Genomic DNA, 72,089 nt, shown 5'->3' on the forward strand with positions numbered 1-72,089 from the left:
TACAGATTAAGATTGCTGTAAAATCCATCTACTGCATATACAGCCATAACTCATTTTCTGCTCACCTTTCTCTTAGAAACTACTTACATAAGTGCATGAAATGATTCTCATACATTACTGCTACTGTTTCTTGCTGTTTTAATCAAATCTTTTTTTTTTATATGGAAGAAATATAATGAAAAAATTCAAGACATGAGAAATGAGACCCTATCAGTCCAATTATCTCAATACTTATGATTTGAGCAGATTGTGAATACAGTGTGCAATTATCTAACACTTCATACAAAAATCTTGTTTATAATAACCACCCACATGTTCTCTCATGTTTAAGAGAAATTTTTGATTGACATTTGAAACTTCTGTCCTAGTACCAGAATTGAACAAGAACATAAGCGAGTTTAGGTGACCAATTTATCAATGTGCCATTCACTGAAACTAGGATGAAGCAAGCTGTTGCAACGAAACCAACATAATGTGTATTAGATAAAAGCATCACTGACAGAAGATTAATGATATTTTGTCTGTTTTTTCCAGAGAGTTAAATAATTTTATCCAGTTTCATTAGATAAAATTATTGTCTACTACAGAGCATTTTAAAATACATTCTGTGTAATTTTTATTATATTAACTTCAGAAGCAATATTATATATTATAATCAAGTTAGTGTGGGGAAAAAAACATGAGCAGATTCTTGTGTATTCTTTCCATATTTCATTTAGTTTAGCTTGCTAAGAAGTGATTCATAAGTCACTCTTGTGAAGGCCTCCTGAAAAAAGAACAACTTCACAGCTCCTTCAGAGGTTTTCAGTGTGACCATACACTTTTTACAACTGTATCTTTGAGAGAATAAATTTTAAAAAGTATTACTCTATCACATAGGATTTTGCACATACGTTTAGGATTACAAGGATTTCCAATAATAGAAATAAATAATAAAAATGCCTATAGTATTTAGGAGCAGTTTTTTTAAAACCTGTTGAATTTGTCATTCCTACAGCTCATGTTTTTTGTGGTGCATATTAGTGAGGTTGATAGGGATTGGTAAAATATTCTGTAGCTTGATTGTTCAGAGCAGACAGAATACTGGAGCAAACTACAGCTGTGCCTGTGCATCCAAATTTACTACTGAGGGGAAAATGGGAAATGCAGCTTATAGATTTACAGAGACAGTACTTGATTACAAAAAGAGCTACCCCACCAACTAGACATAACTGAACAGAATACCCAGACAAAAGGATTAGATATAAAACACACAATTTGAAATAGCACAGAGGTGACTATGATAAAATTTAGGCAAAATTATGTGTGTTTAAACTGAACAACATTAAAAAACCCCTAAATCTCTGCCTAGTCACATACATGCCTGAGACGTAAAGCTTTCCCATTTTAAACTCTTGGAGCAGCATACAAAACAGATGAAGGTCCTTGAAAAAAGCCAACATGGATTTACCAAAAGCAAATCATGTCAGACTAACCTAATTTCTTTCTACAACGACATAACATCTTCTGTCTAGCAGGTTAATTGCTAGAAACAAACATCCTATTCTTATAAAAGTGGGTTTGGGAATTAAAAATAGGTGTGGGGAAAAAATTTTTTGCATTCTGTAGTTCAGAGGGTGATTTTCATTATGTTTTGACACTTTAAAACTGTTAGATTAAAAAAATATGAATTCTGCAGAGAAGAATTTGAGCAGTCTCTGCAAAATGCCATGAGCTAGGAAAGCTGGGGAAAAACCCTTTTTAGTAACTTCCTCTCTGTGGATTCTTCCTGTCTCCTCCAGCACAATGGAAAAGACTCCTTGCACGATGTTATCACATGCCCTGCCCAAGCCAGAGAGACCATACCCTGGTTTGATCAACCTATGCAGAAGACCTGTTGTGTTTTATTTCTCCTTTTGTGTTACCTGCCCCCCCCCTCCATAAGATCCCGCAAGTTAAAGTGGGTTTTTCCCATGAGGTAGTTCCTAAGACATCAAGATTTGTCAAACCTGGTTTTCCCCTTACCTCATCCCTGGAAAGTCCCCAGTTGTAATAGAATTAATATGCAACACCCCCCTTGAATATGTAAACCTTGAATCCTTTAAATATGAAATTCTGAACCCAATAAAGTATTCCAGTTCCTTGCCTCCCAGCTGGGATCGTCATAGCTTATTGACTCGCTACATAAAACCACTCAACAGTGAGAGAAAAATAAAACAGAGAGAAAAATAAAACCAAGAGAGAAAAGACACAAAAAGGGGCCAGAAGAATAACACAGAGGAGAAATGAAAGTAGAGCCTGACAAGCAGGAGGGAGTAGAAAGATGGAAGACAAATTAAAGCTTAGAATGCATACCAGAGCACAAAGTGAAGAAAAGGATTAATATTAATAGTAGAGAATTTACAAACATTCAAAAATACAGGTTTTAAGCAAACACTAGTATTTAGTATATTTACCATCTCTACAAAAGATGTCTGAAGACTTTGTATAGTTGCTATGATTTCCAAGTTACAACAGACTTTGCATTAGATCTGCACTTTCCTTATGCTGCATTTTCTATAGTCTCAGTGTAAATGATCTCATTAGCTCCCTAGTACCTTGTTCAAAAATGAACCCACAAAGCCATAGTCATATATTCTTTAAATCCTCCTAGTGGCTCATTTTCACCATGTTGTTTTAACAATATTCCCAAAGTAGCAACTACTGCTAAAAATAATATTAGTATTTTTATAAGAAGTGTCAGGCACAGGACAAATACAATTGTCATTTCAGGGATATTGGACCACAAGATATCTTTAATCTTTATATCATCAATTTGTATAATAGTTACAAATGGAGAGAAAGCTCATTCAAAGAGGACAAAGGAAAGAAGTTAGCATCAGATTGACAGATAACGAAGAGTCTGAGTTAGAAACAACACCTATAACTTGTTTCTCAGCAGAGACAGAAGCACATATTATGGGGGAGCATGGTTTGATGAGCACAAATGATAGGACAGTTTTCTGAGATTTTAAATCAGTTTTTGTAAATGTCAGGCTTTTTTGTTTGTTAGTTTGTTTGTGGCTTTTCTTTTTTTTTTTTTAATATATTTCAGTTTAAATTGTTACTTACGGGTCATATCTTTATGAGCTGCTGTTAGTCATATCTATCATGATTAGCAAATTGAAAAGAGTAAACTGAAGATCTGTTGGCATCCTGGAGTCCCATATCAAAGCAGCAACTGTAAAGGAGTCCTGAAAGAGGTACTTTGCAGAGACCTTTCTTTCAAAGAGCTGATATGCTCCTTCTTCATCTTTCTTTTTGTGGAAATCTTCTGTTTTCAACAATGAAAGACTAACTATTTCTGTCATTCCTAGACTGACAATGCCTACTGCTGAACACCTGCAAATCATTGTTCATTTAAAAATGGGTATCCCTATCTAATTGTTAGAATTTAAAGCACTTTCAAAAAAAAATCTAGAATAGGCCTTGCTGAAGCTGAACCTTATATTATGCTTACCACGATCACTTATCAGAGAATCTGCATGCATGCCCTCATAGAAAATAAATCAGTGTGTTAAAAATAAATAAATAATTAAAACATATTGTAGTCACCTTCCAGTGATCTGATAAAGAAGTACTTGCTTGACAGAATTCTTGATTTTAAGGGCAAGAGAAGGACCATTGACAAATAACCTTTGTGATTATAACTTTGATGTTTCAACACAACAGATTTTTCTGTAAGTGGGGAACTTGCAGGTCTGAAGTCAGGCATGGCTAAGGGAAGATAAAAAGTTTAGGGTTCTTTTCTTCCTAATTAGCATAATTTATTGTGCTGTGTACTCCCTACCATGTTACAGAGCATCAAGTTATCTTATTTTAGAAGCCTAATCCTTATATCAGTCCGTCATGAAGATTACATTGAATCCCCCTAAAGCCAAAAGAAAAACTTAAACAGATTTCGTTTCCATGTACAACTTTATTGGTGTGTATACCAAACTTATCCCCCTAGTGAGATAAATGCACTTATAAAGTGAATATGAAAAAAAAATTCCTTTTGAACTAGCTGTTTAGTTCACAAAATATTTCAGTTTCCTTACACAAGCAATAGTTTTCCTGGTGGCATGACCTTCAGCTATGGTCTCTTGTATTGAGGCTCTCACAGTTCATCAGTCTCTCCACTGAGAGGCCTCCTGTAAGCATGTATATGCAATAAAATTATTTTACTAAAGGGTATCTGACAAATCACTTCTTCATGATGCTAAGGGACTTTCTCCCTTTCTGCTAGTGGAGATACCTCGGGAAACTAATTTTTAAAAGCTAGCGTTTTAGAACTTTAAATGTGATGAAAAGACTTTCACAAACTGGACTCTGCTGGTAATAAGGACAGAAAAAAAATCCATTAATAAATGCTCGCTGCGCACAGTGTTTAGTTTCCATTAGGTTGCATGGGAAACATTCAACACTTCATGGTACCTGCTGTAATGAAGTTTTCAAAAGAAGAGAAAGAGATGAAACAAAAAGCTTATAAGTGGAAACATCAGAAAAGGTAGTGAAATGTGATATCACAGAGCCAAAAGGAAATTGGAAATAGGGTGCCAGGAAAAAGCAGAGGAAGTTTGTAACAACATCAGTAAAGGATCAAGCAGGAATAAATGCTGAAAAATACGACTAAAATATTGATAAAAAGGACAGGAAAAGGCAGAAATGCAAAGCATAGAAGTTAAATTATACTGGAGAATTAAGGTCTGGAGAAACTTAAAGGAGGAAAATTTTAGAACAAGAGAAATCAGCCAAAAAGGACAGAGACATACAGCTTCTTTAATAAGTCAATTCAAGACCTTTAAAACAGGATGGAATTCTCATATGTCCTAGTTCTTTCTGTGGCATAGTCACAAAGCTTTACTTCCAGACCTCAGCTTGGTAGTCTAATGTGTCATCTCCTCACCCTGTATCAGAGGGAACCTGAAGCTTCCTCGGAGGGAATCTGTAATGGACAATTTATTCTTAGTTTTCCTTAAAAGTAATGAGGGGGGAAAATGTAGATATAGCATATGGTCTGATAGCAGCAAGAGGGAGCAAAAAGAAAGAAGTGACTGCAGAAGTAGAAGATTGTCAATGAGAATAATATTTGTCTAATTAATACAGGCATTTAATGATACAGATAATGATGTTATCCTTAATTGCAGATGGAATTGCATAAGCAGCAGTCTCAATTCTTTATTTCTGTCTGCTAATATATGGACCAATGCTTATTATTTATTCTTTATAATCATCTCCATTTGAGCCAGTGGCATTCTGTCAGAGAAATACTTCACTGTGAAAAAATATTATTTTAGGTCTCCCTTCTTCAATGGAAATCCATTTCAATGGCTTCTGCTTTATTAAAATTGCTTTTAGTAGGTGTTATATATAGTATTTCTGTTCTCTAGTTGGAAGTACATAAGAGTGCACTTTAATCAAGTAAACAAAAAAGACGACTGTGCTCACCTTGACTTTTCTGTTATCATGATTCTTCAGCCATAAATGTAAATTTAATTCAAATTAAACCACCCTCAATTAGAGTAAATGGAGAGGTAAACGATGCTATTGTACAACAGAATATCCATGACACTAAAAAAAGTGTAGATGGCCTACTCTGTACAAGAGTGTGGAATAACTGCCAAAATGGCATAAAGAATTGAATATTTTTAGTTATGTGCAATTTTGCAATTCAGAATGTGCAGGTTTTATCTTAATGAAGTTGACTGAGATGCTTCATCGAGAGAGAAATGTAGTTAAGCTAGGTCTCTCTCTTTGAAATTGCACTCCTAACTTTTTCCCAGGACAAAAAGGATAATATGGGACAGAAAGAGTAATAAATAAGAAAATAATAAGGTTGCAAATTTTATAAAGTAGCAATTATAACTGTTTTGTCCAGTACAGAGTTGTAATTCCATTTCAGGTTCATGACATTAAGTTACTTGATTGTTGTGAGTTCTTAAAATCTTGAAATCACAAAATGTCCATTTCAGGTTTATTGGTATGATCAGTGCTGACATTTACAAGCTTCCTTTCCCTAAACATCAGTTTAAAAGGTTTAAGCTATTTAGCATTTTCTTGCTAGCACTTCTGTCTAGCAAGTCTAGAAAAGAAGTGATGGAGTTAAGATTTGACAGTCCCTTAAGCTGTGGGAGTAGAGATGCTTTTTTATCATACCTTTCCCAACAGAATCAATTACCAAAGACACGTGTTCTTTTAGAAAAATATAAAAAAGCCTCCTCAAATGCCAGCAACAGAAAAATCTAGAATATTGCTCATCCCTGTCATGCTTTCTTTACACTTAATGAAAGAACATACAATCCATCAGGAGAGGAGAGAGAATGGTGTTTATCATTAATAAGTGCTGATGCTTTTATATGTCAAACATCCCAGCCATGCTAATCTTTTGCAATACTGGTGGCAACTGTTCAATATTTAACAGCAGAGAAAGTATTTGAAAGGAGTAAAAAAGGTAAAAGATTTAAAATGTCATTTGCCTTGGTGAAATACAAAATGTGTATGTTAATCAATGGGGGGCTTTGTATGGAATGATTTCTCATCCAGGTCATCATCAAAGCTGTCTTAACTTTATTATGACAGTGCTCAGAGTTCTTCAGTAATGAACTAAATATTCTGGGTGAATTCACTGATTCACAAAAAAAAAACCCCAGAAACTAGTAAAAAGTGGGGATAACTAAAAATTTTGCAAATGACCCTACTCCATGTTATTCAACACTTTAAAAGATCACATTATAATCTTTTTCCAACACCATTATACACATTTTTGTATTTGATACTGACAAATTACTTCAGATATTAACAAATCTGTATCTTAATTATTAGCATATTTATCCTTATATTTATACTAAATTCACAGTTTTATTTATTTTTATACAGCTGGTGCAGATGAAAATATTGCACAGTAGTAAATCTTTTAACACATACTAGGTGAACAAAACCTTTCTGATAAAAGAAGTCAGATTATTTTTGTCCTGTAAGTTTTGACAAATTTTTAGAACGTTACTTACATATATTCATGAAGTTCATATAAAAAAATCAAATTACCATCTTACAAAGATGTCAAAAAAATTTCAATGCTTTAAATTAAGAAATAGAAGAGGGTTGGCTTGCGTTTTTTTAGGTAGACATTTACACAAATAGATGCACATGCACAGGCATGTGTGCAAATAATAGAATGGAAACAAAGTTAACTGATAGCCATGAATCTATCAAAAACCAATAGAGAAACAGTACATTTTTTTTTAAGATGATCAGGAAGTTTTATTTCTATGAAGATTCACAGAAATGCGTGTGACAGAAGCTCAATGGTAACTACAAATTTGAGCCTAAGTGATTTCTTCCACATTTTTATTGTGCTGAAAAATATATTATAGAATTAATATAGGCAAATAAGAACATTGTTAAGGGATACGACTAAAGGTCACTTTAGCCTTGTATGTTATTTCTGATCACACTCAAATAAATTTATGTAAAGTATATAAGAATGAGAGAGACATACAATATATTTCCCTCATCATATCTTCCCACATTCCACTTACCTGTATTATTAAAATATGGTAAAGCTTCATATCCAGTGTAAGAGATCACAGATGTAGATGTCCTCTTTATTTTACATAACAAAAAATTTGTATTTAAAAATCAATCTAAAAATAATCTGTGGTCATTCTGTACTGGTTGTTATTGCTATCAAATATTATTCTCTTAATGACTGATAATGATAACAATCAGATGATCAAAAGTTTTTTCTACACAATTCTTCTGGTGTATGTTTTAATTATTAATATAGGGCCTGTGAAAGGACATTATAAGGTTAATATTTCTTTCAAATTTCTATATTTCCTTAATTATCAAGAATACATACTTGTCTTAGTTTAATTTACCAAAAGTAAACAAAACCAATCTTGCATACATGTTTTTTAAAAAATATCATTTCAATGAAGTGCATAAAATGCACTTTTTGAAAGTTCAAAGAAAAATATAAAAAGAGGGTGATCAGTCATATGTGATTAATATCCATCGCAGTGATGTTTAAAAGAATATGTTCCTGGAGCCACCTGAATCAGAATGATATCTGGATTTCATTTAAAACTAACATTTTTAAAGTCATGGGGACATATCAAAGTATGTGTAATTTTCTACTTTTATGTCAACTCACTACTTCTGATCTTTGGGAAGATTGCATTGGCTGCACTGGTCTAGGTGCAGTGATGTGCATTATTTTCGTGATTTTACTTTTCCCCTTGACCCCCATTTTAACTGCTAATATCTCACAAATGTGTTTTTGAAGTCTTATCCAGTTGTATGAAGATTCTGATGTGTGGACATTTAGAACTAGTGAGGAAGTTACTCACAGCAGGCTGCTTTTTTCATCAGTTAGAGGAACCTTCACCAATACCTTTACTTTAGGAGTGGGATTTTGGTCCATTTTATCTACATTTGCTTAGTCTTTTGACTTATGATCTTCATACCATACCTGGTGTTCTTAATTCCCCTTTAGATATTCCTTAGATTTTGTTCTTTCGAAGGCTGTCCTAAAACAACAGCTCTGTGAAAGGAATGCTATTATTCTACAAATTGCTCAGAAGTTGTAACCTGTTTTTCTTTTACTCTAATGTAGTCTTCTTGCGGGTATCAATATTACTGATGGAGCCATTTTTTCAAATGCAGTGCCCATGCACGCATGTTTGCAAATTCTGTAGCCAGGTAATATCATTTAAGCTAATTGCTATCACAAAAAATGATCCTTTCAGAGTCACTCCAATGACTTACATAGATTACATGTATTTGTAAAGTATATCAACAAATTGTATCCAAGTTTTTTGGGTTTTTGTTGTTTTGTGGTGTTTTGCTTTTTTTTCTTGAGAACAAAATTATTCAATAATTTGGCCTAATATTAGAATAAGATCATCCTTGACCCTATTTATACCCCTAATGATGAATTTATCTAGTCCGTACTGCATGCAAATAGTTTTTGAAAAGACTTTTTTCGTATTGCTCAGATTTAGGCTGTCTTCATATTTTTGCCTATTCCCTAGATTATTTTTCTTCAAGAGATTACAAATAGCAATGTTTTACATGGCTGGGCTCAATTACTTTCTCCTTAGAGAAATGGACAATAGTAAGAGACAGATAATTGAATAAGATATGTACAAAGATTATTCCTTAGGGGATATAAAGAACTTGTCCATTGATACTGGTTAAATTGCACTTTCTATATCATCATGACTATGCCCGTCAAGTGATGGCTAGGTTTTGGTAACATGCATTACATTACTTTGCCTTTGTAACATGTGTTACATTGCTTTTCCTTTCCTTGAACACGGGTCTAAATATTATCTGTAACAGCAGAAAGTAATTTCTGTGATAATGGATCTGTGGTGCAACTTTTTCTTTACTTCTTTTCTCAAAAGCAAATTGTAACAATATCTTGCAAAATGAGAAATTTCAATTTTCTTTAACAGATCCAACCATGACACCTTATGTATATACTAAACATCAAAGTACCAGAAAAAAGTAAGAGAAGGACTAAGAAAAATAGTTGAGTATTACTGGTAACTATACTAAAAAGGGTCACTGGCAATTGTAATTTAAAAAACAGGGGAATTTTACTTCTTACTTAAAGCCTTAAGTAGGAGGGAAGTTTACTGTCAAAAAGCAGACACGTGTTCAAACATTCACTAAAAGCATTCGGATATCTAGTGCAGCTGATCAGCTAGATAAGTCTGTTTCCCAATTAAACCATGTTCAGAACATATTGATGAAAAATGCACTGAAATTACTTTCATTTCTCAAAAGTGAAAGACAATCTTCTCAAAAACACATTTAAATTTGAAATACATTGACCATCTCATTATAATGTGTTTGTATAGCTAGAATTAAAGTTTTTAGGTCACTTTTTTCTTCTTCCTTTCTTTTTTTTTCTGCCTGCAAATGACACATTTTTGTGAAACATGGATATTTGCTGCATAATTCTTTATCTTTTAAACCAAATCTGGACATGGACTCAAATATAAAGTATAGTACTGAAGTATATTTAATGTTGGACTCATGAGAACTCGGTATTATGTTAATAGGTGTTAGCTAATTCTATCACATCATGGAAACTCATAAATCTTCATAGCACAGAAAATAAACAAAGTGTCTTTCAAACTTTGAGGCTTAGTATATATGCTTTCAGTCTCCAGTAAAGACTAGGGATGAGCCTCTAGGAGCAATGAGGATCGGATGTTGCCAGTGTAACACGATGAGAACAAGACAGAAGATGTCAGCCATGAGAGTTATGCTCAGGTTCTAGTGATATTTTATTTTTTATTTTAATATGAATCTCAGTTCTGTTCTGAAACACAGAGACGTAAAGCATTTATGAGAGGACAAAGCTATTAACATCCCCCCTATTAACATCCTTTTTCTTCATGTCTGTTTTGGCATCATGTATTTTGCTCTTGTGTTTTGTTTAAATTTTGCAAACAAATTGAAGCAATAATTTAGCTGAGAGTAAAATATTTACAGTGCAAACAACTGTCTTGTCAACATGTACAATCCTCTAGAGAACTATATGGCATTTGTATAAGAAAACTACCTCCCTAAATAGAAAGATCTCACAGGCAACCATGGCAAAAAATATTTCCTATCAAATAGTAAATGAGAGTAGTAAAAATATGAAGTGTTTTCAAGAAAAATCAACTTGACAAACAGGACAATAAGCACATACCATTAGTCCATTTAAAGGTAACATCCTAAAGTAGAATCAATAAAATTTTTTGAAGACATGTTTGCCAATGATCAACAAGAATCATAAGCTTTAAAAGTAGCTAGAACATGGTATTTAGTTCTGCATTGTTTGTCCCAATTTGAACAGTCCAAAATAGTTTCAGTGTGTCATTATAGACTTGCAGGGTTAAAGTACAACTGTACTAGATTAGCTCTAAATTAGCAACCTGGAGAAAATCAAGAATTTCAGAATAGTCTTCACAACAGTTAGTGGAAGGCTCTTTATCTTAATCCCTTGCATATGCTGAGTCATGGATTATTTTAACACCTACTCTTTTCTAGGGCTAAGATGCTTTCCTCTTTGGACTCAAGGAAGAACCTTCTTCAAGTCAAGGGATCATAATCTTTACGGAATTACAATTGTCTTTTAAAATTGTTTATTTATTGCAAAATTGGATCTTTTGTAAAAGATCCAGACTTTTTTCCAAAATACCTTTCCTATTTGGTCAGTGCTTAAAAAATTCACCTGATATGAAAGTTCGGGGCTCAGATCCATTTTTCTTTAGGGAGAAAGAAACTCATGTCTCTCATGAGAGTGTTGTAAATGACAGATTGCTCTGAGGCTTTATTTTCACACAGGTTTTCTCATTATCTTACATAAAAATTTCTTCCTGGGTGGAAAAGCTGGGACTCATCTGCCTGTAAGCATATGACTATATTATTCTATAATAAGGATATAGTGGATTTTGGTGTTATCATTTATGCAAGAGTAATCTGATCTATTGCATACTGTTAAGCACAGCAGTGGGAGTCCACCTTCATGACAAGAACCGAAGTCCTCAGAAGAGTCTAAGGGAGCACAGTCACTCAGAAATTCTAGGTGGTTCTGTTCATGCAATATGCATTACAAATTATTATCAAGGGAGGACACTAAATAGGAACAGAGACCTGAACCCAACCATCGCATAACCGCTTCAAGGACAAAAAAATTATACAATCAAGCAAGAACAGTAAAAAAGTGACTTAGTCTCCAGGACAACTACAGAAATCATACTGCCAGTGCTTGAAAGTTTGAAAAAAAATAGAAAAAATGAAGACAGTTAAGACAAATAATTTTTTTGAATATAATTATGAAATCTGTAGAAAGTCTTTATTTAGTAAACAAATGAGAAAAAAAACCAGTGATAATACTTTGAGAGAACCATAGAAAACTGAATAGTTGAAAACCCTTGGAGAGCAACTCTAACAGATGTTAATAATTTATCATCCAAAATTGGTTGTTTATGTGTAAACATTTTATTTCTACCCATGCATTCAAACGCTAGTAATAAATCCTTACTTACTAAGTGGTTGGTTTTTTTCTTTTCATGTGTGATAACCACAAAGATGATCTACTGTGATATACTGGACCATAGAAGGAAAGCAAAAGTTGACTTACCCGAGACATCCCTCTGGGGTAGGGATTGAATTTCCTGTGACATTGAAAACAGAAGATGAAACAATTAAATACTTCATTAGTGCCTGCCATATTCTTTGTGGATCTTCACTCTTTGTGTCACCTTTTTCCTGGCCCAGTTAACTTTGATTTTTTTAAATGCGAAGTCTCACCAGAGGATAGTCTCACTAAAACTCGTGAAGGCTGTCAGCTATTCTCTTTCAGGGGAAATGCAGATTTTAACCATCTGTAGGCTGAATTCTTTAAGCATCTAGCTATTGTTTCAAAGGATTGCTTCCTTTACCAAAGAAGCACCTGACCTGTAATGAAAACTTTGCAACTATATACTAGATTGTCACCATTCCAGTGAGGGATATACAGAGAAAAGTAGGCATTTGTGCATCCTGGTGCAGCTAAGCATCAGATCAAAGCCACCAAAATACTTTAGTATTTTGCCACTATTCAAAAATAGTAATTTCTGGTTTAGCATATTTTCACATATTTTTTAGGTAGTTCTTACAAACTAGATTATTTTGAAGCTACTATATGGATGCAAGACTGTTAAAAACAACTGAGAAAAGCTATTGGGAGCAATGACAGTAATTAATACACTCTTTTCTTAAATAGCTCTTAAATAACCTATGAAACATGGTTACGAAGTTGTGAGAAATATCATATGACCTGTAAAACTGATAGGTGTAAGCATTTTGGCTTATAAAAAATTCAGACCCTCTTTATGTTAGTACCATCCCACTCATGAATTTAAAAAGGCAAGTTCAGCTTACCTACGCTTCTGCAATTTCAACTGGATATTGGGCTCTTCTCTATTTCCTTTATAACTATCTTTGCAAAATCATTGTGGTTGCCATCAAATTTTTTTGATGTAAATTTAAAGTCAGTTTTAGACCTAAGTGCTCACAGTAAATAAAGAGGTTTTCCAATACTTAGGATCGTGTAGCCATAATGTTAAAACCTCCCAAATAGAATCAGTATTTAATTTCACTGTTAAATGACTATATTTAAAAATGTTCAAAACATTTCTAGAGAAAAATTGGAGAACCTCCAAGATCTGATTGCCTTCTGGACATCCCTTTCCAAGTCAAAGGAGAAGCACCATGGTTAAGCATTAGAGGCAAGTGAATGAGTCTACATTATCTTCTGGCAGGGTCCACCTTTTCATATCAAATTTGAGAGGCAGGGTACCAGAGGTACCAGTGTTTAAATCCTTATAAGGTGTATCTGAACCTATCATGGATCCACTTTCACAGACAGTATTTCTTGGATTATATGCAAATACAACTTGGCTGATAGTATCAAGAAGAGGAAACTTAAGAGAGAAACCAAGTCACCTACAGGATGCTTGCATGTTTAATAAGAACCAATAACTACATGTCACTAATACTGTTAATAGTTGAAAGAGGAAGAACAGAAGATAAGAGAGAATGGATTGATGAAACTTTCTGAGAAAATTAGAGGGAAACATTCCAGGATTTTGATTAAAGCTTTTTTAATTTCAGCAACGTAAAAGCTAAAAATTATTATAATTAATGAAATTACTTCAATTTAAGTTATATGCCCTAAGAATTTATGAGAGTAAAGACTCAGAAATGCAGAAGAAATAATCCACAGTCTACCTTAGGGTTCTGATCTCATGTCCATCTAATGCCCACTGATTTTCTTTGTCTGTGGGTTTGGGGGTTTTAAGACTGTCTTGATATGATCATCTGCCCTGGACATGAAACATTCTGAAAGCATCAGAAAGGTCAAAGAGAGCTTATCCAGTGTAACACTGATATTTAATTCCCTCAAGATCTATATCCCCTTGCCAGCCAGATGTAGATGAAGAAAATAAGTTTGGGGGAAGAACCTACTTCACTAGCTGAAACATCCTGCCTAGAACACTGGAGAAATACTTTTTTGGTCATTCATATTTAGTGTGAACAAACTATGATCAGAGCACAGTCCACACGTTATGAAATCAGACCTGCATATTTGTTTTTGAAAATACTGGTTATTGTGATTTCACATACTAAAAGTTCAGAAATATGAACTCACATGCACAGACACACACAAATGCCTTGGTCAACATCTATATTAGCTAGCAAACAGTTTTATGCAACTTCAGTAAATGCGAATCAAGCTCAATGATATTAATTCTATACAAACCCTCATTGGATTATATAATATCAAGCTTGACATTAGAAAGCACATCAATCAATTTTCATGCCTGAATCTCAAAAAGGAAGTGACACTTCTGAATGGCACTGCAGTTATATTCCTTTATATTTTGTTAATGAAGAGAAATCTTATTAGTGGGAGATTCAAGATGGTATAAACAAGTTTTTGAGCTCAATATACCATATGCTATAGCTGCCGATTATGTTCTTGTTGACATTTTCTGCATGTGGGAATATTATTCTCTGAAATTCATTATGCTTCTGTTCACATGTACTGTGTTAATTGGCATGTGACACTTCGAAAATCTGCTCCCAAGCAATATTCATAAATAGTTCTTTTTCATATGAGCAATATATTCAGTGGGTCTGACACTCAGAAGAATGTAACAATTATTTTCTTCCCCACTGATTTATTTTAAAAGTAAGTTAGTTTGAATTTGTTTTATCTTTTCCCAAACTATGATTTTTTCCACTTTATTGTGATAGGTCATGTTTAATCATTTATTGTCTAAAATGAGGGAGTTTTATACAACATTTAATCTTACTGTATTCTTTGCAATTAGTGCAGAATAACCAAACAATCCAAAACATCTTATTCCATTTAGCACTTTCAACTAAAATCATGAAGTAGCAAAGGACAAGACAGGGTGTGTACTCTGTGTTCCACAGAACAAGTTAGATTTCATATATTTCAAAGATGACATCTCAATTACAGCACTACAAGTGCAGACTGCAGAAAATGAGTAGGATATATTTGAAGATCCTTGGATGAAAACAGTAATAACTCTGTCATCAGAAAAGACAGTAAGAGCTTTGTCATCAGCTCCCTCTAGAGAAGAATTGAGTGAAGAGTTGAGGATGCATCTCATCTAAATATGGCATCAAATGAATCTTCCAGATCAGAACATAATCACATTAGAATGCTTGTATTGTTAATGCACATTGACAGACATCTATGAAGGATGGCTTAGATCTCAGGTGGGTTGAATCTCCTTGCTAAACAGCACTGTTTTCTCCACAACTACTTTGGAAGTCAAAGCCCACTCCTCTTTTTTTAGTTCCTAATGCTAGCATTTAATATGAGTACTTTTCATTCTCATTATTCCTAATCATAGCATATGGGCAATATTTGGCATGTTTTTCTAGTCTAGAAGAAATGACAACACACCTGCCATCTCTTGCTGACATTTGTTACCACATCTATTCCAATATCTACTCTTTGGCTACTGTTTGTCTGCTGCTAACATGATGTTTTCCACTTCACATTGTGGGGTACGCTGGTATTTGTTTTCTCTTCCCTGCTCTCTTCATCTTATGCTCACAAGCACTATTTTTACCTTCTGTAACATATGAATATAAATAGCTGAAACAGAAAAAACATATATGCCAAATACAGAATCTTGCTGTTACCAGGCAAGCATCTTTGTTCCATCTAATAAGTGTGCATCTTCCATCTGCGTTAGAAACATGAATTAATGAGACATTTGCTTCAGGAAACTATAAATTTAGTCAGTTATAACTGCAATTTACATCTGTCATAGACAGGATGGACTTACATTCTCACAAGGAAGAACAAATATTTCTGGAGGACGTGATCATGGTCTCTCCATCTCTATCTTCTTTGCAGCCGACTAATAACATTTGGCTTGTAAAGTCCATGGACTATGTACAAATCATTTTGATACCTGGACATCTGGAAAACCTTGTACAGTGTTAATGGTGTGCTTCAAGTTGCATAATTTCACTCCGCAATAGCAAAATTACCCTGCAGAAGGCTACAACCAGATAAGAGGAAGAACAATATGTTGCACTCACTGATGCACAGTCACAGCAAGAGACTATAAAGAGAACAGAAATTTCTTGTAACAGAAATTTTAGTCGAAATCTATTACTATTTTATATGCATTTATTTAACAATTATTTATCAATTTTTTTTCTACCATGCCTACTGCTAGGTGTTGCAGAATCCAGTAGTTCAATACACACAAGCCTGCAGCAGCCCCATGTCCTGAGGTGCTGTTATTAATGAGTAGTGAAGCCGAGCATGCAACCGTAGCAGACACAATGCACATGTGCTCACAATACATGTTTGTGTATACATGTCTGGCCGCGCAGACCAACACAGATGGAACGCACAGCATTTAGACAAACACAAGCAGCAGTAATGGCCTGACCTTGTTCACTTTTTTATGGTGCTCAGGATGAATACCCATTAATGGAAAATATGTATATGTATATGTTTAACATGGACCTCTCCTGCAGCTGGTCTTATACACTTAGCCTATCTAATAGTTTAACCTCTGAATTGTCTGGAGTCCAATTTTCTAATGCCCAGACGGACACATGCAAATGGATCTTCCAGTTAGCGTGCTATACATGCTATCTCCTTAGTAGTTGGCTTGGACATGCTAGTCTCTTCAGTAGCCAAGAATTTATGGCTGACTTTGATACCTGGCTCCCAAGATTCTTATTTTACTTGCCAGATAGGCCGCCTTGATACCCACTAGTGTCTATATGCACATATACACCCACACAGTTCATATGCATTCCAATTTCTCTCCAGGTGTTGCTACCCAGATACAAGGGGCCCTGTGACCCATAGTCCCATCTAGTAGTCTAGTTGCTAGATCTCCACATATAAATGTGTATGCAGACTAGACAGTATCTATCCATATCTCTAGTTCCAGAATACTCTTCCCATGGCAGATTACATACCAGGTTACATACAGACCAGTGGACAGTGTCTTTCCTTACATTGTGAGGTGCCACAGAAAGCTAAATTCTGGTGCAGGGTGTCCCCTGGCCCCTGGTGCTGAGGGGCCCTAGGGCAGCTCTGGCAGTTCAGAGAGGGGACTCACATTAGTGTGAGTAGACACAAGTCTGTAATCACATAATCTAATGCTGCACGTGTCACTGTATGGACATAAATGCAGACAAAATAACCCTTATCTCCATACAGAAGACAAAGAGAAGAAAATACGTATCCAGAAGTCATACTCTCCAGATCAATATTTCCACTAACTGTCCTCCAGGTTATATGGCTAAATTTTTTATTCCATTCTGGATCCTTTTCAAAAAATAAGACAAATTAACTCTTCTTGATTGGAGGAAAGACATCACAAGTGCCAATTTCTCAAAATTTCCACAGATCATAATCAGAATTAGGTAAATAATTAATAATTAATAGCACCAGAGAACATTTTCAGTGTAGTTTATTTTTAAAAAATTCCATCTGCAGTCATGACTGTTGAAGTGACATATGGTCAGGATATCAAACATTTGATTTTCTACGTGAATATCAAATCTCGAAGTGTTTGTAGTTCTAAGACCTTATGTGTCACAAAGATTAACATAAGTATGAAAAGCAGGAGAGACCTGTAAATAGTAACTTTTTTTACTTCCTATTCCATGTAAATGTAACATCATTATTCTACAGGCATGCAAAAATTGAGACAGTGCAAATATTGTCTACGTACAATCACCTTTTCTACAGTTAATTTAACTTTTGTATTTCATATTCCTTGTACTAAATATTTTGAAAGTAATTTTCTTTTTCTGTATTTCCCATATATTTCGCATCCGTGGGAGTTGCAACTGATTCTCTAAATTACCTATTAGTGGAAGTTAATGATACAAAGTTACCATAAGAAATTTGTACACTTCAACATTAAAACACACTTATGTGGGAGTCCTCCCACTCGATTTATGTGCAGACTGCTATATATCACAAAAAAAAGAAGACAGGATTGCTCTCTTTCTTTCCCGGTGTCGCAATTCTCTTCATCTTGACTCGTTCCATCCATTTGGGTTTGTACAAAACCTTACTTTGCTTGTTTCATGCCCACAAGTTTTTTTATGCCTTGTAGATCAAAAGAGTTCTTATTCCCTGGCTTGTGGGTATATATTCTTCGCAACACTGGTAAACAATTAATTGAGTAAGAAGGCTTTAGCATTAATTTTAACTGAAATAAAAATGACAGAATTCTGTCTTCAACCATCTACAGGCTACACACTTTTCCAAGCTGAAGAACATGTATTCTCAATATAACTGATGAGAACTAGCCAATCCAGCAGGAGATTCACTTTATTTTAAGATAGATGTCTAGGAAAGGATAGATGGTCAATAAAAATAGTAGCTTATCATATTCCACTAACTATAAAAATATTCTACAGTTAGACATTAGGAAATCATTTTTGTAATTTATTGACACATATATACCATAGCATACTTTTTAAGTTAAGGTATTTGATACCTTTATGGGATTATTTTTGGAGCTTACAAAAGAGATATTTTAGACACTGAACTACACTTTCAATATGTAAGTAAGGCATGTACTGCCAACACTTTAACTAAAAGCATGATATATGTATTTCCTGGAGAATTTTTTTTGTTGTTGTTGCTGCAGATAAATTGATGTTCCAAATGAAATGCTTAACAAACACCATTCTTTTCTGCCATAAGGAAGTGCATTATAAGAAATTTCAAGAACTGATGAAAATACAGGACCTACTAACAGAACTGACATTCAACATATTCGTAAGTTATCTAGAAAAAGGCAAAATTAATGAGGTGATAGACTTTGACATGTATGCAAGGTAATACAGGATAGTGAAAAAAAAACCAGATTGTGAAAAGCTGCAGGAGCATCTCATGATGGGCAGTAAGCTGGTAAATAAAATTCAATATTAATAGCTGCAAAGTAATTCAAAAGTGAAAAAGCAACCCTAAAAAATCAGTATAAAATGGTACCCTCGAAATTATCTATTAATTTCCCAGAAAAAGATCTTAGAATTACTAAGGAGATTTAACTGAAAATCCTAATGGTAAGAAGAACAGTCAATTAGTCAAATAAATTAACATGCAATGAGAGGAATTTAAAAAATGGTAACAATTTTAAATAAATTAAATGGAATACCATGTATAACTAAATAATATAAAACATTGTTGCAGGATGTAATGGTTACCAGAAGCAGTCTTGCATTCAAAAAGTTGCTAGGAAATTTTAGAAGTGTATTGACAGGTGTTAAACATTATAATTCATGAGTCCAAAAAAAAAATCTCTGAACTCCAAATTCTTTAAACTGAAAGAGAAAATATAAAAAAACCCAAAGCACGCTACTGCTCTTGTGATGTGCATATAATCTTCCTTTAGTGTTACTAGTTACCATCAGATTCAAATATATCAGAGTAAACAGACTTTTTATACTGCATGATATTTTAAATTTTATATCTTATATTTTTATCACACACTGTCTCTTGACTTCTAGCATACTGGAAAAGTCATTATGACTAAATATAACTAACATGGACATTAATAAATATCTTATTAATTGAGATGTAATAATGTAGATTTATTGCTTTTTAGCCTTTGGATCTCCTTTGCAACAGATTATCAAAGTGATTTTGAATTACATGGAGTGTGGACAGAATTAGCCCTTCATTCTATTAAAGTAAGACATTTAAGCAGTTAGCTTTTATGAGATAAACACTATGATAGTCATTCCTGGTGGTAGGTCACAGGAACAGAGTAGTCATTTCAGTGAGGCATTAAAACAATCTTGCTTTATGGTGAACTTGCCACCGGCTGCCGCAAGAGAGGAGCCCCGAAGAGAAGATTCAAGGACTCCCTGAAACAACATCTCAGCCTTGGCCATATTGATCATCATAACTGGTCTACTCTGGCCTCCAATAGGAAAGCCTGGAGACACACCATCTACAACGCTGTAGATGTCTTTGAGAAAACACGCAGGGTCACTCTCGAGGAGAAAAGACAACTCAGAAAGAATCGTGCCTTGCAGAATATACCACCTAAGGAGTCTTTCTGCTGTGCCTTTTGCAATCAGACGTGTCTATCTTGTATTGGCCTTTTTAGCCACCAACGCGCCAAATGTGGGTAGAGACCTTCCCAAATCTTCATTTGCGAAGCCTGGCCATGATGATGATGATGAAAACAATATGGGTTTTTTGAGCTGTGCTTGTTTGGTACAGAGTCTTTTGAAGATCCTGACAATAGCAATGAAGAAACAATCGCAAAGAGTCAGGTTCTTAATATTTTTTAATCAAAATAGGGAAGAAAATGTGCATTCTACACAGAAACTGATGAAAACTTGAAGCATTTGTAAAGAAATTTTAGGAAGACCAGGCTTTGTGTGTGCAGAATGGAAACTTTAACACATTTTGGTGACATTTGGAAATGCTACAAAATATTATTCTAGGAGAATAGATATGAATATGTACCTAAACTGAAAAACTGTGTTGCATTCTCCAGAGATTTAGTCAAGAACAATAAGGTAGTGTAGAGATCTCTTGAGAAAATACTACAAATCAGCTTTAATCAGTTCAGAAGCAGTTGACATGTTTTTAGGTGAGATTTGAGTTTTGATCAATTACATTCTTCTACAGTATTTGTTTCTGTCACAGTCAGATGCCCAGGTCTTGGGATAGATCTGATATTTCTAATCAAGGACAGATAAGGGTTAAAGGTTAGTTGCTTTGACCATTACCTGTTTTAAAAACAAGTGCAGACAATATATATGTGATTAAATTGTTAATCAACTCAGAATCAGGTAACTTACCTTGCTGTTCACTGCAATCCATTTTCTTCATCTAGAGAAAACATACGTGAAGAAGAAATTTAATAAATTACTTGTTAATTACCATTAGAGAACAACTCTAAAACAGATTTGTTTTATTCTTTCACGTGTATGCTAGTTCCGGTTGTTTAATATGAGCCACACTAATTAAGAAAATTGAATTACTTAGCAAATATTGATGAACAATAAATATTAAATATGTGTTTGGAAATTACTAAGAAATGGTGTTTCATTTAACAAATGTTCAGCTGTAAATATGTATTTATCATTAAATTCTAACTTGCTAATACTCGTGCTACTGAGAGTTAACAACAAATAATATGAATTGAGATGACCATAGCAAAATATAATTTTTCCATCTTCCAAGTAGTCTTCTATAATGGTAAGCATGGTGCATCATTTTATCTTTATTTCTCCATACGAAATATGATGTTTTTTCATAACAACTGGTCAACAGATATTTTATTTTTTTTTTTAGTGCTAGCACAGAAAAATAAATAAAAGTGAAAATTTCATGTAAAATGTACCTTAAAGTAATTGTTGATTCAAATAATAAATTGCCAAGAAGCTGAAAAAATAATTTGGATTTCAATTTCAACGTGATATAAAAGTATACAATTTAAAATCAGCAAACAGATGAGCTCTATCACACTGTACAGTGTTTAGTTTTTAAAAACATCTAACAGTATGTTTCTGGTAAATATTTCTCTTCCAAATATTTGTCTCTTTCTGATATTCCTTGGAGTTTGTCTGATCAACTTTGTTACAGTATTACTATGTTGCAATTGTTCAGTTTTGGAGGACAGTTTCAAGGACTTATTCTCTCAGAAGTAGATAGAAGAATAACTTGGAACTAACGTCACTTAAATGAGTGGGAAGCCCAAAGGAAGCAGTGGCTGAAGTGTATTTATATTGTCTACCTCTCCCAAAGTGCATTCTTTCTAGGACAAAAGACCAGGTTCCATTAATGGTAAATATGTCTTTCACAGAAGTTAAGCTGCACATATAGGAATTTCAAGAATCTCTGAATTTCACGGCAGCGTCTACATCTTAGGGTATATCTGCCTAACAATCTAAAACCTGTTGAGTGATCCATGGAAATTCCCTGGTATAAGGTTCCCAGGAACCTTCTTCAAAGGCAACAGGCGCAAAGGTGGGTATGTTCAATTCAGGTGTCAACATGGACTGGAGTTTATGCACAGGGACAGAATTTGTACGTAAGCATTCAGAAAACCAAATGCACCAGAGAGTATAAACACCCACAAGTATCAATTTTTGCTAGTATGTACTTGTAGTATTACAAAGCTTAATAAAAAAAATGAATACTTTTTTAGAGGAGTGAAGTTTGAGTTCATATCACTGGTCTTTTTAAAAATAATATTTCTAAAGGTGTGGATTACTTTTCTCAACATTGGAGGAATATTATTTATAGGAAACAATGTGTGCATGCATTTTTAATGTGATGTACTACCTAAATGTAATGTGATGTGATATACTACCTATATGCAATGCACAAGATTAGTACCAAATTTTCATTGATTCAGGAGCTTTACAAGCTCTGTAGGTAATTGATCCCTCCAACCAAAATAATGGTCTTCAAAACTGGCTTTGTTTCATATTGAAAACAAGAGTCAGTGATGTGATGAACACAACTGAAGAATATTATCTTCTAGTTACCACAATCCTGGTGGACATCTTGAATAAATAGTTTCTAATTTCCTAGATGTGAAATCTTAGTTTTATCGAATTTAATGAAATAACTTAGGTTAAGTTTAGTGGGGTAATACGGAAAAGGGCTGAGCATTCATGTCAGATGTTAAACTAAGCACAAATTATTGCACAGAAAATAGAACTGTGTGCTTAAAAATGAACTTTGGACATCACTAGTTCTGTAAATAGAATTTCATTTTTCTTAATCTCTCAGAAACATACAGCTAATCTGTATGCCATGTATTTCTGTACTTTTTATTTACATTATTACCTTAGAGTCTTTGAAAAATACTGCTAGCCAATCACTTTAACTGCATAGGGGTTTTACACTATAGTTAAATTTGAAGAAAAGTCCAACAAATTAATATTCATTTCCAAAAGCTCACACAATTATTGTCTGTTTCTAAAGACGAAAATCTTATCTACTGAGTCATGTTCTTCTCCTTCCCAAAAAATAGTCTTTTAATAATGTATTTAGTGTAATCAATAGTGACAGAGACAATGTGCAAATAATTACTTAGAAGGAGAGTGCTATAATTTGAAGGCAGCATGTGTTTGTAAATTGTTCCATACCTCCTACCTCTATGCACCATCCAAACATTCCTCATCTCAGCAAGGTAACAACATGAAATATGTAATTTTATAGGAGTTGAGATGGGTTTTTCAGGTTCTTTCTTCTAAAATTACTTAATTGCAAGCATTTTCTCTGCCAGCTCAGACACTCCTCTATGTTTCTTTTCTACTTCAACTCAGTCTTTGAAATCTGTTTAAAATCCTTTGATTTTAGACCCTTTGGTTTTTGGCAATAATATTTCATTTTATGCATGCTATAGCTTATTTTAATGCACAGTCATTTGTTGAAGCCCAGGAAATATTTGTAACTTCTCTTTATAATCAACAGTTGTACTAATGGACATATTTTTCAAAATAGAAATTTAGGGCACAACAATTCTTGAATCAATGTTTCTTACTCAAAGTTCTGTTGTCATGTCCAAAACATGTAAGTGTCCTTGTCTGTATTTATAAAATGTGTATAATAATCAGAAGGAGCTTTCAGGCATAGACAATCCAGTCGGCTGCCAAGACAGATTCCTATCATTACTGCTGATATCAATTACAATTTGCATGTTCAATCACTCAGGTCCTAATTCAACAGGTTTCTTCAGCAGGAGTCTAATTTTAAATACATCAGTAGCCTTCAGAGGGGTAACTCAACTATTTATACATAGTTACCTGCTGAAGTGCCTTAGTGTGGCTGCTCTAGAAGGAGATGAATATTTGGAACCTGAGAAATGAGAGAACAATAATAAAAGAAAATATTTTAGTTGTACAGATATTGCCATTCTGTTGCTAAAACACTGTTCCCAAGGGCCACAAAAGGGGATATATCACTGCTTAGTCTGCAACATTACCCTGGGCATCCTTTACCTGCTGATTTCAGCTATTCCTGAAGTTGGAATCCTGCAGGTTAGAATATTTATTTGTGCTTTATATCTTTCACAGCAACAGTTTAAGTACTTCTTCACTCCTATCATCTAATAGTAGAAAATTTTTCCAATTACTGAAATTGCTATTCAGCCCCAATGTAAGGAATAAGACTATATGAAAACAAAGGGAAAAAGGCATTCTGTTTCAATACACACATCACCTACAGTTTACCTGATTATTATTATTATTATTATTATTATTATTATTATTATTATTATTATGTGGAATGGCTGTATACACATAAATAAAACACTGTGATTAGACAAAATAGAAGGCAAACAAGAAGACAGAAATAATAATGCTTAAAGACAAAGAGAATTATCAGAGAAGATAATCTCTTTCTTTGAGAGTCCCACTTCTGGGCAAGAGAGTAATGCAAAAATCACTACAGGTTTCTTCAGAAGGAAAAGATTTTGCTCAGGCTGATAACAAGAGATGGATATGAATCTCAAGCAGACAAACACAGAAAGCATATTACAGAAGTATAATCTGTTTATCTTCTTTTTTTTTCTCCAGGAACTATCAATAACTGGGATGACTGGAAGTTACTAAAATTTGAACAGTTAAAGCCTAGATATGAATAGAATACATATAGATCTTGTTTGTTTTTCTTTGCCCTACACGATGTACTTTTTGGGGGATATTGTTTGGGGTTTTTTTTACATTTGAAATTGAACTCTGTTTACTGTTTTGTGATTCAAACAGAATGTAATCCATGAAAGGTACTAAATATGTTAATAATCTATATGGGGAGGAAAAAAAAAAGGAAGAAAGGAAGAAAGGAAAAGAAAGAAAGGAAGAAAGGAAAATAAAGAAAGAAAGAAAGAGAGAGAGAAAGAAAGAAAGAAAGAAAGAAAGAAAGAAAGAAAGAAAGAAAGAATAGAAACACCTAGGAAATAATTTTCCATTGTTGAACCACATGATTGCAAAAGGCGAAGGAACTTGTACACTTAATCTGGAAGGTGTTTAAATATGATGAACAAGGAACTAGAACATGATTTTCTTAACAAATATGCAGGTTAAAAGTAAAGCCTGCCTCTTCTTCAGGACAGAGTAAGCAACCATATCTTTCAAAAGCATTATTCCAAATACGTTCAAGGTCAGATGATGGAATGCAGTGGTCCCAGATCCTTTTAAAAGCTGTCAAATGAGGATTCCTTTTCTTTCACTTGCTTTGCAACAGTAAGGATTTTAAAGTTATTTCCATCTGAACTAATTATACACAGAGTGTATGTTCTGTTCTTTCTCTGCTGATTTTCTACCTGGATTATTTAATGCGTCTACACTCGTGAGTAGTGCGTGTCAATGGATGATACACTTCAGACTGAAACAGTAAATACTGAAGATCCAGTGTCCACACTATAGAAGGTTTTACTCTGGATAGGAACCCTGGATTGAAGCCATTTTAGCTGTTAGAGAACACTAGCAGTATTTATTTTCTATGTTTAGCCTCATTTTCATCCAGAATGTAAACAGCTGACACTTTGAAACCAGCCTGTGATATGAATCTAAGTGTATGTGTGATAAGTGACAATAATTAGGAAATTCACTTCAAAATTATAGTCTTGATCTAAACCAAAATATCAATGTAATGTCTTTATTTACTGTTTTCAGGAATGCAGGCTTTCAGTTTAACTTGCTGAAATACATTTAGTAAAGGGAAAAAGCAAAATTAATACAACAAAAAACTACTAATACCACTACACTTAAATGAAAATTGTATTCCCTAAATCATTAGATAAATTCACTAATGAGATCATTTAAATTGAAACTGTTTGTAGAAGTTATTAGAAAAAATTAAGTACTTATTTTCTGAACATGTTTGGATATTTGCGAGCAGCGAGAAAAAACAAAAATTAAAACTAGTGATTGATGTACTGACATTTAGCAAAATCTTTGATAAGAAAAGTGTTTTCTAGAAATCTGAACTGCAGATTTATTATTTGTTTTAGGAAATTACTACCTTGATGAACAATTTCATCAACTGGAAAATTAACACCCCCAAATTGTCATAGAAAAAAAATTACTTTAGTTAATTTTTTTTTACTTAAACACCACCCCCCCAACATAGAGCTGTATTCTCCCCCTCTCTTTAATGAAATGCCTTGGTTATATTATCATTGAATTAGTATTAGTATTTTTGATATTTTAGATTTTAATTTTTATATATTCTTCAAACCCAAAACTTAACCCCTCCATTTGGTTTGAAAAGGTGGCAACCAATGTTTTTGGCTTACTGTTTATCCAAAGTAACCTTATTTCAAGAGGCAAAAGGATTTGTGTTACTTTGTTTAAATCTTTTAAAACTTGAAAAACACAAGTATGATTAGCAAAAAATGTCATAAGACTTGACCTAACATGATCAGTACAATTGCAAAATTCTTAAAGTTTCTTTCTCAAAAGATGTCATAGCTAATTGGCAGTTAACTCATGTAAAAGTTGCTATTGGCATCAATTTTGCAAAAAACAAAGGCACTACATTTTTATCAAGAACCAGGAGCTTAGTTTTAACTACTAAAGCACAATTAAACTAAAAGGATTATTTGGTTGAATATTATTATCAAATGAAAGGTACTGATATCTAAGTGTAGCTACATATTAAGACTTTTTTTGGGTATCTAGTATTGGTCTGTCAATGCTGTAAGTAGTAATTTGTATGTTACTGCTCTGACTACAGTGTTAATGGCATATCCCAGATTTAGGGATCATTTATCTCAGATGTCTAAAAAGCCTAAAAAGTAGTTTTTTCATAAGAAGTCTCTCTGTATTGTAAGATCCTAAAAGAAATTATAATCTTCCTGTAAACTGACAGAAGTTCAAAAGAAAATTACATTTTTTGCTAGACTTAAATTGTTGTATGCTGCATGCTTTAATTTATTTCCTCCCAAAGAAATCAGAGATAATATTCACGAAATGAGATCCTGTCTTGGAACAAGCCTTTCTCCTAACACTCAAACAACTCCTGATCCAACTAACATCATTTTCAGAATCTGTATATATGAAGACAGAAAATGCAACACAGTGCATTGAGTAATTTTGTTGAAGATTAAAGTCTATAACCATTAAATATGCAGATGAACTGAAAAAAAAAAAGTAATAAGGGATATTGATGCCTAGTTACCAATGGGAGATTGACTTCCACAAAAAATCTAAGGTTTCACTTCTCAGTACTGATCTTGAATGAAGTTCAATAGAACATCTCCTAACAGTCCTGATAATTGAAATTCATAGCTCAATTGGATTTTAGAGGAGAAAAAAATAAGTAATTAAAAATGCTTGTTTCACAGTTTTAGACTTTCCTCCTTATTCATTTCTTCCACAGGACAGCTGATCTCTCTTTCTTGTCATACAGAAACTAATAGCATTATTATTTTTTCCATTCTAAAATGGTCCCTGGTCTGTAGCTGCTACCTAACTTTTTACTCAAATTGTCTAACTGATGAGCACAATCAATCTAACCACAGAAAAATTGTTCTTGAGACACTGTTAGATTGTGAAATTGCTGTTTCTATTTAAGACCTAAACAAAGGCTGTTTCTGAAAACTTTTTTCCAATTCTATCAATTTGTCAGCTACTATCTCTTCCTACAAAATTTGTCTCAGAGCATAATGACAGTGAGGTATTTTAGCTTAAGAGGTGACTCCCATAGTAAACAACAGACAGGAATGAGTAAACAGATGGTGCAATCAGCATCAAAGAAAGAACTTGAAGCAGCTCTACTTAACCAGCTTCAAGATCCTTGGCATAAGCGTCTCAAGATGTTTTAGCTGTGCAGTAGGGAACATACAGTAATCATGTCACTCATGGAGTGTGCTTGGCTCCACTACTGCAGACATCCAGAATACCCAAAGCATTTTGCAGTATTTGCAAATAGAATGTCCCTTGGCAAAATAATTTTGCTTTTGTATTTTCATTTTAGCGACAATATGAGGACATAATAGAAGACTTCATCTTACCTTACTTATGATAGTGGCTAACAGACATGGGTAGTTAAAGGTAGTATCTTCCTTTTAACACTGAAGGGCCACATTTCCTCACAGGATCAGACAATGTCATAGCAGTCCCTCCTATGGTTCTTCTATTAGAAAACAGAAGGCATTGTTTTTTTCTATCATTTTCTTTTAATTTATTTGAGAAATTTTCCCACCTTGATAATATTTTTAGATTCCATACCTCTGAAAAGCAAAAGATATTAGTGACTTAATTATTTAGTCACAGAGACCTCTGACCAATAAACAGTAATCTCATAATTATGAATGTTAAATAACTGTGAAAGTTTATCCACATATCTGCACAAAGTATTTCAACTTCTTTCTGATAGCTCATATCTGTGAATGAGAAATGAAGATAAAAGAAAAAAAATTAAATGTACTTGCATAAAACCCAAATATTTTAAACCAGTAAACAGTTAAAGAGATTTGTCCTTATTGTGATCCAAGAATCCTGACCCTGATGTTGATTTGATGATACATATCACATAAACTATTACTGCCACTGTTCTGCCACATTCCTTTTGAATCTCATTATAGTAACTGTTTTTGCCAACTAACTTTATAAATTGTCAATGTTTAGCCTTTATGCATAGTCCAAATTTATAAGGATTAAATAGAATTCAAAAGAAGTAGTGGGGACATTACTTCAACACACAGCTTTGTTTTCACTGAATATTTAATAGCACACCATGCTTTCACCAGGCAGTACCTTTCTTTCTATTCATTCACCAGTTTCTGACTGGCAGGGAAGCTCTATCTCATCAATGAGATTTCTGTGATAGCTAGGCATAGTGGATCTATAGATTGTTTATTTTAAAATTTGCTTTAGCTTAACTGAAATTTGTAAGATTTTATTTTACATTTATTTTAAGTGTAGTATCTACAGTAAACATATATAAAATGTATTAGATCATAGATACTTTAAGATCACACAAGATGTACATGGCCTTACTTGCAATCGCCCATGGGAAAAAAAAAAACAACCCAGTGAGCAGTGAGTCAATAGTCTTCACATGCATTCCAGCATGATATTTTATAAAAGTGTAACATAAAACATTAAAGCATACTATATCCTAAATGACACTAATGATGCATTCACACCTGAAGAACAGAAAGCAATCCAGAGGGATCTGGAAAATCTTGAGAAATGGGCCCACAGGGATCCCATGAGGTTTAACAAGACCAAGTATAAGAAACAAGGAAGTGGAAGAGATGGCCTGAGCAGACTTGGTAGCCTTGTATGATGGGAAAAATAGGAAAATGGAACTGCTAAAGGTAACAGAGTTCAAAAATGAGTAAGTAAATCTGATTCTGGAAAAGTTAAACGTTCACAAGTCACTAAGTAACAGAACAAAGAATAGCTGAAAATTTAGTTCACACCAAACATAAGAAAAGTCTTATGATACTGTGTTTTTGTTTTGTCAACTAAAACTTTTTGTCATGTACACATTAAGTAATACTGATCTGTACAAAAATTTTATATTTTGATATAACTTTGGGCTATCTAATATGACAAAATGAAACCACTGAGAAGTTTTTGGAAAAACTGACATACTTTCACTAAGTCACTGGAAAGGTCTCAGAATTTTAGTGGCCTTATGAAACTGAAGTCTGAAAGACTGAAAGATATAAAGTAAAGAAAAATTATCTTCTTTCCCTTAGTGTTAAATAAAACTGATAAAACTATATCAAGATTGAATATCAACAGTAGATTTTGCGATAGTAATTCAGAGACCTTTTGAGAGAACATTATTTTATATTACTGAAAGACAAAATTTTGTCAGATTAAATAGTGGTGTAATTGCATGAAGAACTTTTTGCATCTTCCTTTGAATTACATCTCTACAAATAGTACAGTTATGGTGAAGGAATATAAAGATACACTATTGTGTATCAGTAGATTATAATTTCACTTAGATTTTGACACACAATTGATTTTGACCTAAGGTCAAACTGATAAAAAGACACCAACATGGATTCTTCTGAGATTTTTTTACATGTTACTTATATGCAACATTTACGTGTTGCTAACCATAATAATGTTATATCTAACAGTATGTTTCAGGTGAAAAAAATGAATCTTTATAATAATGTATTTAAAAATTAGTATGTAAAATATCATAGAAAATCAAGACCAATTAATTTCATTAATATCTTTAAAGAAACTCCCCAAGCAGATTCTACAGATTTGTCTCTCCCTCTTTGTCCAAATTTCATTTCATGAGTATGCAAATTTTGTTACAGATTTTCTTCTGCATGGGAAGAACCACCCAGAAATATAAGAAAGAAGTACCAGAGACTCTGTCTGCCATTTTTGTATTAAAATTGTGATTAAAAAAAGTGGTCAACTATTTTATATAAGAAGAATATATGTTCTGAAAACTGTTCTGTTTAACATCTTTGTCAATGGCCAGGAGAAGGTGACGGAGTGCTTGCTCATAAAGTTTGCAAACGACGTCAGACTGGGTCAGGTACCATCAGTATATGTAAAAGCAGGGCTGCTGCCAAAAATGACACTGACAGGATGGAGGACTGGGCCAACAGGAACATGATGATACTCAGCAAAGCCCAGACAGAGAGAGTCATGCAGAGAGACTCCATGGGATCTTGATTTGAGGTTAGGGTGGCATTTTTGAACTCTTTCAATGGTCTATCCACACACAGACATTTACTTGATTGAGTAATGTGAAACGTATGAACAAGCATCAAATTATGAATATATTAAATCTTGCCCATATTATGCCTTACCCTGAAATCATGAATTTGATTCTGCACTTATATACTGCAGCTATTTGCAGCTACTTGAATAATCACAATATCAGTTGATATGACTACTCAGTCATTGCGAGTTCCTCACTTGGTTGAAATGAGTTAATAAGGATTTAGAAGTTAGGAGGCAGAGGTTTTCAAACAGTGCAAGTTCCATAGCCATAAAGGATGCATTTGCTTCTTCAGGTTCTCAAATCTTACAGAAGATTTAGATAAAGATTTTAGATAAAACTAGGCTCTTTTTCTTTTTTTGCCCCAACTCTATTTTAACAACCGTATTTAATTTTTGTCACTTTTCCTGAATAAAAATATTTCTTCAGCTGTAAAGATATCCAGCTCTAAGGTTTGGATACACTAAGTTGAAATAATATATTGATAGCAGGCAAATGCTTAATCTGGTTGAATACAGATATCTTGAGGAGCTGAGACAATTTCTCCAGTTAATTTTTTTTAATTAAAAATATAGATTTGGTGATTTCTACAAAAAACCCCTTTTTTCATAATTTGTGAGGGTTTTGTTGCTTTGTTGTTTGGGTTATTTTAAGTTTAGGATTATCTTTCATTCAAATCCTCCTTTCATTACATAATATGGAAAGAGTTTAATATAATTTTTAGTATTGAAAAACAGTGTTTTTATTTATCCTTGAGACTGAACATCTTAAAATTTGTGTTATGGTAAATGCAATTACTAAGTTTTTAAACAGAAATATGACCTATCACACAGTTTTAATATGTAACTCTTTAACAGAGAAATGCCTATTATTTTAATTTTACTAAAACTATAATTTTGGGGACAAATCAAGTGCTTGTTAATACAGCATAGGTGGGGTTATTCTCAAATAATTTTACAAGTATTTATTTTGCAAGTATCAGGTGATTTTTAAGGTTATTGCAAGTAAATCTTAACGAAAAAAATTCTGTAAATAAAACCACAAACCATCACACCATTGGCAATTCTTCACGTAAAAGCTTAAATGCTTAAATTCTGTTGGCAATCTGAATTCTCAAAATCTTTATTCGTATTTCAAAGCATTTTCAGGGTCAAGGCTTAATAAAAGGTAGCTAATAAATTTTGTACATGTAGAGAAGATAAAAGGCAAAATAGTCAAGAATGGAAAACCAGCTATTTAAAAATATAAATTCAAATCCTGGAGCAGGGTTTTGTTTGTTGGTTCTCTGCTCTTTATAGTGGCTTTTGTTCTGTTTTCTCTTATTATTAAATTTTCATTGCATTGCTTTTTTTTTATTGTGTGGTTTCCTATTTAGAAGCAAAATGTGTAAACATTATTCATATGAACAGACTTATTGAGAGCAAGACAGGGATTAGTGATGCATATAATTACTCATGTACAATTGTAGTGTGATGGCATTCAATTAGAAAAATCACAGGAGTGAGCAATACTCTTACAAGTTTTATAAAATAGCTGGCAGCTTTTTGTACAAGCAACATAGTAAATTAATTAAATTAATATTACATAATTTTTCAAATAGTATGTAGCACATTAAAAAAACAGCATCTCTGAATTTTAGATTGTTGTTTACAGTGTCTTCTAATGCCATTAAATTGTTTGCCTTTCAGAATTAATTTTTTGTACTTTTTTTCCTTTGAGATGTTTTGGAATATGGAAGAAAAGAGAATGGTATCTTTGACTCAGAAAAAACCACACAAAATTCTTTCATTTTAAAAAACAAAAAAGAGAAATAAGCATACTGTTTCCTCATCTTGCTTTATAACTTAGGATGGGCGAGTTTTTTAAAAATTCCTAAATCCTAGATTCATAGAATCATTTACATTGGAAAAGATCTCTAAGATCATTGAGTCCAACCACTAATCCAGCACTACCAAGTCCAACACCTAATCATATCCTTAAGTGTCACAGATACATCTTTCAAATAACTCCAGGGAGGATGACTCAACCACTTCGCTGGGCAGCCTGTCCCAGTGTTTGACAACCCTTTCAGTGAAGAAATGCTTCCTAATATCCAATCTAAACCCTGGTATAACTTGAGGCCATTTCCTTTTGCCCTGCTTCCTTTTGTCCTGCCTCTCTACAGCCTTCTTTCAGGTTAGCTGTAGAGAGTGATAAGGTCTTCTCTGAACCTCCTTTTCTCCAGGCTAAACAACCCCAGCTCCCTCAAATACCCCTCATAAGATTTGTGCTCCAGATCTTTCACCGGCTTTGTTGCTTTTCTTTGGACAAGGTCCATCATCTCAATGAAACATATAAAGAATACTTATAAATAATTTGAATGTTAAAATCAGTACCTGAATAGATCTTTTTGGGGTTTCACTAGAAAGAAACTTACCACTACCCCTTATCCAGTGACCTGCTCACCCTCTCATTGCCTGCTGAATCTGAAGTTAAATCAATGGTCAGTACAAATCCTTCATCCGGAAGGTGTGGATTTCTTGATAGCACCACGGTCTTCCTTGCCTTTGATGCCTCCTCAGAGTACTTTTTACGAATTTGATGCAACCAAAGATTGAGAGGATCTGAGTATTCACAAAGGTAGCAAATTCTAACTGTCTGACTAGCTGTTTAAAATGTTGATGGAGCTTGCAAAAGATAAACTAAATTTACCTAGTAAGGCTGCAGGAACCATGTTAGCTGCTTTCAGTCACTCTGCTCTTTCAATCGTATGAAAGAGTGTCAGTTGTCATCATGCTTCGCTCAAATTAGCAAACCTGTTTCTCAGCTTAATTCATGAATTAGCTTAAGCTTAAAAGAACTATACTACTTCCAGTCCCAAAGCTAGTTCAATTGTAGTCAAAGCAAGTTGATATCTCTGTACAGTACTGACATCCTTTAAAAATTTCAGAGCCAAAATCCATTGAAAATCGCTGGGACATTGATCGAAAATCGTGCTACCCTTTCAAAAAATCAAACATTACTTTCTGTTTTCCTTTTGTTCACGATGACTGTAAGAAGCTTCTCATCTATCAGAATATTGTGGAGAGCAAAAAGGTTTCCTTTACGAGCCTCTTAGGCCAAAAGAAAAAAAAAGATTATTCCCTGATATGCATTACAGCACTGAAATGGAAAATATTTGCAGTCCATTTTATTACTTAGACAAGAGTTGTTCTCTGATGCAATCAGTAACACTGAGCACTCCCTCCACAGGCAGTGAACCTGAGCTAGGAATTAACTGGGTTTTAAGTTTTTATTCAGTGTAATTTATTTTTCTTCCAATGCCTTCTTTTTTCCAAAAAATAGATTTACAATAATTTCCAGAGATGAGAATTTTCAATTTAATGCACATATTGAAAGATTATTGCACAGTGAATTGTAATTCTGCTTTCAGATTATAAACATGATAATTCATTTATCTGGTTGGGTTTTCTGGATGAAAATCTCACTCTAGGATGTTTCTTTTTGTTACAAAATATATGCTTGTTTATTTAAATGCTACTATGAAAAATTGCAGTTTAAAACTCATTTTAACACACTATTATCTTAGATTTACAACCATTTTTTCTTAAAAGAAATTTAGTCAATATTTATCTGACATTTTTAATGAAATAAATTTTACCCACACAGAAGGGTATTTAGATGAGTAATAACAACAAATAAACTGAAAATGCAAGTCTTTTTTTTAATTTGCCCATGCAGTTCATCACTAAAGAAAAAGTCATTATTTTATGTATGCATCAAATCTCTTTGAAAATTGATATTCATACTACTTTGGATAAACCAGAAATATGTTCAATAGACAGTTGAGAGTACTTAAAATTATGAATGCCACTAGCTTGTATCAGAGTTGTGGAACTCATCATTTGTTGAAAGTTCCACATTCTGAGCACTAAGACTGTGGAATACAGTGTCAAAGAGTAATACCATCTGCTTTTTATTGAAGAGCATTATGTCTTTTCTTCTTTTTCCTTTATATCCTGTCTACAATAAATTTTAGTAAAGAAATCATATATGATACATGCCAAAATTCAAAGTTTATGTTGAAGTACGATCAGTTTAAGGTGCCTTGAGGCCAAAACCACTCATTATGATGATAGTGGAAAAAATTATTTTCTCGAAATCTGCAGTTAAGGCTAAGAATGGATTATCAGTATTTTCTTTTCCAGTAGCTGTCTAAGTTTTACTTGGCTCCCCGCCAAATCCCCAGACTCAATGAAAAAGAACTCTGGCAAAGAGCTAAGAAAAAAAAACCATGAAAGATCCAAACTAGCCCAACTTATATGAAAATAAATGTATTTACGTGTATTACAGATGAAATACTATATAAAATTTCCGAGAGGAAAAGGGAAAGGGAACAGGGAAGGAACAAAAAACCAAAATAAAATATACACGGTCAAAAGCTCAAGATCTAGCAACTAAGGAATTAGCAAAGGAATATCTTACTACTCTCCTTGGAACAACAGAAGTCGCGCTGGAACGACCGGCAACAACCTCTGCCTCCCAGGGTCGGCAAGGCCTTACCAGGCCTCACTCCCCTACACGGCAGAAGTGACAGCAGGGAACCCACACCTCTGGAGCCACCAGAAGGAAAGAGAGCGAAGGCCTCTCTTCCTTTCTTCTTATACCCCTGGTTTACCTAAAAATTGTAGGGAATACTGGGTAATCTGGCCACTTCCTTGGTTACAAACTGGTCACCAAGGAAGGCCTATACTAAAACTACCACAGTAGCATCTTAGAGTTCTGAAATCAGATCCCGCCTTTCCTCAAGGTACAATGGCCAATAAGGTATGATAATTTCCGGGTTTTTTTGGTAGTGACTAAAGAATAACTGAATGGTCATTTGTAGAATACTATAGCTAAAAAAAAAAACAAACAACCAAATTAGCTTAGGCTTGAGATACTTCTGTTTTTCTAGAAAATAAGTGACATTCTTTCTATTGTGAGAAACTGGATATAGTCTTTTTTTTAAAAGACAAAACATAGGGAAATACTTCTAGAGTTAGGCATGACTACATGTCCTGATGGACTTTTAAAAAAACATATAAACTGCATGAGATCATTTTGGATAGCATATCTATGAAAGACTACAACTCAAATATTAAAGCCGATATTTCTGATATTTTATTTAAACATTAGTCAATTAATCAACCAATGCAACTAGAGCTGTAATCACAATAGAATGCCTCAACTTTGATAACTAAGTTCAAACTACAGATCCTCACGACCACAGCTAAGTTGCCGCCTACTCCTGAAAGCTCCTGAGAAAAATAGATGTCATTTCCTTTTTACAAAACTATGTATCTTGATATGGTAGAAGGATTTCAGTCTTTACAACACTAGACTGTCCATGGTGTTGTTTATATTTAAACTTTGCCATTAAACACAGGGTATATATGATGTCCCCTTTAAATAATATCTTGCTAGTTGTAATTAAGTCAGGATATGATTAATTCAATTATATAAAAGGTAGTTCAGACCAAAGTTTAATTTTCTCTACTGTCTGAAGAGATACAAGCCCTTATCTATCATCTGTGTATGACAGCATTCTATCTCTTAACACACTGTAGACAGTAGTTAAATATAATTTCTAAAAACTCTATGTCTTTGCAAATGCTGTAGTGAGGGGAAAGGGAATTTTTTCAGACAGTGTTCTGAGGTGACAGCAAGATGTATTCTGGAAACTGGCTCTGTGTTGTGGGCCTCTCAAAATTTCTGAGTAAAATGTAATTAAGTAATTACTTAAAACCATTAATTCTAATTAGTTAATTAAAAGTAATTAAAACACACCTCCAGGTGTCATATTTGCTAGTGGACAGGTTTTTTTCATCACACAGTGGTTGTTTTTCTTTCAATTTCATACTAATTTCTAGACGGGGGTACCCTAGCAGACATAACACTAAAAATGTATTTAACATGGGGAAATAAATTTTTTCTCTGATGACAATTGCTGAAATGTTGTAATGCTCAGAATATTGATACCAACCTCCTCTGTTTTTATTATTTAAAAGTATACCAGGAAATCAGCAAAAAATGATATTCTGCTGCACTGAATGCTGTATAAGATGTCAATTAACTATGAAAAGGATATAATTTTAATATCTATGAGTAGTAGTAGATTCTTGCATACACAATTGTTTTTAAGTTTGCAGTCCTTACTATTTAGGTTGTGAAATTTTCTTTTCTTTCACCTTTAGTCGATATCACCAACAAGCATGGTCAAATCTGGTACTGTTTAAAGTGACAGTTTGATCTCCAGTTTGGTCTTTGAGTTATACTTTCTGTAATAAAACAAAGAATTTAATTCAATAGGGAGCATTGAACATTTTAAATATCATGTAAACAGTCTTTTCAGGTAGTTTTGAATAGTATCCAAAGGAACCACAAATGAAGTTCTCTACATTTAAATAATTCAGCATAGAGTTGAAAGTGCCACTAACAGACGGAAACTTAAAGAACACTGTCTTCCCTCTCTAAAATGAGTCATTGACTAACTGAAATACAGAAAAAAAAAAAGCACAGGGTTCTTTATTTGTTTTAGGATTTTTTTAGATCTGTTATACATATTAATTATAAATTAGAGACACAGATCTGAACTGAAGTGTATAAATGTTTAAAAAGTTACAAATAATTGAAAAGGCAGGAAGCCCTTTAGGACTTCATCTTTCTTTTAAAGGATTCTATTTCTCATTTAATTTTGGAAAGCTGAATTCTTGGACTCATGGGAATGTTCTTTAAAATGCAGGCATGCGACTCCTGTTCAGAGCTGACTGACAAGATCTAATCTAATCTTCATGGGTTGTTATTTTAATTATCGGTTTATACTTGATTTAGGGAATTTATCTAAAGTAATGTTGAAAAATAAAATCTCAACTATCAAGCATTTGCTGTCTTTATTATTAATAAATTAATATTTCCTAGCCACTCAAGTATAGATCAAACAGATCATTGAATCTAATGCTTTTATGTTACGATTTCCTCCCTAAAGCTATTTATAAATTCTCTTTCTCTCCTTACTTGTTCATCTAACCACAAACAGATGCACATACTGGAACATATACAGGTGTTCATATGAGAAATCAAGTAGAGAAAGTAGAAATTACTTTCATGGAAAAAGTGTCTGTTTGCCAGTTCAATCTACTTCAAAGGTCCTGATCTTACAACAATTTTATGCCAATTTCAGCAATTTCTGCACAATAGTGAATTGAAATTTTTCACATTGTGTATAAACAAGGTTGTCTATTTTGGCAGAGTCACACAAAGTTAATTTAAAATAAAATAGAGATTAAAAATATTATATGCTATAATTATAAGGGTAATTTATCTGTTCTAAACAGAAGTATTAAATAAACTTAAATTAGGTATACATAATTAAACCACATTTCTTGGCAACATATTTCAAGACAAAAATCTTTCTAAAAAAATAATGAAACTGCCAAAAATTAATAAATAGATACACATTTGTGATAAAATTTAATAATTTTTAAAACTTAATGTCTTTAATTGTAACTTTTCACCAGCCTCTTAAATAGCATCTTAAAATTCAGAAGATGGGGGAAATTCTTTGAAAGATAAAAGATCCTGCTTTGTAGTATCTTCTAAAAAAGACTTGTACTTTGAAGTAATTTTTCTGTAATATTAATCGCTGCTGTTCGATGATGATGATGCCTATGAAGTAAGCTTCTGCCATCTTATTGGTTTTTATTTTACAGAGGCGTAAGGGGAAACTTCGTCACAAAGGGAGTGTAAAAAGGTACAGTAGAAATAAGCTTTTGTTCTAAAAAAATTTGAAGAAAACTAGCACAGTATCAAAAAAAAATTAAAGGTAAAAACTACAATGGGTTAAGGAAGTGATTACTCAAAATAGAAAAATTAGATGGAAAACATTGTTTCTGTTCAGAGGAAGAAGGGTACCAGATATGGGAAAACAGAAAGTCAGTGATTTTTATGAGCTGCTTTTTTAAGCTTCCCCACTCTTATTTCATGAAATGGAATATTCTCTTCCCTCAGGGCTGAAAGCATTTTAGATTTGTTGATGTTCTGCCTTTAACTTTGCAGCCAAAACTAACATTGTTTTAATGGTAATATATTTCTATTTAAAATAAATTTGCAGTAAAAAGTTGATTCTGGGCTGCTTATGTGCAATCCAGTAATTTTGTAATTGCTTCTAAAGGCAATATAGCTATAGGCAAGTTGTCAGTAATTATGTAAAAGATACAAATCCTGGTTATAAGGAATTTTTCCATTAGGATAAACAATAGCCTGGAGAAAAAGGCAAGAGAAGAAAACCATATTTCTAAAAATTTAAATAAAAATGGAAAGGTAAAATCTAGTACAAAGATCTGTAAGGCATCTGCAGTTGGCACTTATTGTGAAATCAACAGACACTGTGCATACTTATACACCCCCACATGCTTAAACATGCTTGCATATACATTAAAGTTGTCTTACCTTTCCGTAGGAGAGCTTTAAAAGCAGAAATATATGAAAATACTAAAGAAACAGAAATTGATTAAGCTGTTTAAAATACAGTTCTTTATATATATTTAATTAATTTCTTCAGTAACACCTCTGAGATTTGTCTTAAACCTATTTGTTTGGTAGAATAACAAGAAGATACATGTATTTTTTTTTTTCTTGATTTATTACAATTCAGTCACATGGCTACTTATTTCTGGTTTAAGGGATATCTCTATGGCAAATCAAGATAGTAAGCAATGTTTCTAGTTAAAAAGAAAGCAAAGCCTAACCTGTTGAGTTATTATGTCAATGAAAATCTTTGCAGTGACTTCAGCAAGTAGTGGGTATAGACATATTCCCTGACATTTTTGAAGAATAAAATTTAATTCTGATTGCTTGATGTAGAACTAGATGTCCAGCTTTCAGAATCACAAAATGGGAAGGGATCACAGTGGGTCATCTGGTTCAACCTCCCTGCTCAGGTAGGGTCATCCTAGAGCACACTGCACAGTGTTGTGTTCAGACAGTTCTACACTGAGAGAAACTCCACAACCTCTCTGGTTAACCTGTTCTAACGCATGGTCACCAGCACTGTAGAGAATTTCTTCCTCCTATTCAGGTGGAACTTCCTGTGCATCAGTTTTTGCCCATTACCTCTTGACCTAATTCTTTGCACCACCAAGAAGAACCTGGCTCCATCCTCTTGACACCCTCCCATTAGTTACTCATAAACATTGATGAAGTCCCCTCTAAGCTATCTCCTTCTGAGGCTGAACAGACCCAGTTCCCTCTGCCTGTCCTTATAAGAGAGATGTTTAAGTCCCTTAATCATCTCTGTTGCCCTCCACTGGACCTACTCTAGGAGTTCTATGTATCTCTTGTACGAAGGAGCCCAGAACCGGACGCAGCACTCCAGATGTGGCCTCACTAGGACTAAAGAGAGGCGCAGGATCTCCTCCCTCAACCTGCTGTCAATGCTTTTCCTAAGGCACCCCAGGATACCATCAGCCTTCTTGCCCACTAATACAGAAATCCCACAGAGGAACAATAATTTTGAGATTCTTGCACTACAGTGGTACTTCACAGTCTCCTGTTTTTTGACCTTTGCTTCTGCCACTTGCAAAACTTTAAGGAGTATACTCATATTTAAAATGGTAGCATTTCTAAAATGTTTATAATGTCCTTCCTTTTAAATATTAAAAAAATCAATAAAATATAGGTGCATAAATTCATAATGGAATTAATCCCAGAATTAATGAACAAATGTTAGTCTGAATGTTCCAGATGTGAAAAAACCCCGATAATGTACTGAAAATTCATAATAAGAACAAGAAAAAGGAATCTAGAATAGTTTGTCCAAATCCAAAGAAGCAGCAGTAAAACAATAGAAACAAATTAAATGATTATTGGTATCAGGAGAACATGCCTCATCCTGATTGAAATTCCGTTAAGGGAGGAACAGCTTCAACACAGTGATGAAAGATATAGGAATAAAATTCATAACTTAGCAAAAATACAAGTAAAGTAGTAGATATATGATATATATTCATTCACTGGTTAGAGAACACAAAAAGGGAATTCTCACCCTTATGCAAATCCAGTTTAGCACTGCTTTTTGTAGTTTTCTTTCAGTCCAGGAGAGAGGAAGTAAGGAAGAAGATTCATATTCTTATGAAACTTCTTTCTCTGGAGACCATAATGTCTTCTTTGGATTATTTAGTTAGAGAATTAGCAATAAAAAAAAAAAATTAAAAATCGGTGATTGGAGAAATGAGCACAGTATTTCTCTAAGGTTGAAGACCAAAGTGTCTCTTCAACATTGGCCAAGCTCAGGCTTTGTAACAGTAAAATGCATACACGTGAAATCTCATTCTTCAGCCCAACAGAAGAGCATCAAAAAAGTACATCCTTAACCAAGCAAAGACTTTTAAAGTTGCCGGCTTAGACAGCCACACTTGCCAATCATTAAGCAGCCAACTGAAAGAGGTGGATGTATCAAGCTTATGACTCCAATTCATAACCAAGTGTGCATATATATATATGCATACATATTTAATGAAAATTATTATAAAATATAGATTCATTGTTGCTAAAAAATACAAAGTACCAGGCACAGACAAGGTTATCTAGGAAAATATGCTAACCAAAATTATGTTACCTAAGTGGAGAAACTTATTAATTTCCAAAGTTAGGCTGAACTGTAAGTCATGTTTTGTGACCAAAAAAATCCCCATTTAAATTAGGCATTTCAATGGTTCTTGGGTAACTCTGGGAAGAAGTTGTTATTAATACATTTAAGTGTTGATATTTTCCTCAAATATTAACAGTTTTGTTTTTTTTTTAATAAAATATTTTATATTTGACAGCTCTCAGCAGTAACTGTTGAGTAGCTTTAGCCTAAGAAAATAAATTTTTTTCTGGACAGGACATACTGGCAAGCAAATAACCAATCTACTTTCAATTAATACTATCTCTGTATTAAGATAAAGCAAACAGTTAACAGCTCACAATGGGAACACAAAATATAAAAGCATTTGTTGTATTCAGCTCTATATTTTCCCTATCAGGGCTCTGATTTTTGTTTTCCTGGAATAAAAGCCAAATGTTAGCATACACTTCTGTGAAGGGTTTTGTTTGGAAATTTCATTAAAAGCTCTTCATATGACATAATGAAACTCTGTAAGTACGTGCTGACTGCTTCCCAGAATAAAATATGTTTAGTATACTTAATGACACTAGCCTCAGCAAATAAGTTGTCTTTGTACCTCTGTGCAGACTTTATATGTCAGTTCATTATACAATGAAGGATAAGACTTAGACAAGACAAAGTCAGGTTACAAATTAATAGGATTGAAAGTTAAAAAGGTTACAGAATGGTCACTGAAGTCTGTGTCCAGAACAGCATATGAGAAATTTAGCTCAAGATGGACTCATAGCTGAAATGAATTAATTATATGAAAATAGAATAATGTAGGTCTTAAGAAGAAGAAACAAGATCCATCAGTTATACATCAGAGTTAATTGGGTAGTTCCACTTATTAAGACTCCATTGTTCGTGTCAGATCTAATAATATAGTGAAAAAGTAATTGTGTAACTAAAATGGAATCGTAATACAGTACCTACAACTTCAAGGTCTTGAAGTTCATTAAATATCTTCTACTAAATTAAGTGTTGTCTGCAGTGAATCATAGGCAACCTGATTTAATTCCTATCAACTTCACTGATATTATCCCACATAATTTAACAGAAGGCAGATTTAGCCCTAAAATCTTAGTAAAAACTGTACATAAATGATGTTTACACAGAATGTTTTGCTTCAAAACTGTTATGTTTCAATTTTGAGTGTAAAGTTTTTACCTTCATTTAAAAACTCTTTTAAGATCATAGTTGGAAAACAAGGCACAAACTAATGAGACAGATTTGTGAATTCTTGAAAGACATGAAAGGAAAAAGAATAAGGACACAAAATATTTTATTTACCTTCTGTTTTGATTGAAAGGAATATCTAGGGATAGACTGGGTGCTCTCACAAAAGGTTGCCTCAAAAGTATTCAATATTTTTTTCTTCAGAATACGTCTAACAAAATTAGCATATGTTTTATAGATTTTTAATCTTTACATAGGGATTGAGAATGGAAATAAAGCAACTGAAAAGTTCATAAGATTTTGAAAATAAGTTTAAATGAATGGTAAAATAAATCTTCAGGGAAGATTTAATCAGAAACTTTCTAAATTATTTTCTATTCACTCCCATGACATGTAGTGCAATAGCTGACATTTTTCCTTCAGAAAATTCTATTATAATAAAGAGGTAGAGGGTTTGAGGTAGGGGGAAGAAGCTTTTTCAGGGAGTAACTTGTATGGACGATCTTTAGTTAGCATTATTTATCTGGTCCAGGGTGGATTTCTAATCAAAGGAAGTGAGAGCTTATTCTTTCATTGGTAATTGATTAATGTAGTAGAAACAGCAACTAGTCATTATTTCATGTCAGTCAGACCTTTAACATTGCAGTTATTTTACCCTATGAAACACGTGATTTAGTATTCTTAACTTCTATGACTATTTCAGTAACATGCTGTAGACTACCAGCAATATAAATAATCTATAGCAGAACCAGCTCACACAGAACATGACACAACATAGTTTGTGTCCACGAGTATGGTTTTGTGCTTGGCTAAATGTTCATGCCTATGGTTAAAGAATAAGGCTAGTTAACCTAAAACCATCCTGAATTGCCTTTCCTGACTTCTTGTGCTTATGTCTTTCTGCATAATTCTGCATGCGTTGTGCGACAGAGAAGTTTGAGAGTTTGTTCCATGTAATAGCCACAATTTGTCTTGTCTTTTTTTTTTTTTTTTTAACAAAAGTTTTGACTCCATGCATTAGCAACAAAACAAACTGGCAAAATGATGTGTGCCATAGTGTCCTTCTGTTTGGATCTAATTTGTAATTATTCAAAAAAAATCAAAAAATCTGGATGTGAAAGTCCAAATCACAAGAAATTCAAAGTTATGACAGAGAATGCTCTTACACTTCTAAGATATTTAATTTTAAAAAAATTATAACCTCTGACAAAATGGAAGATCTGCCTGCTTTAAATTCATATAAGAACAGTAAATAAACTTGTACATTCATAAACACCCAACTCAAAAACTGAAACAATGGTATGTCCTAGTGGTGAAACTACACACAAAAACCTTTCCAAATGGTGCATGGATCACTTCCAATTTCAGTTTAGCAGGCTTACATCAACGGATGCAGTTTTTTAACAGCTGGCTAAATTTGTATCTAAAGCTGAAAAGTACCAACCACAGTTAAAAGATGTGCTGAAGCTTCTGGCTGAGCTCTCGCACAACATTGGTGAAAACTAATGTTTTCTATCACCTTGGAATGTTGGAGGGCCAGACATTCATCACCTACTCTATAAAGATACCTCAGAATAACACTTTTGATGTTGGTGAGTCACCACTTTCTACATGCACCATACCTGTGTCTGGTTGTTCTTAGCCTTCAGAACCCAGCACCCTGGCCTTATCTGTGAGCTCTGCCAGCGTCTGGGCCCTCAACACCTGTTTGAGTTTCAAAGGGAAAACAACAATCTATAACCTCACGACAGCTTTTCTCGCAGAATCATACAAAATGCTGGAAGGGAGCTCTGAAGTTCACCTAGTACCACTTCCTGCTCAAAGAACACTGACTTCAATGTTGCTCAGGGGCTTATTCAGGCATGTTTTCGCAACTTCTGAGCATGGGGGATTTCATAACCTCTTGGATGACTTTTAGCACAATCATTTAAAATCATTGAAACTTTAGTAGTTAAAAATTGGTCATTAGAGGAAAATATTTTTGGAAGTCGCCTGACAATAAAGTGAGTTTCATCAGGAAGGGTAAGGATAATTTTTGAAACTGCATTTTAATGAAGACATATTTTATTCTCTGGTCTCTTTGATGACCCCATAGGAAAAAGAATACAGTGAAAACAAACAACCAAACCAAAAATATAGGGGGACTGAAAAAGAGCAGAACATAAACTACACAACTTTATTTTGAGAAGAAATGTAAATAAAACATATTAAAAAATGTTATGAGCTTTTTAAAAACAAAACAAACAACTCTGGTGAATACAAAAATTAATAAGATAGCATAGACTAGATTTAAATAGTAGTAATAAGAGTTTTAGAAACTACAGAGTAGAGAAGGGATGGAAATTTATCAGAATACATTGGTATAACATTCTTGAAGATCTAGTTAGCAGTAATTTTTTTATATAGAGGAAGCTGACAGCTGATTTAGAAATTGCCACAATAGGACAAACTCACATTTTCCCTAGTTAAGACAATAGTTCTGATTCTTGTATACTATGCTTTTCTGATATTGGAGATCTACTAAGCCCCTTCCAAATTTTCATTTCTTCCCTGAATTGCAATTTGGATTTAAGAAAGTGCTTTTTCTCTGTATATGGCTCTCCTTACTGCTGCAATGGATCCTTTCATCACTGTAGCCAGGAGAGAAGAGATACATCAACAAACAATTATAATAAAATAAATAAGAGAAAACTATATCACAGACGATTAATTAGTGGTGCTTTTCATACCAGATATGCCAAAGACCTAGATTTTATAGACGTGTTGTGTTGGTCTTTCTAGTTACTTTGTTTTATTACCCAGATGAGAATTGAACAATAACTGATTCACATGAGTATTCCTTTTGAATTTGTACTGCTTCAGCCCTTGGTTATCTTTTAAATCCCAAGTAAATTATGCACATATCTGGCTGAGAGCTCACAGAATTCTTTTGGGATACACAGAATGAAGCAGGAAAGGACGATGAGGATTCAATTATAGAGATTCATCAGACTGTCATCAGACATAATACCAGAACCTTCTAACATCTACCCAAGCATTTTCAAATATTGGCATATAGTGATCCTAACCATTGACTTTAGAAGGATGTTCCAGATCTTACCCTATTAATCAAATAAAAATTAGAGGGAATTATGAAAGAGATATGGAAAAGGTTTACAGACTAGCTTGTCAGATTTTTGCCTACTACATATTTTCTAATTCTGTGCAAATGTCTTTAGAGGTCTTAATAGGTATCTCTATCTCCCTACTGGCAAGTGTTCCCTGATATTAACTACAGAGGTTCTTTTATTTTTTATTATTTATTCTACTATGTACCACACTAAACAATCACTCCCTATACCTCATTACAGCCTTCAAATATTTGTAGAATATCATGACCTATTTTGTCATATTCTGTTAAACCTAGCTCTTTTAATCTTTACTCAGAAGTCTGTATATTTCTCCTGTTCATTTTTTTATAACATAACATTAATCTAGAAAAAGATTTACCCATTACTCACTCTAGGCTAGTAATATTTATAACTATCGTACTAGCAAACGTTAAAAATCACAGAATCACTTAGGTTGGAAAAGACCCTTAAGATCATCGAGTCCAACCATTAACCAAGCACTGCCATCCACCACTAAACCACATCCCTAAGTGCCATGTCTCATCATCATGGCCAGGCTTCACGAACAAAGATCTGGGGAGGGCTTTACCCACGTTTGTTACAAGCGCACTGGTGGCTAAAAAGGCCAATATGAGATAGACACGTCCGATTGCAAAAGGCACAGCAGAAAGACTCCTTGTCTATATGTCTTTTAAATACCTCCAGGGAGAGTGACTCAAACCACTTTCCTGGGCAGCCTGCTCCAATTTTTGACAACCCTTTCAGTGAAGAATTTTTTCCCAATATCCAAAAATGTGGTATAACTTGAGGCCATTTTCTCTTGTCCTGTTGCTTGTTACTTGAGGGAAAAGACTGTGAGAGTCCTGATTTGTATCTCACTGGGTTGATTGATTGTTGGGTCTAATGAACCATCTTGATTTTGTGTGTGCAGGGGGGGGTAGAGGGCTAGGCCTTCAGTATTGGAAGGCACATGGTAAGGCCTGCAGCCAATGTGGCTGAATTCACGGAGAGCACATGGCTCAGGACCCCTGTGGCTGAGCTGTCAATCAAATAAGGCCTGCCTGGTAGCTCATCCACTTCAGGTAGCCCCCTGAAGTCTCTGATTGGCTGATTCACCCGACACTTCAGCTAGGAGGGTATTGACTGGTCAATGAACCAGACGTCCTGCCTGGAAGGTGTGGCACAGTTGCCAGGGCATATAAATGGAGGCACACTGGGCCTTCATCTTTATCCTTCCTTCTCTCCTGGAACCTGCCATCATGTGACCTCAGGTGGAAGCTATACAAGTTTAATTGTAACTTCTTCCTCTCTTCTTTACTTCTTTCTTCTTTTTATCTCTCCTTCTTTCTTTCCTTAATCTCCAGTGGGTAACTTAAAATCAATAAGTTGCCTATCTCTAAATTGTATGGGACTGGTTTTTGATAGGTGCTTTGTGGAATGCTTCTTGGTGGTTGTTTTTTACTCCTGAAAAACCCTTTTGCCAAAATGCTTATTTTCTCTCTAAATTAAAAGAAGTTCTCTTGGAAGAAAGTGCATAGCTTTTTCTCTTTACACGATTCTAAGTATCAAAAAACTTAAAGGCTCTGCAAAAGTTTGGTGGGTGAACTCGGAGTCTAGATATAAGTAAAACACCTGGTAAAGCTTGAGGCTTCAAGACTGGGGGTTTAGAAAGACCAGCCCCCATCACTCTAAAACCTCCTTTCAGGTAGCTGCAGAGAGTGATATGGTCTCCTCTGAGCCTCCTTTTCTCCAGACTAAAGAACTCCAGCTCCCTCAGCTGCACCTCTTAGAATTTATGCTCCATAACCTTCACCAGGTCTGTTGCCCTTCTCTGGACACAGTCTGGCACCTCGATGTCCTTCTTGTAGTGAGGGGCCCAGAACTGAACACAGGAGTGCAGCCTCACCAGTGCCAAGTAAAGAGGAACAATCCCTTCCGTAGTCCTGCTGCCCACACTATTTCTGATACAGGCCAGAATGTCCTTGGCCTGCTTGACCACCTGGGCCACTGCAGGCTCATATTCAACTGCCTGTTGGCCAGCACGCCCAGGTCCTTTTCCACTAGGGAACTTTCCAGTCACTCTTCCCTTACTCTGTAGTGTTGCATGGGGTTGTCATGACCCAGGTGCCAGATCCGGCACTTGACATTATTGAACCCCAAACCACTGTCTTTGACCAATTCATCTAGCCTGTCCAGATCCCTCTGCAGAGCCTTCCTACCCCCTAGCATATCATCACTCCTCCACAACTAGGTGTCATCTGCAAACAGAGGGTGCACTCAATTCTCTCTTCCAGGTCATCAATAAAGACACTATACAGAACTGGCCCCAATAGTGAAGCGATGGAAGACCACTAGTGACCACCTGGGTTTAACTCCATTCACCAATGCTTTCTAAGACCTGCCATTTAGTCATTTTTTTATGCAGCGAACTGTGTGCCCATCCAAGCTATGAGCAGCCAGTTTCCTCTAGGAGAGTGCTGTGGTAAACTGTGCCAAAGGCTTTAATAAATTCTAGGCAGACAACATCCACAGCCTTTCCATCATTCACTAAGCGCATCATCTTGTCATAGAAAGAGATCAGATTAGCCAAGCAGGACCTGCCTTTCATAAAACCGTGCCGTTTGGGCCTGATCCCCCTGTTGTCCTACACATGCTGTGTGATGGCACTCAGGATGATCTGATCCATAACCTTTTGGCACCAAGGTCAGGCTACCAGGCCTGCAGCTTCTTGGATCCTCCTTCTGGCCTATCTTGTAGAAAAGTGTCACATCTGCTCACCTCCAGTAAACTGGAATCTCTCCTGGTAGCCAGAACTACTTGATAAATGATGGTAAATGCCTAAGTGAGCACTTCCACCAGCATCCTTAGGACCCTTGGGTGGATCCCATATGGCCCCAGAGACATGTATATCTAAGTGATGTAGCAGGTCACTGACCATTTCCCCTTGGATTATGGGGGCTTCATTCTGCTCCCTGTCCCTATATTCCAGCTGAGTGGGATGGGTACCTGGAGAACAACTGGTCTTACTACTAAGGACTGAGGGAGGCAATAAGTACTTTAGCCTTTTCCTCATCCTTTGTCACTATGCTTCCATGTTACATGTTCAGGTATTGGACTAGAGAAAGATTCATTACAGAAATTCTTTGGGTCTCGTAATACAATGATATGTTGTAGTGCAAATCAAATACAAGTAGGTCTAACTGAGATGGCTACAAATGGAAGACCATTAGAGAATTTGAAACAGATTAAAAAAATAAAAGCAATACAATTTAAAAGAAAAGTCTGAGGGAAAAAAATCACCTTGTATTATGAGAGTTAACAGAGAAGCTATTTTTAATATAAAACCTTATTTTTAAGCTTGGAAAATAGTACTCCCCCAAAAAACATCCACACACAAAAAATCTTCTACTAATAATTCTAAACTGCTGAACAATTCTTCCTGGAAATATTTAGAAAGACAGAGCTATGCCGGAAAGAAAACCACAAACAAAAACCAAAATACAATTTGCCATAGTAAAAACATTAAGATAAAGAAAACAAAGTAGAAAAAAAACAGAAACAGAAACAATTGAAGGAACTGAATATCTATCTATATGTAGGAATATGAGACAAAAAGTCCATAAATATGGTAATATTCAATGAGAGAGGGAAAGACTTGATACAATGAGAAACAAGTAAAGCAACTTTGGCACTAACTATGCTTCAATGAAATTCAAGCCCTGATATGTAAATGAATGATTTGAACTTTAGAATAAATTTCCATGAAGGAAAATATAGTTGAAAACCTCAACATTAAATTACTCAGCAAATTCCAGTTAACGTAAATAGTGTATTTCATGATGTTTTTGGTTCTAATAGAAAAATGAAAACAAAACTGGGATGTTGTGTGCATTATTAAACATCTATATTCCCATTTTACTGGCTCATCTCTCATTTTTCACATTCTCAACTAACCTAGGCTATATAAAGGTGATTTTTTCCTGCCACAATCACAAGTCTACTGCTCATTCACTTTGATTCTTCTTTCTATAAAATAAGAAAACTGTTAAAATTTATTTTGCACTCAGACTTGAAAAATAAATTTTCGGCTATTATAATTCAATAACATAACAACAGAGTGAGGGAAGTGAAGTATTACTTAACATATCACTCCAAAAAACGTATTCAGGATAGAGAGCTGAAGGAATCTTTGTATCTTATGGTTTTAGTTTTCTTAGCTCCAAGGAAATTAAACCCATGTAAAAGGGGTGCTTATGACTTTCCCTGAAGTAGCTCTACACAGCCCCATAGAACACTAAGATGGATGACCTTGCAGCAAAACCTTCCTTAAAGACAAGTATTCAGTAATTCTTATGCAGAAAATTCTTACCCTATTAAATATAACATATAGTCTACTGCTTCCTGGTTAAGTATTCTTTGTCTATCGTTTATAGGTTTTAATCAACATGATACAATTTAAATGTATTTCTAAATCTAGTCTTGGCCAAGTACTCTAACAGATACTTTCCTAAAAATGAGAATATTATGTACCCAGTGAATAGTTTCTTACAAATTAATACTTTGACTCAGTTAACTTCTTTTTATGTGTTATATAAAAGAAATATTTAAATTCATTTTGGCTCCACTGGGATTAAATCAAGAGGAGGGGTAGATGCTGATCTCTTCTTTGTGGTGACCAGTGACAGAAACCAAGGGAATGGCCTGAAGCCCTGTCAGGGGAGATTTAGGCTGGATATTAGCAAAAAGGTTCTTCACTCAGAGGGTGGGCACTGGAACAGGATCCCCTGGGAAATGGTCACAGCACCAAGCCTGATGGAGTTCAAGAAGCATTTGAATGATACTCTTGGGCACATGGTGTGATCTTGGGGATGGTCCTGCACAGGGTTGGATTCAAGAGTCCCTGTGGGTTCCTTTAACTCAGCATATTTTGTGATTCTGTTAAAAAGTGTCATTAAAAAAGAGCTTGTATCAATAGGAAAATATGGCCAGACACAGATTTTCAGGCCATGTAAAATATGTTTTCAGGACATAGTAAGCACCCTGCTAATAAACTTACTCTGTCTGAATAGAGGGAGCAATCCTTCTGATTGGTACTGGATCCTACAGGAATCCTCGGAATTTTTCTCTGTCTGTGAAGGAACGTGGTCAGAGCCAAGGTTCTCCTTATTGCTTTTTTGGGTCTTTCCCCACTTTAGTTCTGTGTAACACACTGTAATACAACTATTGTTCTTAATCTTTTTTTGGAAAGGACTGCTAAGACAGGGTGGGATCATTGCAAAAAACAGAGGAAAAGCAATATATCCACTTTGTAGCTCTATTAATGTATACAGAGAATTTCTTATAGCTTCTGAAAAATTGTACTTATAAGATTTCGGTCTGAGACTAATAGTCTGGTTTAATAAGAAGGAAATTGAATCAACTCCCTCCATTAGTGTTATTATTAAAAACCTCTTGGTATTCTTCAAAAGAACCATTTTATTTTGTTAAAAGTAACATACCATCTTTATTTTTCAGGGGGAATATTGACTAGAAAGAAGGATTTTTACTTTAAAGAAATATCCATAAAAAAACTAATAATAATATCACAGAATCATAGAATGGCCTGGGTTGGAAGTGACCTTAAAGACCATCTAGTTACTACCTTTCCTGCCATGGGCAGGGATACATTTCACTGGACCAGGGTGCTCAGAGCTCCATTCAAACTGGCCTTGAAAACTTCCAGGGATGAGGCATCCAAAACTTCTCTGGACAAACTGTTCCAGTGCCTCATCATCCTCAATGTAAAGAGTTTCTTTCCAATACCTAATCTAAACCTACTCTCTTTCAGTTTGAAACTTCTCTTTGTCCTGTCACTACAGGCTCTTGTAAAAAGTCCCTCTTCATCTTTTTTTATAGACTCCCTTCAGGTACTGGAAGGTCACAATTGGGTCACCCCAGAGCCTGTTCTTTTCCAGGCTGAACAATTCCTATTGTCTTAGCCTTTCCTCGTAGGAGAGATGCTCCATCCTTCTAATCATACTGGGGGCTGCCTTTTGGACTTGCTTATAGAGGTCTATGTGCTGAGGACACGAGAGCTGGACACAGCACTCCAGGTGGGGTCTTACCAGGGCAGAGTAGAGGGGTAGAATCACCTCCCTCATCCCACTGGCCACACTGCTTTTCTGGATATAGCCCGGGATACAGTTGGCTTTCTGGGCTGCAAGTGCACATTGCTGGCTCATGTGCAGCCTCTCATTCACCAGCATCCACAAGTCCTTCTCAGCTTGGCTGCTCTCAATCTGTTTATTCCACAGCCTGCATTGATACCATGGGTTTCCGTGACCCAGGTGCAGCACTGTGCATTTGGTCTTGTTAAATCTCCTGAGACTCCCACGGGTCCACTTCTTGAGCTTGCCCAGGTCCCTCTGGGTGGCATCCCATCCTTCAGGTGTGTCAACTGCACCCCTCAGCTTAGTGTCATCTGAAAATTTGCTGAGGTGCACTTGATCACTTCCTCTATGTCATTACTGAAGATATTAAATAACACTGGTCCCAGTACTAACCTTCGAGGAACACCATTTGTCAGTTGTGACTGTTTATTTTTTTGCAGGAAGTAGCTGATGATATAGAAGAGAATTTATATGCCCTTTTAAGAGTTAAAATATCTTCCACTGAGTTTTGAACATTTGTCTCATGTTAACTACCATATGCCATATCCCATGAAATTTCACCCAAGTACCATGAGGTCATCAATATGATATGGACAAAAAAAAATGACGTGGTAGCAAAACTATGCAGAAAACGCTCTGCTATCTAAAAATTCAATAGCTCAAAAGTTTCATAATTTATTTCTCATAACTGCCAATGATTCATGGCTAAAAAGCTGATATTTCTTACTAAAGGATACATAAGAACTTTGCAGGACAGACAAACTGAGATTTTCTCATGCTGATCTATCACAAAGGGTGTATTTTTAGACAACAGTTTTTCAGAGAATAGTGTTGGAATTTTCAGATAATATCTCCAATGGGATTTTTATTACAAAATCTCTCAACAACTACAAATTTCATACAGTATATAGACTCATACACTCCAGAAAATGCCTTTGCTGTTTTGAAATCCCTTTGATTTCAAATTAATAGATACCCTGTCGTAAATACTCAAAAGTCCTAAAGTAATAGAATAAAGAAATCTGTAACCCTAAGTGCCCTGCCCTGGAGTCATCAAACCAAAATTCTTGTGTATAATCTGCATCGTCTAATGATACAAAAACACAATAAATAACTGAATTAAATTAAAAGTTAATAAAAACCCCTACCACAATCTAGAAAAAACTTAGAAACTAGACCAAAGTTTACCCAAAAGGCTTCAACTTTCACCAAAGTATATGAAAGAACTATTTTAGAAGAGGTATAATACCATCTTAAGGCTTATAATAAATTAAATTCAACCATGTTTTGCACAAATTTTTGTTGCAACTATGTATGTTGATGGGACACAGACAAAATAAAGAAAAATAATAAGTAGGATAAAAATTAACAAATAAGTCAGAATAGACTTCTTTGGGGAGTGTCAGCTATTTTTTCTAGTCAACAGTTTATTTGTAAAAGGCCATAAAAATGTAGAATGCTTTTAATCACCATCTAGATACTGTAATGAAATGGTGATGTTGAGATAGGCCTTTCCAGGGAGCAGCAAGAGTGGGAGTGCTCCAGGAGGGATAAGTCAGAAGTCAGGGTGCCCAGACAGGAGTAAAAGGAGACAAGGATCAGACAAGTTACCTGTAACATAAGTCTCGTGCCTATCTATTAAAAAAGGCTGGAGGCTGGCCCTCATAGGACTGATAGTGCCCTTGGGACCCTGGCTGGCAAATACCAGAAAGCAAAATAATATAAAGGTGAAATGACATGTTGTTCTATAGTGATGATTACATATTGTAAACTACCCTATATTAAAGATAAGTAGATTGACATGACAAGTGTTCATGTTTAATTGGTGCTCATAAAATCTCTGTGTTATTCTTGTATACTTTCTCACAGACTAATATTTCCTAATCCAGATAAAACCGATGAATTCATCTATTCAAGTCATTCCTCTTACTAACAAGAGCCTATACCAAGCCATCTTAATAATGATTTCCATGGTATTGTTTTTAACTGATGTGACTACTATCCTGAGTCCAGGAAAAATATCACTATTCATAGTTTGAAACTTATGACCAAGAAATCTTTTGAACTTTACCTTATAGTCTATTCCTTCTTGTACACTTTTTATTACTGAGATCCCACATGGAGGAGGCAGAAAGGAGAATGAGATGGGTGAGTACAAAAAGTATATAAAAATGTGGAAATGATGAAGCATTGACTACAAGGAATAATAAAGATCATACTCCTGTACATGAAATGGTATCTATGATCTCACATAAGAAAAAAAACAATAGGTGAAAGGGAACAAACAGAGTCATAAAGCAGGGTCATTCTTGCATAAAAAATCAAGCATATTTTGCTTACCTGTCTCTAGGTTTTGGAATACAACCATGCTCCATTCTCCTTTGCTATCCACCATTAATAGCAACTTCCATTTTGAAACTACATAATTTTTAGATGGCATCCACCAGTTAACTAGCTACTATAAAAAAATCCTCAGAGGACAAAATGTTAATATATAAAACTCAGGATGATGAAATTTTTACTACTCTTCAGGACGCAATTTTTCTTTTAAAGGGCAGGTTTTTCCTAAACAGAAATCGTATTATATTCATAAGAATAATAACATCAACTAAGTCACAATATTCATTCAGCTTTGCAGGGGCAATGAAATAACAGTGTATTCCTGTGGATGACACTGAAGTCTGAAATTATAGGATAATAAATGAATTATATTTGAGAATTAAGTTCAGTTTCCACTTTTACATAGGGGTCATTTATGGCTATAGTGATGTACTAGACTTGTGCAGATATATAATTTAAAATATGTTGTCAAACTCAATGCATGAAACCCACTTTTTCACAATATCAAAAATTCCATTTTCTTGGTCTCTTGATAATTTAAAGCATTTATGAAGATACTTTTAAATAGCATTCTGGAAGAATTTGTCCAAAATATGACCCAATAATAACTTTCAAATCATTACAATTCACAGAGCTGGAAATAGAAACTTCCAGCTGAGTGTCATTATTCATATTCTGCTCTTCATGATCACTGTAATAAACTTCAAAGGTACATTGCTTTTATATATCTTAACTATATCAAGGAAAATTAAAAAAGTTTTGTAAATATTTTTTAAAATTTAATAGAAGAAATTATTCCAAAGAATGTTTAGTATTTCAAAACATGCTGTACAATTGCTATCAGATTGACTATTGACCTAATTTTTAACCAAAGAAATCTGCAAAAGAAAACAGTACAGAAAAAATGTTCAGCAATGTGTGATATTTTTTCCTTCTAAATGTTTATAAGAACAATTCTTAAAAAACTGATGGCACAAAGTTGTTAAAAGCATGTGTGACTTTTTCTTTAAGAGATTTCTTTGTTGAAAAACAACATGTAAAATTAATCAATCTTTTGGAGAAAGTATGCATTTAAAAAACCCAAATGTGTAGGGTTGTATTTTGGTTTGCTTTTTTTTTTTAATTTTATTTTGTATTTTATGCATATAAATATTTATTTCAAATGAGTTAGTTACATACAGTCTGGATGGATTATAAGCAGTAGGAGTTGGTGTATTTTTAGAGTTCTGTAGAAGATTAACCAAAAAATGTTTAGATATTAATGGAAATCTACAATACTCCAATAGCTAATGATGAAGAACATTATCAAAGAGATTTCTGAAAGATATTTTCTTCTACATATATATACACGTGTGAATACAAATAAACATACATATATGTTTGTACATGTTTTTAAAGTTAATTAAATTGTATTTTCTGTTTCATTTTTTGTTCAAAGATTTCATGTATATATTTCCTTTACTGTCAATCGTGTTAACATGCTTGATAGGAAACTTACATCTGAACGTTTTTAGGTCTCATAGACTCAAACTGAAGAAAAATAGTTTTTGTAGTTGGGATCTACATTTTCTTGCTGGTTACATCAGGTTTTATTATCAAACCTGCCAGCTGTTCTCATGGAAATGTCACCTATGCTGTAATTTCAGGAAGTCTTCCAGTGTGTTTTTGCTGAAATTATATAAACAAAAAATCTATTTTGTCGGAAGACTTAAAATTTTTGAACAAGAAAAGGTCATTTGACCTAGCAAGCCTTTACCTTTTAAATTTGCTCTATCTCCCATCCTTGGTTTAACATTAAAGAGGTGAAATTCTTATTAAGCTTTGCAAAATATTTGACTTGAAATTAAAGCATAAAAATTTATTCTTTTATGAAGTCTGACATTTCCATTGTTTATATTTTAGAACTGTAAAAATGTGTGTTAAAGTATTATATTCAGTACCAAAGACACCTTTTTTGCTTTGGTGACCACATTTTTTTCCTCTCTCATTTAATCTTTGTGGATTTTTTAGATATTTTGAGATGATCATGCAAGTGAATACTTTTATTTTGAAACAATGTGGTTATTCTTACAGTACTTTTAATGGAATACTGGAGAAATTTTGATTTATGGAGTTGTTTAACATGAGCTCAAGATTTTAAACAAAAGAAAATTGCTATTGTTAAGGAAAAAGACGTCAAGATGGTGAAAAGTTGTTCAGTCAAAAATGTTGAAACAAGTTACTTTGCATGGTAATAATCAAGGTTAAGTGCTCAGGGTTGTACTCCACTTTTGAAGCATTCACTGGGGACCTTATTGTGGTATATCAATACTTGAAGGGGGCTTTTTGGAAAGATGGGGATTTTGCTAAAGCCTGTAATGATAGGACAAGGGCCAATGGTTTTAAACTGAAAAAAGAGTAGATTTAAATTAGATATAAGAAAGAAATTTTTTATTATGTGGATGATGAGACACTGGAACAGGTTGCCCAGAGAAACTGTGGATACCCCATCCCTGGAAGTGCTCAAGAGGTCAGTTTGGGTGGGGCTTTGATCATAGTGATCTAAGTGGAAGATATCCCTGCCCATGACAGAGGATTTGAAGTTAGATGATCTTCAAAGTTCTCTTCCAACTCATATGTTTCTATGATTTTATGATTCAGACCAGCTTCCTTGTTCTAGCAACTTCTTTGTGTCAAAACACACAGACAGGTGGATGAGTTTACAGGATTTAGTTGCTGAGAATTTTCTCTACAGTGTTCAAATACATATTTATATTGATATCCTGCATAGTTTCAGGGAGGAATAAAAGAGATTGTTTCTGTCTTTATGAAAGCAGAGCAGAGTCTTTTTCTGCTCCTATCCCCCATCACAGACTTATCTCTAATAGCTTCAAAATTGAGGACTTTTCTTCTGCAATGGAAATTTTTTGTGGGGCAACTATTCAGGGACTTCTTCCAGCTAAAAAAACAGTAGACAGCTGAAGCAGAATGGAACTGGCTTCTGTTATCAACCATGTCCAGGAAACAAACCCCCACTGAGCTGCTCCATAACCTCCAGTCTTTGAAACTCAGTGACTTTCATTTTATGTCTGTTTTCACTGTTTCAGCTTTGACATGTGTTTTTGTGTAGTATCGTGTAGTTAGTGAAGACTTACTGAGAGATGAAAGCTCCTGAATTTTCATGAAATTCTATTACTGCACTTTTTCATTTCCTATAGTCAGTTCTGATGCTTAAGGCAAGATTGAGTGGATGTACGAATCTTTTTAGATTTAGCCCTGTGTTTGGAGCCAGCATTAATGTGGCTGGAAATTCACCCTTTTATTCTTTGAGAAAAGTTATTTTCATGTAGTCATGCCTTTTCTTTTATGGTTCTTTTTTTTGTTTTTGTTTTTGTTTTTTTTTTAAATTTTCTAACTTGAATTTGTGTATAATCCTTCTGTATGCTACTTCTGGAGCCCCTTTTGTGTATACTAATAGCCTCATTAAACATGACTTCAGTCAAAAGCATTCTCTCTCCTGAATACTTTACTACTAATATTGTTGTCTTGTCTTCCAAACAGTGGTGTCCTGCTGGGCTATCAGCAAGATGTAAGTGCTATAGTTTGTAGATATCCTTGTAAATCATATTTCAAATGGAAGGGAAATTAACCACAAAATATCTCATGTATGCTGAGTGTAATTCAAGTGAAAAATGTGATTCTTTAATTTTGATAAAAACATTTCAAATTCATCTTCCTATCTATTTTAAACCCAGTTCTAATCTTTCCTCATCATTTCTACAACCTGACATCACACCCACAGAAGTGCATTTCCAGGAGGTTATTGATAGTCCATATAACTTGGCAAAGCATGAATCATACAGTTCCGCTGTCCCTTCAGAAACAGGGTAGCTGCATACAGATTGAGACCTAGAACTGACCCTCTGCCCAATGGTCTTTAATCCTTGGACTATACTCAGGTATTGTGTCAGACAATATCAGTTGTGCTCAACTGAAAGCCTTCCAGAGGCTATGCTAATAGTAATGGAATGGATAAGCACACACCTGTGGTCAGATTCATGCCCTGATAGTGTTTTACTCATAGGTATGTGCACTTTGAATCCAGACACTGGCTTTTGATGTAATATTTCACAAGCAGAGAAATGAAGAATAAAGGGATAATCCATTTTCTACTAGAATGAAGGAAACAAGATGGCTGAAGGCTTAAAATGGACAGATGAAAAAATGAAACTTATAGCAAGATATTTAAAATACTTGAGTACTTCAGATACAAGCAAGTTACTCCTCTAGAAAATATATTTCAGAAAAATTAGTGGGTTTGATATAGAATTAGTGAAGCAAAATGTAACGACTTGTGATGTGCTGGACAAACTGGATGATCTAATAGTTTCTTATGACCTTATACTTTATTATTTGACAAATCTATGGCTAAAATACTTGATAAATTAATAGTAAACTCTCTCATTTTAACATATAGAGACATTCTCTGCAAGTCTGTTTTTCAATTGTCACTTTGTTCAGCTTTCTTTGAGAAAATTTTTAAAACTAGAAAACATGTCCACAGCTACTGCATTTTTTAGAAAATATACTTGAATTTTCCATTTAAATTCCCTATTAATAAATCTGAATCAAAATACTACCACAGTTTTAAATTTGCTGGACAAATTCCATCTTTGGTCCATTGGAGTTTTTTTTCAATTTTTTTTGCGGGTGGATAATTTTCAATAGTTTGAAATTGGTTTTGAGTGCAGAAAAGGTTCTTTGGCTAATTTTAACTGCTAATACAGCTAAACAAGTGGTTCAGATGTAGCTGAGGTATCAACCAAGCATGAATTTTTGCTCATGAAGGTTAGCCAACAATGTCATTGACATCTTATGAGCAAATGTTCACCTTCTAATGCATCTCTTTATAGTTCATGATAATGTAAAACTTTCTGGATATGAAGTGTCCATGACAATAAAACGAAATCCTCTGCTAGTACCTTTCATAGGTACCTTTTGTACCTTTTAAAAGATGCATGCACATCTGTGTGTAAAATAATGTTAATAATATCATTGATCAGAGCAGCTGACAGAGAGTAGCCATTTGCAAAACTTATAAAGAATTGGCTTAGATTACTTAATTTTTCTTTCTGTTTTCTGATTCTTTTGTGGTTGAAAATTGCAGTGATAACTAATAACTATCTCTTGTTCTCTATTTCTCCCCTGCTTCCTTTTCTTTGTTCACAGAGTTAATGATTTAAACAAATCAAGACACAATCAGAGTGAATAATTTCTAATCTTTTTGATGCTTTTTCTAGTTTGCAGAGAAAGCAGATGGCTAGCAGTTATGGTCCTATGGTCTGCTTTTGGCTATTCATTGGTGCAGGAGAGAGAAAAAAAGGATGAAAGTTCTAACAGCCAGGATCCCTCATTCAAAAAGTGCTTCCAGGAGGGTGAGTCAGAGTACTGAGGGAGGCAAGCGGGGTGCTCATCACCTTTTTCATTTATTACCTGAGAGGCTGATGGCAGATGGAGTGAGAGAACATAGCTGTCCTGTAGGGCTAGATAAGGAAACAAGATCATTGATTGCTGTGTACAAAAACACAATAAAGAAACCAGTGAAAAAATGCCTGGAATCAAAATAAGGAAATGCATAAAACAACAGCCACAGCAACAATAAGACCAACAACGATAATAAGCAACCGACCTTCATGAAGCTGTGCAACTTCAACAATTCTGCTCTTTTGTCTCATAATAGGATGATGTGCCAGTCCTAGCCTTACAAACAAAATTTTTATGAAATATAGTTTGTGATTTTAACATCATGAGCTCCCTCACCACAACTCTAACACTGCCATCCCATTAGATTCCACGGTGTTGGAGAAAAACAGGTGTTCAACAATCCGTGGTATATGGAATTTCTACTCTTTGGCTTTAACTTATTTCTGTTCCCTTCTCTGTAAACTGCATAGTGACATGCATTACCTGTTTTCCTTTTTTTTTTCTTTTCAGTTTTTTTCTCTTTTTCCTTTTGTTTTTTCAAGCTCTTGCAACTTTAACAATGCAGATTATTCTTGGGGGGAGATGAGTGGGTGATGTGTGTGTGTATAATAGTATAATACATTGCAAATCAAGAGGAGTGTTGCAATTTTGCTTTGTGTTGATGCTAAGCAAACCTACATAAGAAGCTTAAATATTCCTTGTTTCTGCAGACTATGGAATGAATCTGCAGAACTTGACAAAATGGGACTAGTTAAAGATTCAACCAATATTCCGCTTGTTGGCCTACTTTTCAGCACCTCTCTAATTGTTTAAATCTATACTGTCTGGCCTGTAAATTCTTTTGTCTAGTTTGAAACTACAAAAGAGGAATATTTTGAAAGTTCAAAGCAAATCAGCCAAGCTGCTTTCAGCTTGCAGGGTGATAAAAATGTAACATGTTTCTGCTTTAATTTACACATTATGTTAATTCTTCGAAGTTATTTTGAGAGGAATGTGTTAGCAACCTTCACCGGAACATATTTGGTTTCATGCGTTCATGCACGCGTGTTCGTGCATATTTGTTCAGGAAAAATCATATGTGGTTTAAAATAAGCTTGTCCTCATTTGGCAAACTGATTTTTTTCTCAAAGCTTTGTGGATTCTGGTATTGAATTGTAATGAGACTAGTTATTTCAGACAATCAAGTATTCTCACTACCCAAATCTCCCCAAAGTGTCTCATTACAGCATAAACATATTTACTATAGCTGACATAATGGATAATATATTAATTCTGATTTTAGTTTATATGCCCCTTTTCTTTTTCACATTGTTGCTGATTCCAGATTGGTAGTATGATAGGCTAAATCTGCATTTATAAATTATACATGCCTGTATTTGCTCTCTAGAAAACTACGTGATGTTAACAGTAATGGTATAATACTACCTCTCAAATCATGCACAGGCACTATCTGGGGAGTGCTAGTTGGCCCTGAATAAACTGTAGTAAGTGTGGCAGCAATTTAATAACAGGGTTTGTTGTCTTCCAGGACCTTGTGATGATCCCCGACCCAGTCAAATAAACAAGGATAGGTGTAACCTGTATATAATCTTCCTCCCAGGGGTTCCGTTGGCTATGGTACAAGGCCTGGTTTTGATAGAGAACAGATGTGCAACCTTGGCTTAGATTCTGAGAAAACTGCTAAGCAGTGGGAAGGAACCATCAGAAAGTACATAAACCATAAGCCATTCAAGGTAAGAAAGGTAAAATTTCAGGCAAAGAGAAGACCACTGAGACTGGGTAGTTAGCAGGTCAAGGATTTAGAAGGAAAAACACTGATATGAAAAGGTATAAAATCCTAAGGAAAAAATCCCTGGGAACTGGAAAATAACAACTTGGCAAAGTAAAAGGAACAGCACAGAACTAAAAGTAACAGCAGTCAACCTTTATTCATCTGCTTGGTGAGTGAGTGGACAACAGAGACTTGTTAGGTGCTGTACCATGAGTGGTGAGCATATTAATGCTTAACCTGTTAAGTTTCATAATCTATTGTGTGTGTTCATCAATAGATAATTGTATTGGTCTTTAAAGTTACATATGTCCTAACTGTAAATTCTTTTGGGTCACAGTAAAAATTGTCCAAACAACATAACTCAGAAGGTCAAGATTGTGAAAATGCATGAAATGACAAATTATTAATTTGATGGTATTCATTTAAAAACAATTTTTAAGTGAAAAAAACCAAAGTTTTTCTCTTGTGTTACACAAAGTAAAGGATAAAATAAAACAGGTATTCTATATTCAAGTGTATTAATGTGGTTTTAAAGATTTAACATTTATTGACCTTATAGAGAACCTGATTTAACTTTACTATCTCAGGTCAATGATTCATTGCAAGATTAGGGTTATATTAGAATATACTTAATTGGACTGCAACCCTAGAAAAAGTGCACTGTATCAACCTTTCCTCAGTCGAGGTTTATCTTTTTACTTTAATTCTTTATTAGTGAGAATAATGTTGTGAGGAACCAGGCAATATTTCAAGACATAACTAAAACAAACAAAAGAATGAAAATATGTATGGCTCTGGTGATACCCTCATATTCATCTCTGCTGTGGATATACAAATTTAGACTAACAAAAAAAATGTATATCATTTGATGTTCTTCATTCTGCTTGTAAGTTCTATTACTTTGGCTTGTTCAGCTCTTGTCAAATGAGTGGTGATTTAACACATAGGGCATCTGTTACTGTGTGGTTGTGTGTGCCTTTACACATTCTTGGAGGACAGCTATGTAGGCAAGATACATTAAAAAAGGATAAAATAACAATATAAAGAAAAAAACAATAAATCCATACAAATCTTCTTGAACTAGCTTTTTATTTAGGCACTGTCATGGTTTAATCTCAGCTGGCAACTTACACCACGTAGCTGCTCACTCATTCCTACACCAGTGGGATGGGGAGAGAATTAGAAGACTAAAAATGGGAAAACTGGTGGGTTGAGATAAAGACAGTTTAATAGGTAAAGCAAAAGCTGTGCACACAAGCAAAGCAGAACAAGGAATTTGTTCATTTTTTTCCTAGGGACAGGCAGGTGTTCAGCCAACTTCAGGAAAGCAGGGCTTCACAAATAACAGACTTTTTTGGAGACAGATGCCCTCATTTCAAGTGCCTCCCCCTTCCATTTCCCCCCACCTTCATGCAGTGAGCATGACCCCATAAAGTATGGGATATCCCTTTGGCCAGTTGGGGTCAGCTGACCTGGCTATGTTCCCTTCCAACTCCTTTAACAGCACCAGCCTCCTTGCTGGGGAGGCAGTAGTAGAAACAAAAAGGACCTTGCTTCTGTGTAAACACTGCTCAGCAATAACAAAAACATCTCTATATTATCAACAATGTTTTCATCACAAATCTAAAACAAATCCCATAGCAGCTACTGTGAAGAAAATTAACTCTACCCCCGCCAAAACTAGCACATTATTCACTCCTTACTATTATTCACAATATATGATATTATGCTCAGTATATAAAGCTGGGGTTAGAAGAAGGAAGGGGATATGCACGGAGTGATGGTGTTTGTCTTTCCAAGTCACCGTTATGCATGATTGAGCCTTGCTTTCCTGGAGATGGCTGAACACCCGCCTGCCAACTGGATGCAGCAAATTAATTCCTTGTTTGGCTTTGCTTGTATGTGTGGCTTTTGCTTTACCTATTAAAGTGTCTTCATCTCAATCAACGAGTTTTCTCACTTTTACCCTTCTGATTCCCTCTGTCATCCCACTGGTGGGGGAGTGAGCAAGTGGTTGTGTGACAGCTGGGATTAAACCATGACAGGCACAAAGTTTCGCTTTTAAGAGGGTCTGCCCACTCATGTCCTTTCTGTTTTCAGAATCCAGATATTTCTCTACCCATCAGTGTATTTTAAAATACAGGCTTTACAATAATGAACATATGAAGGAAAAGCATGCAAGGCATCTAAACTGTTCTACAACTGTTTGACTTAGTGTAATATAAATTAATAAATAAATATGGATTTTGTCAGAGGATTATCATCTTTTGATCTACCCACCATAGTTGTGAAGAACAAAAGGTAATATTTAAAAAAATTGACATTTAAATAGCAAACATATTTTACCTGATAAAAGTTTTAACATGCATACCTGTTGTTGTTCCTCAGTCATTTCCACCCCCTTCACAGTTAGCTAACAGTGTGTATACTCTCTTGCCAGGTTTTTTCATTCATTTAGGCAAGGAAATAGGAAAGTACAGTGTAAACATATTCAAGGGAGCAGTCCGCATAGTCAGTTTTGTTGCATTAGAGCTATGTAGACTCTGCTCAGAATCGAGGACTTGAGTCACAGTCACAATGATGGATTCCGAAAATTTCTGCTTCTTCAGAGTGAGGAACATGCTAGACTTGCAAATCTTTATAAACCTTTTATTTTATAACTGGAATATGCTAACCTAAGCTGCTATTTCAGTGACTTGTTTTGCTTTTGCTTCCCATTCATAAGCAAGACTTTCCTTTCTTCTCTTTCTCACTTCCCCTTGGACAGCTGTTAGCTAATTCTTTCCAATATTCATATATGTCTTGGTTCTTGACAGAATGGGGTTAATTTTTGCAGTAGCTGGGAGGAGGCATGGCCAGGACCCAGAGGTTATTCTATAAAACGTCACATCATTTTTGCAGCGTTGGTGGAAGGGTCCCTTCTGGATTGCATAGCGTGGCTGAGGGAGCAGTCAGGCATTGTCAGGGGTGAGCACTTGTGTGCCAATTGTTCATTTATTGCACACTCTTAGTATTCTTGCTGTTACCATTCATTTTCTTATCTCACTGTTGTTTCCAGTAAATTGTTCTTATCTCAACCATGGTCTTTACCTTTTGTGCCTCCAATTCTCCTCTCCAACCCTCTGCAGAGGGAAGGTGAGGAGGAGGGGGAATTGAGCAAGTGGCACATGCATAGGAGTGTTTCAGTGAGGACACGAAACTGGGGAATATCATTCATAAACCTTGACAATATATCACTTCAAAAAACTGTTGATAGATTACTCAAGTTGTGTAAAACCATGGTATCTTTGGAGCTTTAAAATAATGTTAGGAGGCCTCTGAATATTAGCTTTGTCTTGCCTTAAGAATGGCATTGAGAATTAAGATTTTACAAACAAAGGGTCATTGAAAATTTTGCTACTTGCATCAGCTACCTTATTTTTCAATTTCATTCTACTCTACTTTTTGCCTGTATATCTGTCTCCATCACCAAAGCTCATCATTTGAACTACATCAAGGGTTTATGCAGCAGCATTAGGTGAAGAATGACAGTCAAATACAAATTACTGAGAAACAGCGTACTAAAATATTTGGCAGCTCTTTCTACAATACAGTAGTGACAATAACAGCAACAATTTGCTGCATGCTTGTAATTCCTATGTTCAAACAAAGACCAAATGACACATAAACAGACCTTGGATTAAAAACTGATAATTACACTTTGTTAGCTCAGAGCCTTGGTCTTTGACCTAGCTTCACATACCCTGAGCAATTTGTATTTCTTTTCTAAAGCTTCTTGAACGTATACCAAGATAGCAGTACCTAAAAGAATTGAAATGATGATTTAGATACTGAGGAATTTTTTGCTATATCATAAATATTACAGCATAAAACTTTTTCTTTATTTATACATACTTGGATTTGCTAATAATATGCGTGCAAAAGAACCAGGTTCAAATTGGAAGAGCAACCAAGGACCACTTGGGTGTATACAGGCAAAGAGTAGAAGTAAGAGTCCTAGATAAATAAATTAATGCTTTACTGGCATATTTTATTGGCATACATTATAAAACTGCCAGTTTATTTATTTAAATGTATCATTACCATATCTGTTTGAATATGTGTTCAAGTGAGACTTGAATACCTTTTTCCTAAGTAATAACTCCTGTAAATTTACAGGTTTCTCTTTTAAAAAACAATCAAGCTTGTTTCTTAATAGATAAGAAACACATAAATAGATAAAGAAAAATACAGTATTATGTACAAAATGTTGTGGGATTAAATTAAATTGGGTTTTTAAAACTGAGAAATATAACATAAACAATTAACCATTTAGTTCCTTTTTTTTGGTGTATCACTAGGGTACTTTTCATTTGCCATTGTTTTCAGAATATCTTTTAATTCGTTCATTTTGCAATGCATCAGTTCTTGTGTATGATTCAAAATAAATTACAGTGGTTCAATTCATAGATTCATCAAACTAAAGAAAAAAGGATCTTTCAGAGACTATTTAAATTTTCCCACTACTTTCTTTTTACCTAATTCAAGTTCGTAGAGCATAGAATCATAGAGCAGCATAGGTTTGGGTTGGAAAAAACCTTAAAAATAAATTTCACAATATCTATTGTGAAAATTGTAGAACCACTCTTGGATGGAAATACGACCATGCTTTTGAGAGCATTCAGAGAAGGAAAATTTATAATTGAACTTGCCCACATGATAAAAAATAATGGTTGGGAGTGAACCATAACATTTTTCCTTCTGTTTGGACTCTATTCTGTGGAACAGACTTTACAAAGACTAATGCAAAGTAAAGGAAGAGCTTGGCTAGAGTGGTCCTGAGAATATCACTGAACTCTGAAACTTCACAAATGAATAGTGTAGTGTAAGTGGCTATTTCAGGCCATATTTGCCTTTTCTCCTTGTGTAAGTTCCCTCTTTTTGTATGTATATTATTGTGTGAACAGTTGTCTTGGAACATTTTGGATGACCTTTTTCCAAACTCTCTCTGACTAGAGAAACAGTTCACCAATTGAAAATGTGTTTTACTGGTTAGCATCTCTCTCTGAGCTATGCCTTTAATGCTACCTTCTGCTGTGCATGCTTCTTGCCTAAACACCTCCACTTCAGTCCTGTAGAAGTTCTGTATCTGAGCAGTCTGAAAGAATGGGGTGCTTTTTTATACGTAGCAATTTTTGTTGTGTTTGGCAGTGAAGAGGATGCAGTATTGTAGTTATTAATTTCTTTTTTAAATTTGAGTGCACCGCAACCTGTGTACATCTTTTAGATGAATTTGTTAAAAGTACACTGCTCACTTCAAAAGAAAATATTTCAGTTGCAACCCCACTGCCATGGGCAGGTACACCTTCCACTACACCAGGTTGCTCAAATCCACATCCAGCTCATCCTTGAACACTTATGGGTATGGGGAAGTTGTTTATTGAAACACTCCTGTGATGTTTGGCTTGCAAAAAAACCACTGCCAGACATAGGGGTTTTTTTAAGCTACTGAAGAAAGCCAAATATTGTCACCCAAAAACCTTTTTGAAACTGGTGCTTGTAGACAGATAGTTCTCAGATATGACCTCTTATCATGTGGTGTGGCAAGGTTTGGTCCAGGACCATATGATATCTGCTTATTTCTGCTCTGTAGAGTTTATGATTGGCATGTTCAGTTCTGAAAATGCTTCAGCAAAGATGAATAGTAAATATATTTGTTACTGAAGTAGCACTAACAGATAACAACTGCGTTTTAAGCTCCCTGAGACTTTGTTATCACAATGTCCTGAACAATGCTAATATACAAGCTATTGGGAGGATGTCTGTCTTCATCATTATAAGTCAGACAAAATTGATTCTAAAGCTCACGTCATCATATGTTCTGGGCATTACTAAGGCATTGCTGAATTTATCAAAATTGTCATTTAGTCACTTGCAAAATCAGTCACAACCACAGTTTTTTGGTACCTGAATTGCTACACATAAACTGATGTATTATGAAAATTTCCAGTGGTGTTCTTTGGCTAAAATGCTAATGACACAAATTCCTGAAGCACAGGTTTCTCATAATGCAAGGAATCTTCAGCATCACATCTTATTTCTATGTGCTAAAAATAGATGGAACCCAAGGTGTGTATCTATCGTGATATGCGAGATTCCTTTTCTGTACCCTCTCTGGTATTCTACACCTTATCATGCCTACAGAATGCAGTAAGTGCTTTGTATTTCAATCTTTACATCATGCAAAGTGAAAATGTGTACTAGTTAAAATGACAAATGTATAAGCATTTATTTTATAATGTTAAAATTTTAACATATTAAAAAATAGAGCCTAATTTCTTAATGTACAAAATGACTGATTTTTATATGCCATTTTTTAATTTGGAATAGCAATTAAGTTGATGGCTGTCTGAGGGAGAAACATACCAGTCTCATCTGGGATGCTGGACAGGAAAATTACATTGCTTTAAGTGCTCTTGAACCTATAAATAAATAGTAAATTTTCAGTAGTATACACAATAGCATATATTGGATGTCTCTTGTTTAGGTAACATCAATAACAGTAATAAGAAAAAAACAATGATAACACCATTTTAAGGCTTGTACTTCTGCCTGGGAATGTAGTCAGGTAAGAGCAGACCTATGTATAGTAAAGTACTTCCTTCTAAAGTCTTTGTTTATATCTGAAAGTAAGATGATGTTGTGCCAGATTACAGAGTTTATTTCTCTTTGCTCTTTTGTTATGGTGAGAAATCACACCACTAAAATATTTATATTTAGAGTTAACAGTTGCATGTTCACTAAACAAGCACCATCAATAAACTTCACTTTGATGCTTTTTATGATAATACACTGTAATTGGATTCAGCAGTAAATCCAAACGCAGCTCTGAGGCATTGATTTTCCAAATGATTCTGTCAAAATTATGCAGTAAGAACTGCAGCAGATTGAAGACGTATATCATAAAATTATTTTAAAATATGATTATTGAGCAGAAGATATCAGTGAATTGATATTTTTTTTTATTATGGCAATCCTAGAAGGAACATATAAGGAATTGATATAGTTTTCTATACTGACCTTTCCTAAATGTACATTGGCAAACAGAGACAGTGTATTTAATTCGTTGAGATTGACAAGCAAAATGCCTGTCAGTGATGGCAGAGCTGTCAAATGATGGTTCAACTGGAAAGCAGTAAAAAAAATCCAGAAAAAAACCTCCAAAACAACAACAACAACCACTTTGCATTTTTTTTTCTGTTAGGATTTAGAACATAATTCTCGCAAACAGAGGAGTCACTTTTGGATGGAAGAAGTCCATTTTTTAATGATTTATGTATATCCTATACATAGCATATGGCGTATTAATGCTATGAAATCATTTATAGCCTCTGTGCATGTGTGTAACTAGAATGACCTGCACATAAGATACATACTATCCAAGTACAGCTCTTTGTTCTCATGGTACTCAAGCAAATTGAATCATATATATATATATATAGTCAAAGTCCTCACCCAGGAAAAAAGGACAGGTGAAGAAAAAAAATTATTATAGCTATAATTCCCTTTCTTTCTGGTGAAGAGAGCAGCATTTTGCAGCTTAAAAAGCTAAATCAACTGTAATTCTCCTGTGCTCAATTCAGTCTCTTTGAGAAAGGAATGAGGGGACTATTTGCTGTAGAGTACATGAACAGGAAAATTAAGTTTGGGACAAACAGTACAGTAGACTCTTCATACAAATGAGCATGAAGGCATGACCAATTCAGGAATGAGAGTACAGTGCTACTGTATGTATGGGCTATGCCATGCACAAACCTTATCAAAATCAGTATACATTGATTTGCTGTAGAATAATTTTTCTCTTGTTCACAAGGTAAAACATTCAAGTTTTGGTTTTGTACCTCCAGTTTGCCCTTGCCTGAGTTACACTCTGAATAATCTCATAAGATTGTTTTAGCCGTCACTGGGTTTGTATGTATTTTAATATGTGAGTAAAATTTTTGAACTATTTTTGAAAACTAAGAGGATACAACTACCACTGTGTCATCATATATCTTACTTTCCCCTGAATTGAATAAATCACCAGCAGTTTTACAAACTAGAAAAAGGGTAGAGATTATCTTATATTATCCACTGAATAGGTTTTTAAAACACTCCATGTTAAAAAATAATTCTCAGAGAACTGGTTTTTCTAAATAAATTAGGCTGAAGGAGAAGAAAAATACTCGGGTTTAAAGTCTCAGGCTATAAGTGGATTTTATCCAGAGATGAGAAGGAAAGATGAGGCTAGGAGAGAATTTTGAACATCTATCTGTAATTACACTGAAACTGTAATGACAGCTTTCTAGGTGTTTATCTGAATCTTTTATTAACTGCTTAAGAAAAAAATTACTCTTCAAAGCAATTCATGCAACCATTCCACAAGAGAAAATTTTATCTTTGTGCAATGATGATTGACAAATATCAGGAACGCATTTATCTTCCTAAACAGGGAAAACATAGAATTTAGTTGGTATGTTATCTAAAATGCCTCTGATGCTCAGTTTTCCAGAGGTTAGTATACCCTAGGAAGCCTATCAAGCTCAAGCTGACACTACTCTGTCAATTTGGTTAAAGGTTGCTCAGCAGGTTGCATACAGTCAATGGCATGTTCAAATTCCTTTCTCGTTAAGTGTCAGCAGCGAGTGAGAGCATCAATTACATGAAAACAAAATTACTCAACGCAAAAGAGCTCTTAGGATCACATTTGGTAGAGCACATGCCTTTCAGAATCTGAATTGTCCTGTTGATCCCATGAGTATTCTCTAATAGCATAGAGTGAGAGCCATATTTTAGCTATAGTTTGTTAAATCCAGGTTTTAACAGAACGTTGTTCTGTTCATCTTTGTTTGAGGATGTCACTCTATTAAGAAATCACATTCTATATGAACTACATACATTTTTTATTACAGAAACAAGACAAAATCAACTGGTTGCAGTAAACAGAGGTTTATAATCCCTGTGTATTTGATAAAATAAATTCAGAAAAAGTACAATCTTTTATTTTGAAGAATTATTTCAATTTACAACAGAAAACGTGGTGGTCATCCTATACAAAGTATATTCAGTTTAAGACGGTTGGGTTGACTGACTGTATTTTTTTTTATTTCCAAAATCAACCTTGTCACTGGTTTTCTACAAATGATTTCATTTAGTTAGACAGTTGCTGCTGACTGTGATTCATTCAAAGATTTGTGAAATGTTTCAGTTTGGACATTTCAATCCCACTAGCAACACCATTGTTTCAACACTACAGGAAGAATATAAACATCTGTAAATCACCCTTTCTTCCATCTTCTTTCTCTCTCTCTGTGAATACCTTTCTCTTTTATATGCAACTCTTCATTTATGGTTGTCCCCTTTATATAAATTGACAATTTTTTCTTTTTGATAATTAATTATTTTAATTAAAATTATGGAAAATTTAGTTAAGGGGAGGAGTAGAACTGCCATATCAGACAAGGAAGTCTCTTGCTGTCATTACTGAGCAGGCTAAGAGTGTGTAAATCTACACAGAAAAATGCTACAAGGTTTACAAAGCTGAGCATCTGTACCAGTAAGCATATTATAGATTTTAAAAACTACCAAATATGATTTTTCTTTTTTTTACTATGAAAATAAGAGGCACATTAGTGGAAATAGAGAGGTGTGGTCACTTGTGGATTTTTATCCTAATGTCATAATCAGGTCTGCTTTAGTCTACGTCTCCAGTTTTAGCAATTCAAACAATTTGGTATATGAAAAAATAACTTCAGTAGTACTAAATACCTCCATGGTGGGACAAATCTGAATACTGCAAGGATCTTTAGTCCATGAGAGAAAAACATAACAAAGTAAAAGGCAAATTCACTTAGAAGCAAAGTTTTAATTGAGTTGCTAATTTAGCATTTCCTCAAATTTAGCCAATTATATATCTCTTGACACCTTTAATTTATGAATAGACATCCTTCTTTGAAAATGCTTCAGTTACACATAAACCTGTGTGTTTAACACAGGACTAAAAGTGTCCAATTCTACACTTTACGTTAATCAGCAAGTCAAATTAAGTAACCCAATTGTGTCTTCTAGAATTAAACACTCGTTGACTATATAAATCTATTTATCATCCCATTAAATCAAATGGTTAGCACTTCTGCTGAAGTGTTAACTTCTTCAAGAACAAAAAGTCATCAAATTCTGCTGTGTACTATTAAACTTGGTATCGCTGACAAAATAATGTGTATCAAAGCTATAGCAGAATACCAATTTCTCAAGAATTTCTGATAACATAGGTAAAAATATTAATTGATGGGGGTGAGGAGAGCTGTTGTTTAACAAAATCGTGAAAGAACCAGAATGTACAGAGAAAAAGAAAGAAACAGAGAAAACTGAGATAGATTACCCAAATAATGAATCTTAAAAATAAGCTTTCCTGTAAGTGGGAAAAAATTTAAGTATTCCATCTTGAACATCAGACTATCTTATGCAGCTTTCCATTATTCAGAAAAAGTATTGTCACTAAAAGGAATTCATCAATGTAACAGAGATAAATGATCCAACATGGAACAGACAGAACTATCTTCCTGTTCTTATGAAGAAAATTGTCTCTTTGCACTATTATATCAGTGACAAAGATGTCTGGACTTTA

At 34.4% G+C, this 72,089-nt stretch overlaps 1 long non-coding RNA gene across 1 annotated transcript; it reads right to left on the reverse strand.

Moving 5' to 3' along the window:
• Nucleotides 1–20,629: 20,629 nt before the first annotated feature.
• On the reverse strand, nucleotides 20,630–35,301 carry LOC113999926. The gene is made up of 5 exons (XR_003545032.2): nucleotides 35,231–35,301; nucleotides 28,071–28,192; nucleotides 23,860–23,911; nucleotides 20,899–20,929; nucleotides 20,630–20,778 (listed from the first exon to the last, which is right to left on the reverse strand). It is a non-coding gene; the product is annotated as an uncharacterized LOC113999926 (long non-coding RNA).
• Between the last annotated feature and the right edge of the window lie 36,788 nt (nucleotides 35,302–72,089).

This window comes from Pipra filicauda, unplaced genomic scaffold, assembly GCF_003945595.2.
Source record: "Pipra filicauda isolate LSUMZ 115617 unplaced genomic scaffold, ASM394559v2 scaffold123_size2130275_pilon, whole genome shotgun sequence".
Lineage (NCBI taxonomy): Eukaryota > Metazoa > Chordata > Aves > Passeriformes > Pipridae > Pipra > Pipra filicauda.